This window comes from Phoxinus phoxinus (assembly GCF_949152265.1).
Source record: "Phoxinus phoxinus genome assembly, chromosome: 25".
In the NCBI taxonomy this organism is placed as follows: domain Eukaryota; kingdom Metazoa; phylum Chordata; class Actinopteri; order Cypriniformes; family Leuciscidae; genus Phoxinus; species Phoxinus phoxinus.
Window position 1 is genome coordinate 4,346,464 of NC_136900.1, and position 72,089 is coordinate 4,418,552.

The 72,089-nt window shown below is 40.4% G+C and overlaps 2 protein-coding genes and 1 long non-coding RNA gene across 6 annotated transcripts; all 3 read right to left on the reverse strand.

Moving 5' to 3' along the window:
- Window positions 1-1,112: 1,112 nt before the first annotated feature.
- gpia (glucose-6-phosphate isomerase a) lies at window positions 1,113-19,128 on the reverse strand. The gene is made up of 18 exons (XM_079603014.1): window positions 18,883-19,128; window positions 16,388-16,478; window positions 13,736-13,804; window positions 13,288-13,407; window positions 9,406-9,489; window positions 8,983-9,129; window positions 8,817-8,888; window positions 8,692-8,736; window positions 8,556-8,609; window positions 8,365-8,425; window positions 6,231-6,274; window positions 4,734-4,886; window positions 4,526-4,655; window positions 4,347-4,423; window positions 4,093-4,221; window positions 3,311-3,386; window positions 3,120-3,186; window positions 1,113-1,532 (listed from the first exon to the last, which is right to left on the reverse strand). The coding sequence occupies exons 1-18, from the start codon at window positions 18,999-19,001 to the stop codon at window positions 1,409-1,411; spliced, it is 1,662 nt and encodes a 553-aa protein (XP_079459140.1). The 5' UTR covers window positions 19,002-19,128; the 3' UTR covers window positions 1,113-1,408.
- Window positions 19,129-21,325: 2,197 nt separating this feature from the next.
- lsm14aa (LSM14A mRNA processing body assembly factor a) lies at window positions 21,326-50,505 on the reverse strand. 4 transcript variants are annotated; one of them, XM_079603016.1, is made up of 11 exons: window positions 50,216-50,505; window positions 48,993-49,156; window positions 40,760-40,901; window positions 39,865-39,978; window positions 32,982-33,158; window positions 30,015-30,095; window positions 27,930-28,109; window positions 26,471-26,633; window positions 26,335-26,373; window positions 26,010-26,235; window positions 21,326-23,350 (listed from the first exon to the last, which is right to left on the reverse strand). In XM_079603016.1, exons 1-11 carry the CDS (start codon window positions 50,334-50,336, stop codon window positions 23,327-23,329), a joined length of 1,431 nt encoding a protein of 476 aa, XP_079459142.1. In that variant the 5' UTR covers window positions 50,337-50,505; the 3' UTR covers window positions 21,326-23,326. The 4 variants fall into 4 exon arrangements, with proteins under 4 accessions (XP_079459142.1, XP_079459143.1, XP_079459144.1 ...); XM_079603017.1 differs by lacking the exon at window positions 30,015-30,095; XM_079603018.1 differs by lacking the exon at window positions 39,865-39,978 and having other exon boundaries at window positions 50,216-50,468.
- A 2,584-nt stretch (window positions 50,506-53,089) lies between these two features.
- On the reverse strand, window positions 53,090-58,069 carry LOC306993357. The gene is made up of 3 exons (XR_013796437.1): window positions 58,007-58,069; window positions 54,942-55,038; window positions 53,090-53,202 (listed from the first exon to the last, which is right to left on the reverse strand). It is a non-coding gene; the product is annotated as an uncharacterized lncRNA (long non-coding RNA).
- Between the last annotated feature and the right edge of the window lie 14,020 nt (window positions 58,070-72,089).

Here is a 72,089-nt window from a genome sequence, read left to right on the forward strand (position 1 = left end):
CAAAATGACCAACGAGCTTCAATATTTTTCATATTTAAAACTTGACTCTTCTGTAGTTACACCGTGTACTAAGATCGACGGAAAATGAAAAGTTGCGATTTTCCAAGCTATATGGCGAGGAACTACTCTCATTCCGGCGTAAGAATCAAGGAGCTGTGTGGCCGTGCCATGGGTGCAGCAGGCGTAATGATATGACGAAGCACTTGCCGTCAACAAACCAATGTGACAACCTGCTTGCACAGGGAGCGTGCCTTGTAGCATGGAGACATTTGTGAGAGACGATTTAGATGACATTTACTTTGGTGCTGATCCCGAACCGCATTTATTTGGAAACCTAATTTGCCGCCTAAAAACTACACAAACTTAGTCCCGGTCATGTTGGAAGTTACCGAGCTGGGGACTATTTTCAGGTGCTTCGTCATATCATTACGCCTGCTGCACCCATGGCACGGCCGCACAGTTCCTTGATTCTTACGCCGGAATGAGAGTAGTTCCTCGCCATATAGGCTTGGAAAATCGCAACTTTTCATTTTCCGTCGATCTTAGTACACGGTTTAACTACAGAAGAGTCAAGTTTTAAATAGGAAAAATATTGTAACTCGTTGGTCATTTTGAAAGAAATGCTACTGGACTCATCAGAATCAATGATCTATGCTAAGCTATGCTATGCTAAAAGTGGTACCGTCAGACCCGGAGTTCGGCTGAATGGATTCGAAAACGGTAAAACTCAACTTTTTAACTCTGGGGGAGTTTTACATTTTTTAGTTGTAAAATGAGCCTATTTCCAAAAAAAGTGGAGTGTCCCTTTAAGTAATGTTTCAAGTGATACGGTTCCAGAACAAGAGCTGATGTCAAATTGGGCCAGATTGGCAGAGGAGGCTAAAACCGAAATGCATTTTACACATTGTGTTGTCGTAACATTACCAAATAGTGACAAGTTAACTGATTTTCATGAAATGCAAGTGAAATGAAGCTGAAATTTCTTGTAACTAAAGAGAAAGAAGAGCGAGTAGATGGATCAACAAAAAAATGCTTTTGAAAGCAATTCTGTGCCGGATCTGAAACATGATCATCAAATACATTTTGCTAAACAAATAGAACAAACTTCCAGGCAAAGTGTCAAATAATAAATTTATTGTGGTTTGTTGGTCCAAAGGAGAACATGAATCCATCTAGCATGTGCAGTGCATACAGATACAGTCGTCTCATACTGGTCCACGGATACATGAATACAGTAAAATCTTACACAACACACAAGAATCTCATGGCTTATAGATGACAGACATAAAGTGCTCATCCTCATAGTCTAGGCTCGCCATCTGAACTATGCCAAGTGTCATAATTCACTAATCTCATTGGATGAGGGGGCCAGCAGAGGTGGGGCTAAAGCAGAGGAGTCAGGAAACATCTAAGAGCGGTTCTTCTTGAAGAAGCTGATGAGTCCATTGGTGGAGGAGTCGTGGGAATGAACCTCTGCGTCGTCCTGCAGCTCAGGCTCGATCTTCTTGGCCAGTTGCTTGCCGAGCTCCACACTGACGGGACAGATGAAAATGTGTCATTCTCCATAAATGTACAGACGCCTGAAACCCTTAACAACAATTTCCCACAAGAAGTCTTTTTAAATAATTCACGGCATAAGGTTATAAATGTAGCTCCGCCTCTGAAATGACTTTCCAAGCCCACTTATTTGTTTGGCTTTATTCTGGTAGAGCGAAAAAATTACACAAACCAATGGATTTCTTCCTGAAGGATAAAGTCCCATCCTACATTTTTCATAGTTGAACATGCCGTTTCACTCAGAAATACAATTACATTGTGGAAGTAAATTAGCTTGCAAGGGCTCTTTCTTGTTAACTCAAGACGAGACACTATAGGTGAATAGGGTACAATTTTAAAATAATAGATATCACCATGAAATTTCCTCAGTTGATTACTTACACAAGTTCATACAAAAAAATGTATTACAAGTTTTTGAAATTTGTATGTTTAATTATGCAAATTAGGCATTATCTCGTTAAATATGTGCAATTTTGCATATATTTTCGGTAGATAGATCTGAACATATGATAAAGCCAGGTGCAAAATTCTTTTTTTCATTTTGATTACACACAAGATGAAAAAATATGTTCAGAGGGATTTCAGGATATATGCTTTCATTACCTAGGAAATCTAAATATACTGTCCATAGCCTTAAATCGATTTTCGCCATATTCTTTTTATTAAAATGCACATAAATCAGGCCAGGAATGATTTATTAACAAATCCCTCTGAAAATATCTTCAGAATACTGCTAAGTGTATAACTGGAAAGTTTGGTGTACATCGCTGCTACATAGGCTGAGATGTTTCTACTGGAGAATGACAAAAAACTCATTTTGAGAAAAAGGCATTTAAAGATTTGTAATGTAAAAAATCATACTTTTTTAGTGGAAACAACTATTTACAGACACAATATCTCATCAAATCATTAGCAACAACAATACAAACCACCTAAATCACATCAAAACTTATAAACACAGCATTTATGGCCTTAAACTGAACAGAAAAAGAGTCAAAAATACACATCTAAATGTCAGAGCGCGTCACGTGATGCATCTGAACCAATCACGGTGTCAGAAATTGACATCAGCCAATGAAATTTCGCTTTTAGAGTTAAATGCCCATTGTACTTTCACGATTGGTTGCTGATTAAAAGGAAATGACCATATTTGGATCCGACAGCATTGTACAGAAGAGAGAGAGCTTTCCAAATATGTGCGTGATTAAAAGGAAGCAGAGAGAGATCGGGGAGCAGCGCGTTGATTTAGAACGGCAACTTTTGTTTAATTTCAGAGAAATCTACAGACGCAAATAAACAAAGTGTAGTAAAATAAAGACCTAAATGTGTATTTTGGACTTTTTTTCACCACAAGTCTGAAAGAAGACATGTTATTGAAGACAAATAGCCCAAAATCTCAAAATTGACCAGTGAAAAAAAAACGATGTTTTTGCCTGCCGTGTCTCGCTTTAAACAGCCACATTTTATCAAAGCCCCTATTGGCTAATTTGTGGATTCTATAAATTTTTATTAAATGAACTTGACCCAAATTTATATTGCAAAATACTCTGAATTGGACTCACCCCCACTGATCATAGCTGTTGATATCCCACATCACACCTTGCACAAAGATCTTGTGTTCATACATGGCTGAAAACACATGAACAAATACAACATATCACCCATGTGTGTAGGGTCTACAAAACATGCACGTTTACTAAAGGAAGTACTGGTCTAATACTGGTACTGTTATAAGTACTGGTATGATACTCACCAACCAGCGCACCAAGCATGAAGGGTGAAAGCTTCTTAAAGATGATAGAGTTGCTTGGCTTGTTGCCTTGGAAAACCTACAAAAAACAATGTATAATTATACAAAAACAGATATTGCATTTACTGAAATACAATTTTTACTCTCCATTTCAGTCAGAATGAAATGACACATACAACAAGGCTTCAAAGAGTTAGGCTGCATCCAACCATGCCTAATTCCCGACTATATAGTAGGCGAACAAATATATGAAGAGTTTTCACAATTTCTCAAAACAGTAGGCAAAAAGTACTGAAGTGCGCGGATACTTTACTGTCCCATAAGGCCATGGGAGAGGATCCGTAAATGTTGCGTAAGCAATTGCAACTCACGTTATTGGCCACATGACCGTAAAGTACGTACTTGTTCAAAAGAAGTACCTACAATTTTGGATACAGCCTTAGTGGACAGGACTCTATGGAGTCACACTGCTGTTATATTAGGTGTGTTTGTGTTTGAACAGGAAAAGTTCAAAAGTGTGTACTGTTGGAGTGCCTCCAGGAACATGGTTGGCAAATGCAAATTCTGCATTGTTTATTCAAATGAAAATCTACTGTATGACCTTTGGACCAGAACACACTGTTGGAAGCACATTTGTGGGCCGTCGCTCAAACTCTAAGCCAGAGGTCTTCAACTGTGCTCCTCTAGTAGGTAGGAGATTAACTTTGCAGGACAGTGGGTCTCCAGCAGCAAGATTGAAGACCTTAGGGTTAGACCTCGACACAGGGTTTTCAAGAATCACTCACTTTATGGGGCAAGAGTTTCTCCAGTGGATCCCCAGACATCCCAGCAGCCTGGAGCTCTTTCTTGGCCTCATCGGTGGTCTTTCCCCTCATCAGAGCCTCCGTCTGGGCCAGGAAGTTTGCCATCAGGATCTACCGGGTTCATAAAACGAAAGAGCCTGATGTAACGCTTAGACAAACACTGGCTCAGATAACTTGAAATAACATCTGATGCCTAAGAGAACCGGAAAACAAAGACTTAGAAACAGTCTGCACACCTTATGATGCAGGTTATCTCTGATAGGATGTTGACTGTGAGCAGGAATGAGGAAGTCCGCAGGAATCAAGCGAGTGCCTGCGGAGAGAAGGATCTATCATGATAAACGCATCACAAATGGACATTAACATGTCAATTAAACCAGGAGCTAGTCTACAGGGGAGGTTTAGGGTCACACACCCTGGTGAATGAGCTGGTAGAAGGCGTGCTGCCCGTTGGTTCCCGGTTCTCCCCACACGATGGGTCCGGTGTGGTAATTCACACGAGTGCCAGACTTGGTGATGTACTTCCCGTTGGACTCCATATCTCCCTGAAAGATCATCAACAACTCAACAAAGTGTCCTACTATCAGAAACAACGACATTTCCTGAAGCATCATCAGACCGACCTGTTGGAAATAAGCGGCGAAGCGGTGCATGTACTGGTCGTAGGGCAGCAGAGCATGTGTTTCGGCCTGGAAGAAGTTGACGTACCAGACGCCGAGCAGGGCAAGCAAGACGGGAGCGTTCTGCTCCAGAGGGGCCGAGCGGAAGTGGTTATCCTAGAAGAAAAATAACAGACAGGTTACTCCCAGAAACACTTAAAGTGCCCCTATTATATTTTTTCAGATATTACATTTCATTTAGTGTGTAATAAAACTGTTTTTGGATGTAAAAGGTCTGTAAAGTTTTAGAGATCAAAGTGTAGACTAATGGAGTTAGTCTCCTAAAAGAAAGGGATGATTCTGAGCGGCTTGAAATGAGTTTGTCAGTAATTCCAGTCTCACTTCCTGCAGGTTTCTAAAAAAATTGCATTATGCCCGTTTGTGGTCTTCATTGGCTGCCCGTGAACGTCTACTTGACCCTCAATAACTGTAGTTGTAGCTGAGACTGGAAAAGTTTGGATTGTGTTATCATAAAGTCGAGAAGACGCAATTTTCTGTGGTGCCAACGCAAATCCACTTGTCATGAACTTGACAACTTTCTTTCTTCATTTTATAAAGACAACACACATGAATCAATATTTCTGTAAATGTGCCAGTGTTAGCCAGCTGGCTAATTTTCAACTGCAGTCCTTCGGCAAGATGTTTTTGAAACCTTTAAAATAAAATACGAATGACTTGTGCTTGAATTTATACAGTAAAACCAAGCAGAAACCTTCCCGTCTCTCTCTTGAATCCAACACAGAAGTGACTTAAACTGCAGTTCATCAACTGGCCTCTAGAGACAGGCTCAAGAAGAGACTCAATCCATAGATTAAAATGCCCAACTTAACAGCAGATTTTTTTTTTACAGCCTGATGCAAAAGGGGTTTTTGGTCTATACAGCTAATTTTGCCCTTCATGGCAACTGTGAGGGGGGTGAACTTTTTTTATAACTCATCGGTTTAAATTATTTTAAGCCTTAAAGTTCAGCATAATCAAGGGCGTGGCCACTTGAGTGACAGGTGGATTGCCGCTGCTGTCACTACTAGCCGTTTGTCTACTACGTCACGTCACCTCTGCTAATCCTGTCTTTTTGCTCATTTTTGTTTATACAGGAGTGACGCACAGTGACAGGCTACCAAGATGGCGACGGCCGGCTCCGCCCACTTTAGGCTTCAAAAACACTCTTCTGAAACCTGCGAGTGACATCACGGACACTACGTCCATTTTGTTTGTTTTTTTACAGTTTGTTTTTACAGTCAGTAGACGGTAAGATTTTAAAACGGGCAGTTCATTCATAAATACGTGCGATCGCTGAGGAAATACAAACCGGAAGACCAAAGACAACGAGCGGGGCTACATAAGGTCTATAGGAGAACCTGTAGAATAGCACAAAAGGGGCACTTTAACTCTCAGATGCTCTGAGGTACACAGTGTAGAGTTATGTCTTCTTGTATACTGGGATACTATAATTGTGCTTACCATCCAGTGAGCACCAGCTAGAAGTTGCTCAAAATTGTCGAAACCTACAAGATGACAATAAATAAAGTTACTGGAACATTTACAGACACAAAAATGTAAACAAATCTATTAGTGCAAGATGGATGCTGCACTAGAAGTTTGATTCAGGCAGAAGTTAGGCCAGAAACACTCTACACAAGTACAGAAGCATGAATGTTTGACTAAACCGCAAAAGCGTGCTGCCCGTATATATACTTCTGGTGCATTCATGCTTGTGGTACGAAACCTCAGTGCTCAGTACAAATATCTGTGCCATTAAAAGGAAAATGTGACATGGATAGCAAAACATTTTATTATTGGAACAAACTATATCTGAGAAAATCTAAATATTTGTTGACAATTTTCCTCAATGTGAACACCAGAATGGAGTAATAAGTAATGCCAGTTAAAAGAAAAGTTTCAGTGTTAGAACTAGTTATTAACAAACAGTGTTGGGCAGTAACGCGTTAGAAGTAACGCGTTACTGTAATCCCATTACTTTTTTCAAGTAACGAGTAAAGTAAGGGATTACAATTGCAAAAACAGTAATTAGATTACTGTTACTTTCCCGTAAGGAGGCTGCGTTACTGCGTTACTGTGATTTTGTTTCGTTAGACTGTCTCGTGAGTCGTGGCTTAATTTGAGCCGGAACACGCCCGACGTTGGATACGGAACCTTTTTTATTGGATCCGGCACCTCCTATGTCACTATGGAAAATTAATCGCCTAAAAAAAATAAAAATAAAATATTTGTGTAGCCTAGTGTTCAATGTTGTTATCGATAGAGCTGCGCGAATGGGGTATTATTTATTTAATCCGCAACCGCATCACAAAACTCATCATCCGTAAATGCTGATGCGAGCCGCGAGAAAGCCCTTGTCTGTTCTAGAAAGGATGCAGCAAAGATATTTAATGCTAATTTATCATGAGACATCGGCCTACGCTGAGTTTCATTCATTTATGAGGTGCGCGCTCTAGTTAACAATGAAAGTGAAAGTGAACGCGGTGCGCCGGCTCCTCCATGTCACGGTTATTGTCTGCTATATTTGCCTTGTATTTGTTAAATACATGCAAATGGTTGATGAAACATTTATTAAAATAAGATACAAAAAGAATTGAATTTATTCAAAACGAAATTCACTTTAAAGAAAGGCTTTTAACAATGCAATGCAAGTGAACGCGGCGCGCTACCGCCTCAATGTCACGGTTATTATATTGTCTGCTATATTTGCTTTTTATTTATTAAATACATGCAATTGGTTGATGCAATATTTATTAAAATTAAGATACAATTTATACAAAACGAAATTCACTTTAAAGAAAGGCTTTCTACGTCTGAGAGACTTTCATTTTAATTATTTTATTGCTGTATTTTATTTGAATCTATTCGAATAGAGGATTTTACAAAAAAATATTTGCATTTTTATATGCTGGTTATATAAAAGAAATTGGTTAAAAGTTCAACATTTTTCTTCAAGTATGAGACAGTTGCATTTAATTACATTTTTTGGTTGATGCAATGTGCATAAAGTTAAAATATTGAAACTAATTAAACAAGTTTTAAAAAAGAGAATTTTAGATGATAGAATATGCAGAAAGAATAGAATTAGGCTGAAAGGTCTGCTTTTATAGCGTATTCAGGTCGTGCATCATGTTTTTGAAGTAAAGTAACTAGTAAAGTAACTAGTAAAGTAACTAATTACTTTTGAAAATAAGTAATCAGTAAAGTAACTGGATTACTTTCTTGGAGAAGTAATCAGTAATCAGTAACTAATTACTATTTCCAAGTAACTTGACCAACACTGTTAACAAATCATATTTTTGGGAATAGCTTTGATGAATAGAGCCAGGAACATGGATTAAGAAAGTAGACAGGGTCAATTATGATTTAACGTTGACTTTAAACCAGTTTAACTATGACAGTAGTTGATCTGAAAGAACATACGGACCATAGAAGACTGGTTATGCTAGTGTTATAGCGCCCCCTCTGGTGATGCAGAAAATGCAACTGTATTTGTTTATTTTGTGTACAACACCAAATCCAAGTGTTTTTGTGTTCATATACTTGCATACAGCATGTTTCGGGCCTTATGGGACTGTTCACACAGCAAACGTACCTATGTGCAGTGCGATGGACAAACCGATAGCCGACCACAGCGAGTAGCGTCCGCCGACCCACTAAAACATGAGCATTCAGCATCAGAAAAACAGTCAATATGCCAATTCAAAAGTATTTAAACATTACTAGCAATCATGCATCCAGTCATGACATTCTCATGCAATAATGTGCTTGTCTCTTAATACTCACATCCCAAAACTCAAACATGTTGTTGGTGTCGATACCAAAGTCCTTGACTTTTGGCTGGTGAGGAAACAGGAAATGAATGGAAGTTTCTTTACAGATAGATCAACTTTACTTTGAACATTGACACTGGTGTACTTACTGCATTTGTGGAAAGAGCCACAAAATGTTTGGCCACAGCAGATTTCTGAAAATATACAAACACAGAATTAGACTAATGGAAACTTTCCGTTTAGGACAGTGTCAGCGGTTTGTGAAAGTACTAACATCTTTAGCGGTCTGGAGGAACCATTCTCTGGCCGTCTCAGCGTTAGTGATGGTCTCCTGGGTGGTGAATGTCTAAAGAGCAAAACACATTAAGAAATTGTGGTTCACTTTGTATCACCAATTCTGTTGAACATGAATGTAAATGAACACTACAGTGCAGTCTCACTTTGGAGGCGATGATGAAGAGGGTGGTCTCAGCGTTAAGCTGCGCGAGGGTCTTGGCCATGTGCGTCCCGTCAATATTAGAGACGAACCAGACATTGGGTCCTCCTTTAGAGTACGGCTTCAGAGCTTCAGTCACCATCAGAGGACCCTGAACAAACAAACACGATTTCACATATTATATGGTTTATGATTACCAGATATGACTCAATGAGGCCTAGCCATTGGTTTAAAAGAGGGAATATCTAACAAACATGCGATTTCAATCCAGAATCACAGGCAACACTCCATATGATTGCGTAACTTAACTATTATAGACAGATTTATTAACCTCTAGTTTCTATAGGAGCTGGCCATCTAAGAGATGACCGAATCTCCATCATCGGACAACATCCATTGGCTCTCGGGAAACTCATGGCAAACTCACCAAGTCAGAACCTCCAATGCCGATGTTCACTACATCAGTGATGGCTTTACCGCTGAAGCCTTTCCACTCGCCACTGCGCACTTTCTGCAAAATAATACACACACGCAATGACAATATTCAGGAATTCAGCCGTCTTTGAAAAGAATAATCAATTAAATCAAATATATTGCTTTAAAACACATTAGAGCCCCTTTCACACAGAGATTCCGGAAAATACACGGATAATGTGACCCGGGATTTGTCTCGGGATCGTTTGATTTTCGGGACTGCCAGTGATTTTCCGGGATCTGCGAGTGCGTTCACACACATCCCGGTAAGATCCCGTAAAGACACGTGACGTCAGGATGAGACGTGTAACGTGCGCGTCGAGAACATGTACACTAGCGCATCGCGTCCCGTTCCACAAGCTGGCGAGCGCGCTCAGCTTCAGCGCGGAGCTGGTCTCGGCTTCGGTCCAGTTTGCAGACATTTTTTCGTTCTTTCTTTGTTGATGACGAACACAAACTTTCTAGAGTCGCGCGATGGCACGTGCGTCATCCCTTACGATACACACCTTACGGGATTGATCCTGGCTTTTGTTCACACAGGGCGCGTTACGGGACTGATCCCGGCAATATTACTAGGTCCCCAACCCGTGATCGATCCCGGCATCAATCCCAGGACGTGTTTGCGTTCACACAGAAGGCACTCTGGCAATGTCCCGGGATCAACACGCTGTGTGAAAGGGGCTTTGGTGAACTAAATATCAAGTGCACTTAGCACACTTTTAAAACTATAATTTCATTAAACATACTTAAGTATGAGTACTGTATATAATACTGTGGTGGTATTATTATTATTATTATATGTTCTTTCTGCTGGGTTTTAATATGATTTATACCATGGTCTGTCTGAATACTTGATTCTGATTGGCTGGAAGGTGTGCATTAAAACTGTTTAACAGTTCCAGTCAGTTTAATCATGTTACACACGCCGTCGCTGTTTGGACTTAAATAGGCAAATACTTAAAGGTGCTATAAGCGATGTCACACGTTTTTAAGGCCAAAACTTTTACAGAAAACATCTCACTATCCGCTAGATGCCTGTCCCCTGAACACACTGTAAAAAAAAAACGCGGTCTCTGTAGACAGCCCAGGCTCCACACACGGCAACAAAAACAAACTGGGCCAACCCGCACCACGAAACCTAAAAAACAGTGTTCCAGCCAATCACCGACCAGCAGGGTTTGGGGGGTTAGTGTGCGTACACATGAAGGGGGGTGTGGAGGACAGAGAAGCATTAAGTTAGAATTATATTCTCTTAAAGGGGACCTATTATGCAAAATTAATTTTTACATGGTGTTTGAACATAAATGCGTGTTGGCAGTGTGTGTACACAACCACCCTATAATGATAAAAATCCAACCAGTGTTTTTTTTTTTCAATCCCCATAAATCATAAGCACTGTCTCAGAATGAGCTGTTCTCAGAATCAATGCAATGTGACGTAGAATTGCATAAACCCTGCCCACGACTGTTGATTGACACTGCAGTTTGGGCATAGACCCGCCCTGAGTGAGCTGGACACATAGACAGTATATAAGATGGACACAGCGACCCCATAGATTTCAACGGAGAAAAGTGAAGCCCATTTGAAGCACTCACTTCCTGATCGCCAGGCGAACTGCGCAGGCTCAAACTGAGCTTGGTGACGTGAGCAACGTGTCAGACCGTTATCAGTCTTCTAGTAGCTGTGCCAACATAAATCTGAATCATTCCCTTCCGAATCTCGCAGAGACGGAGAGCGTGAGCATTAGCTGTCCATGAGCTAGCTGCAGGAGCAACTTTATCACTCTCTATGGGCTTCTCCCTAGACTTTATGCCTCCACGTTCCCCCGATTGTTTGCGAGCTTCTCCACCGGTCTATACGGTAATTTCTCTACAGCGCGACAGAGTCGCGTGATTATGATGCAATCGTTAGCCTATTTTTACAAAAACGGCTTCTACGGGGCCATAGCGTAAGGTACAAGGTAATGGAGCCTTTTATACATTGTCGTGTTTCTTTAGAAATAAATAATGGACAAATGGAGTCTTTGGACGCCTCAGATGTAAAGTTATTCGCTGTCAAAGTGACGCCAAAATGAATTGGAGTCAATGTAATGCTAACAGCAGGTGAAGTTCTGCTACAGTGGCGGCGCCCGCGGAGGCTTCAGTTTCCGGCGGATGGATTACCCCCTTGGCTGGACACAGTCCGCCATTGTTTCGACGCTGGAGATGTAGAATGTCTCCCAAAAAACAAAACGCCTCATTTGCTTTCGATGTTAGAATAAACATAGCAGTCTTCATTTACTTTCGTTGTTACTCGAGGATTGATCAGTACAACGGCTCTTGTGATCCAGCTTACAGTCTCCGGAGCGACAGGACTAACGTCACTGATCACGGCAGAAATGAAAGTGAGAGCGAGCACTTTGACACCTCGAGCTCATCGAGTGGTTTTACAGATATACAGTTTATCAGTTTATAAAGCCCATTGAAAAGGTGTGTATATATTTGTTTACTGTTAGTTGTAACGAGTGTTTTGTGTATTTCGGTGTGTACGTTATGTTCCATTATAATGAGAGAGAGAGAGAGATTTGTGGGGTATTTTAAGCTAAAACTTCACATACACACTCTGGGGACATCAGAGACTTATTTTACATCTTGTGAAAAGGGGCATAATAGGTAGCCTGACTACGTCAGACTTCGTACTTCCACTCAATTTCATTTTGCTTCTGTACTTAGTCTGAGACATCGACATGTCTCTCAGATTTCCTCCGGCCTAAAAAAACAGCCGGCCAATCAACGAACAGAGGGCGGGCTGAGAGCCGTGACGTAGACGCTAAGCGCCGAGTTTGAGATTGGGGAAATCGAACACGACCGCGGATATGGAGACAAGGGATGCAATTCGCTCTGTTGTGGAGAATATTCCCGGCATTTCCAAACTAAAGGACGAACAAGAAGAGTGTTTGGTAAACATTTTGAATGGAGGTGATGTCGTGGCCCTACTCCCGACAGGTTTTGGTAAAAGTTTAATTTATCAAATATTGCCGATCGTCAGCAAGAAACTGGGGAAGCCAAAGGCCACAATAGTTGCGATTGTGTCCCCCTTGGTTGCACTCATGGAGGATCAGGTGAAGGAGGCAGCAAAACTCAGTCTGTGTGCTGCACAGCTTGGCGTGCACAATGATCGGGAAATCATGGAAGGGAATAGTTTAGAGGCCCCGATTGTGCCGTGGATGCGTAGATTTACATCACATAATCTACAAAAGTCGTTGACATCCATGTATGTCGTAAAACGGGGTCGACAGCGTTTCTAAACTTCTCCGTTTTAGGTCTTCGTTTTTGCCGTTGTAGTCTGGACGGGAGGTGCAAACGTAGCAAAAGGTCTCCGTTTCTAAACAAAAACGCAGTAGTGTGGATGGGGCCTAAGAGTCTATGATTCGATCATTATTGCATGTTTCTAGCATGTTATATGTTTGGGAACATTTCTCTATTGATGGAGTGTGTAACTTTCATTTCTTAAACAACCATGTAGGAAGACACACCATAACCATATTCCAGGATGACAATATCAAGATTCATCAGGCTCAATGTTATTTCCATCAAGAGGTGCATTCATTGAAGGTCAAGATCTCGAGTGGACAATGCAAGAGTCCAGCGAGTCTCCGTCAGCACATCCAGAAGATCAGGACTCAGGAGCCAAAATTATTCTTTCATCATTTGAGCCTGATGGATCTTGACATTGTCATCCTGGAATATGGCCATGATGCGTCTTCCTTTACACACACACATACATGTACAACATATACATACATATATATACAAAAAACAAGTGGGTTGCCATGTTTCCATGCATGTTCACTCACATGGCAGAAGAGCTTCATCTGCTCCAGGACTCGGTTCACCTCCGGCATCACGTCTTTCCCGTCCACCATGATGGGAGTGTTGGAGCGGTTCCTCAGCGCGGTGTGGAGGACAGCACGACCCTACAAACACACACACACAACTCCGCTTCAACAAACACACAATAGCAACTATGCTCCCTTTGTAAATTGACATCTGTTTCCTTTGTTACCGTTTCTTGTCAGCTATGTCTTTCTGAGGTGTTCATTGATATATCATTTATTTACCATAAGCCACAAAAGAGAAAAACATGCTACAGTTTTGGGACGTGGGTTGCAGGGTTTTAATGTGTCAATATAATCAATGTACGCATCAACATACGGAGCAAATCATAGAAGTGCATCACAACTGCTCATTTTAAACCAAAATGTGAATTATCAGTTAAATGTGTTTTAATTGAGAGATTATCACCTCAGTGAAGTTGATCTTTTCTCCTGCAAACATCCTCTCTCTGGCGGCTTCGACATCCACTGATCGTGCCTAATCATGAGACGGGGAGAGAAACTGGTTGATGTGACTCATGACTTGGGCAAATTTACATACAAAGAATCATAAAAACAGCAAGTGTGTGTTGAGTCCTGCTGTGATTACTATGAGCAATCTGCCGCATCACTGATTTAGTTTCGCGGTTGCTGCTCTGATTGGCTGAAGACAGGAAGTACAGAATCAGATTAAAGTATACTTCCACTTTTGCACGTACAGCACAAAGCATACTTCAGTTTTGCCGTGAACACTTACACCATCTCCACCCCGGACACGACAGTTGTGACGAAATCAGAAATGCTTGTGACTAATTAGAAAAGAGTGCAAAGAGATTTGATCATATATAACTTCTGGAGAGAAATAGAAACTGGACAAGGATGAAACTTTCTAGAGCAGTGGTTCCCAATCTTTTTTTGTCTGAGACCCCCTTTCCCCCCAAGAAAATATTTTAGGACTTCTTTTTCACATTTAATGATATTATCGCTCTTGTAAGCTTGCAGCAAGGATGACAAAATATGTTGTTTTCAAACAGACGGTATGTTTACTATAATCAGATATGTTTACGCAGAAATAATAGCCTATAATATTGAAAATACAATAAAAACATCAGTAGCCCTTTGTCGTTTAAAAACGTAAGCCTAGGAGTAGCCTATAAACTGGCCCTATTTTAAATGCAATAAAAATATTCACACTGGTGTGTAGGTAAAAAGGAAAGAATATTCCTATATTACTAAATTACTAAATTAATTACTAATATTACTAAATTACTCCTGTCTGGGGCCTCAATACTTGCATGTTATTTGTGAGGCTTTATTTTTGACGCGTTTGGCGCTATAGCGAGCGATAATAAACTTGCGTTTATAACAGAATAATGCGTCTTTCGGAAGAACATTGTAGCCGGAACTACTTCTCTCTGTGTACATCTATGACGAGTCACGCAGGTCCTGGGCTACTCCAGAGCGACCCGAACCCGTGTAAAATAGTCCCAATGTAAACACTTATTATAGGAGTACCAGTGGCTCAGGATAAGACAAAAACATGGATTGGAAAATTGATTAATGATGAACTCGCTGATTATATACATTTTGTACATTTTTAACAGAAAAAAGTTAAGGACTTTTATTTAATTCTCATTGCTCAAAACTTTTCAAAATATGACGCGACCCCCCACAGAGCTCACTGAGGCCCCCTTGTGGGCCGCGACCCCCCTGTTGGGAACCGATGATCTAGAGCACGTGTTCACGGACACAATTAACCCTTGTGCATCCTTATGGACATTTTTGCCCTTTTCAGTTTGGTTTTTATCACTTTGCCTGTGTTAATGCTGACTGCATAAAATTTGCCATATTACAATTTATGCCGTTTACAATCGAGTATTTTTATTGGAATTTCGCTATTTCACCGACATTTCCTTTAAAAAAAAATCTATTTTGCACTAGTTACACAAAATACTTCCTCAGCGCCTTTTGGACAAAAATGTCCCCATTGAAACTGCATTTTTTAATCCCAGGGCCGTTTACCTATAAAATGATGCAATCTTTGTTAAGAGGCGTTCATTCTGTTGGCAAGGCTTCACAATTTAAACTTTTTAAAAAAATTATCAAACGGTGCCATTTTTTTCAGGTTTGGCCTTTAATGCAAATACTCACTTTATTCTTGTTTTCTGTACAGAATATTATATTATAGAGCCAATTGGATAAATTATGCAACAATAATTGTGTGGGTGTGTTGGTATGGATGTCTGAGTGTGGTTTGTATGCATGTGTGTAATAAAAAAAGTGTGTGTTTGTGCTTGTAATATTTGAGAGAGAAAAACTCAACTGGCAATCTAAAATCCACTTACTGCTGGCATCCAATGGGGGAAGTCTGTTCCTGCGCCACACAAGATCTCACCCAAAGCTCGTTTTATGAGATCTCATCATCAAATTTGGAACACAACTTGTTTCGATTTATGGCTTTGAATTTATATCAGTTTTAGGTGTTCCACATGTTTCATCAAATATATATTTTATTTAAAATATTGTTCATAAATTATTTGCATAAACTTAAACCTATATAAAAAATTTGGATTTATATATTAATTTGTTTTACTTCAGCAATAATCTACCATGGGTCTTCTTTAAAATGATACCAAATGTAAGTCTGTGCTCCCAAGCTTCAAATTTTTATGACAGTTTTTTGACACGGATATTTTTGTCCTCTATGTCGCTATGTGTAACTTTTATTAATTGATGCACAAGAGTTAAAGGAAGTATACTTGGAAAGGTTATGCATTTCACTGTTAATAAACCACACACACACACACACTTACACACACACACGTGTGTCCCAGTGACACGGTTCACCTCATACACAATCTATTTCCTGCAGCTTTTAGGACACATGCATTAAGCCAATTAACATCTGGAGACGGACACACACGAGGGCTTTAAAGAGCCTTAGCTAAAGTCTAAAGAGAGATTACAGCAACAGCTCGGATACCACACAGCGTTTACCAGCAACACGCTCTGCTACGACTGTGAAGATGCAGTGTGAAGAGGCTATCGGAGTCGGTCGTGGTGTGAAGACTGTAAACTGTACCATGTCGAAGAGCATTTTCAGGACGTCTTCACTGATGAGGTTCTTGGAGTAATCCAGCAGAACGTCTCCATCATCTGTGGTCAGCACCAGACTGCGCACAAGAGCAGAACACACACGCAGTTAGGATATACAAACGCTGTATTATTATGCGTTTAATTTTGCTTCACGCACAACATGGAGAATCCAGAGACATCATTCAAGCCTGGTTTACATGCGGGTGGCAGGATCTTACTGGTGTTTAGACTGGGAAAGTGAAGTGAACCGATGAAGAAAGCTAAATGAGCCATTTGAGAAAATGTATTCGTCCCGGCAGCCGCACTAGACAGGGACTCTTTTGATTTGCTGCATGCCACATGACTCTGGATATGTAATCATACTAAAAAAAATAAAAAATTCCCTCCCACCACAATATATACTCAATCTATCTCTTAAGAAAACTGAATTATTGCAAACATAGTTTTGTCCAAAATACCATAGTGATTTTCCAAAATGCTTTCAATGCTGTAACTTGAAACAGTAATATTGTATTTTAGATATTTCTTAAATAAAATAAAAAAAGATTAATAATAACTACTACTTTTTTTCGTAGGCTATTTAAATAAACAATATTGCTTACATGAAATCATTGTATTATTGTCTGTGCAGTTTATTCCATTTTATCAAAATTATTCAACACCTAATGCAAATCAGGTTTGTTGGCTAAATGTCCAGACCTTTTCAGCTTTTTGCAATTAAGTAATCAAACAAAAATAATTGAAATAGCTCAACACAACACATGTTTCAAGTGGTTTCACCAAATTCAACTGAAAATTATTCAACCCCCTGAAAAGAAACCATGGCTGCATCCTAATACTACGCCCTAAAAGTGTGTACAGTACTCTCTTTGTGAAGAAAAAGCACATACTTTTGAGTGTGTAGCAAAAGAGTAGGCAAGCTTCGGGACACACTACTTCCTCATCTTTAACGGACAGATCTGTGTGCGTCCTGTCAGTAAACTGCCCTGTCAATCATCTTGTCACAGTTAACATCCTCCATTCAATCTAATTTAATTTCCTACCGTTTCGGAGTGTAAGATTCCTCAACTTTAATTCATTTTACACTCCAAATTTCTTAAAAAATATAATAATAATAATTCTAGAGTCTATATGTTTGATTTATGTTGAAGTGTTTGGTTCAAGGCATTTAATGAGACTTTTGTTTGTGTACTCAGGCTCGCAAAAAATGATCAAATTTGGTTATCGGCTTTCAAATATAAAGAATTACCGTATGTTCAAATGTTCATATCAGTGCATCCCTACAAATGAACAGTTATTGCAGTAACAGTCACTGATATCGCATAGCAGAGACCATCGCCATGGTAATTTTTGAATAAAGTCATTGTTTTTTAATTATACTTTTTATGTACTGGTATATTTTGTGCATTGACATGAAAAAGGTTATATGATTTGTGAGAAAAAGAAAGACACAGACTAGTACGCCACAATTTGACCTTATTACTTCAGCAAAACGTGACAAACAAATTCGTGCTCATCAGAACGGTTAGTTTATTACATGGATTAATATCAGTAATAAACACAAAATGGTTTAATATCAATGACCACACGCAATGATTCAGCCCCGCAGTGCCGTGTGTGTGTGTGTGTGTGTGTGTGTGTGTGTGTGTGTGTGTGTGTGTGTGTGTGTGTGTGTGTGTGTGTGCAGAGAGTCACGTACTACATGCTGCTATAGCGCCCTCTGTTGATCAACACATGTATAAAACACTCTGAGATGAATGAATACTAATATAAACCTTTATGAACACTCAATACACCGGAATTTAATCCAGAACAGCTCATACACACTCAGTATCGGAACATGCAACAGAAGTATCGCAGTAGAGGATGTGATACTACTTTAGAGATTGCAGAAGCAGTGAAAGCACTTGAGAAATGCCTGATCGTGTGTATTTAATGAAATAGTCCTACTAGAAACTATACATGCTTCCACATACGAGCCGTGTATAATAAGTGCATGTACAGCTTAAACAGATATGATCGAAGATCAATGACCTTGTTATGTGTGTAGCTGCTAACATGGCTAGGTTTATACTGATTTAAAGCACATTAAGCATGTTATAACTGTATTATGAGAGTAAATGGAGGAAATGAAGCAGGTGCAACAGTGCAGAGGGCGGACCCTGAGCTCGGGACTGTTGGCCTGATGTGGCAATATTAACCTTGCAACATCAACGTGGACACCAAGGGTAACATGTAACGAGCTCGAGATACATACACTAATATATCCCCTGGTATTACATCGCGAGAACATTACGATGATATCTTACACAAATAGACCATAAACTGTACTATACAAGAGATGTGGTTCTTCAGGCCTGATAACCAGGACGATGCACGACACATGTGACGCTGACGGACACGCTAGAGGAGATTGAACATCAGTGAGAGTGTGTCTACCGGAGCTCGCGCACGTCTCGAGACGCGTTTGATGCGTTTCACCTGAACTTGTTGAATCTGTCAGGATCGGCCTCGAACATCTGCCTCATGTTGAGGTTTCCTGCGTTGGACTTGTACCATTGTTCCAGTTTGCGGTAGATCGGATCGCTGTTGAGCCCCATGATGAGAAGGTCCCGCTGTTCTGTCGGTCCAAAGATGCTAAAGTGAATTACGACGTTGCAAACACCCGTTCAGCGTACAGAGGCGTGAGGAAGTCCAATGACAAATGCTGAGAGACACGCCCACATCACGACGCAGACACGCCCACATCACGACGCAGACACGCCCACAGTGACGACAGCGAATGCTGCGTGGCCCCGCCCACTGTGACGACAGCGAATCCTGCGTAGCCCCGCCCACTGTGACACGGTGGTGAGATGGTTATGTAATGCAGACATTATATATTTAAGTAGACACTTTATTGATACTGTGTGTGATGGTAGTGGGGTCATTCCTGGGATTCGGTATTTTTTACTACATTTAATTATTTTTCAAAATACCCCACATCATTAATAGGCACATATCACAGCTCCATCAAACATTTTCCACCTGCAGGAAATAAAATACATTTGATTATTTTCAGGTTTTATTTTAGAATTAAACCTTTTACTTTCAGCCCCGTAACGGACAAATTGTAAATAGTTTTAAAAGGATTTTACACAAAACTTGCTATAAAACAAACATATCCTATCTACTGCTCATGCATGGCAATTGAATACATGTAACATTCATTATATTTTTTTTATTTTTTGAGGAGGATGAGGAGAATACTGAGATTATAACATTGTTGCATTTCCCCAAGCATTTATTTATGTTTTGTTGTATTATTTTTCCATTGGTGGGTGCATCTAATTATTTATGCATTTATTTAATTATTAATTTCCTTGCTTATTTAGTTATTTATATATGTATTTATGCAGGAATATGTGAATCAATTTATCTGCATACATATTATTTTTGCAGGTTTCATGCTACAAAAGGTACTAAAGGGTGGCATGAAACTATAGCAACGGTTTCCACTAAATGTAAGTGCTTTTAAAAATGTATTTTTGTATTATTACATCAGTGTACATGTCTGGTGTCACCACAAGATGGAGCAATCACAGTAGTTGTGTTGTGTAACTGGATTATAAGAGTGCCAGCGTGTGTATTATTCCGCACAGCATTCTGGCAGACGAGCCAATGTGAACGTGCACTTCATTTGATTTAATGTGCACTTGTAGTGTACTTCAAATATTAAAGGTATATATATATATATATTAAAAATATGTACTTGATAATATATGAAATAAAAGGCAATGTTAAAGAGTTAATGTTGCAAAGTAAAGAGGGAATATTTCCATTACTTTAACACACTGAAGTACTATTAAAAAGTGCACTTTGTAGTGTACAATTAACAGTTTTAAAGCAGGGTTATTAGTTAACTAAAAAAAAATATATATATCATTTTTATTCAGTTTAATGATGTACTTGATGTACTAAAATAACGAAAAAATAATCAAAAACTATAGACATTATTTAAAAAAACTTGGAAAAGACAAAATCACAAAATGACAAACTTCGACAAAAAAATAACATGAAAATTATAAAAAATAATTCAAGATGTTCAAACCACTCAAATACATTATTAAAGGTGTACTTTGTAATGTCATTAAGTTTTATGGAAGGGTTATTAACTGAAACTTACAGCAATTAAACAATTGTTGCTTGAAATAAATGTTATCTGAAATTATATATATATTTTAATATACATGTACACACACACACACACACGTTATTTAGCTAGTTGGCAAGGCAACATTTCTTATTCGGTTTAGATCAACTTTTAACTAAAATGACTAAAACTACACAGAGCCCCTGTAAGGACATTGTGATGAGAAAGATTATATATTTTGATGCGTTTGCTTTCTCACAAGATTTGTGCTCCTGAGAAACGTTTGCATTTGCTCACAACTTAAAAAGTAAAATGAAAAATATAAAAATAAACCAATTCAAAATAAAGACTAAAAGAGTCCTAAAATATGCTACTAATATAAGTTTTAAAGTACATTTTAAATTGTTTTTTAATCATATTTTGTCATGCTTTAAACTCCACTTATGTTGTTACTAACACACTAGCACATGTGAAGTACTTCATTATAATTAACTGTGTGTTATCTGATATTACATTAAAAGTTCACATTTTAAATTGACTAAATTAATTGCAATCTCAATACAAATGCAATCAAACACAATACATGACATACAAGTAACAAACTATGGTGTTGTTAATGTCAGTATACTTTAAACATGCTTCAAATACAGCTAAAGTAATTATATTCAACTGCATTTCCCCTTTGCAATTAACATGCAATAAAGTGATCACATTAAAGTGAACTATTCCCGTAATAAGTAGACATTTTAAAAATAAGCATGGAGCGTAAAGCAGCAAACCAATCACACAACAGATATTAAACAGTTTATTGTTGCATCTAGTAAAAACCTCTTTACATGTAGATGTGAACAGACGCCATGCGGAGGAGAGCGTGTCGACCCGATGAAGGATTGTGTTTATCAAGACATTTCCAGAACAGTGTTCGCCTCGCAAGATCAGCGGCGTGTGACAAGACCTTCATGCAGCAATTTCCCGTTTCCACGCGAGCATTACTGTCCCGACACTGAACACACACACCAGGGATTTACACGAGTGTAAAACTGTCTGTAAAAGGGGCGGGGACAAAATTAAATGAGCTGACTAATACTAGCTGGATGCTTTTAACCATTAACGTTCCTAATTATATATATAGAAAAGTGAAATTTCAGGACATGGGCATTTGTTCTGGGTAAAGCTATTTGTTCATATTGATCAATTAAATCTGCTTATCTCCATGACTAAACCCTCCTCATGTCCATGTGCTTTAAAATCAAAAGTGTGTAAATCTATTCTCTGAACTGAAGAGCTTGAAAAGTGCAGGATGATATTTCACACAGGATCTGAAACTTACAGACTCATACTTTAATATATAATCTGAACACAAAGTTTATTTCATTATCAACTTAACCCCGAATATCCCAACAATTTAAACAAACATTTAACAAGACTAAACGTTTGAGCAGTGATGTCCAGATCTGAAGAAGTGAACGGATGATCAAAACTGGCCGGTTAAAATATCAAATCTTTAGTGACACAAATCCATAAAACTGCGAGGACGACGTAACGATGTCAGAGGCCAAATAAAGTCCATTAGGGAATGAAACGGTGCCGTCTCGAGTGCTCTATAAGTGTGGATATGACATCACGATGGGCACGCCAGGTAAAGCGTGAGGTAACGCGCCGCGCTGACATCATGCTAGTGCAGTCAGTGATTATAAAACACACAGTAGCTGAACAAGGAGAGATGGGAAAGCATAATACAACAACATTCTGGCTTCTTTAAAGACACTAATGGAGAAGATCTCGGATGATGGTTCCCAGCGAGCTCTAGACACGTCGGATCAGTTTTACGCGGTGGAGAATATACGGTCTCTATGCGGACCGGCGTGAGCGAGACCGACAGTAACGGCAGCAGAGTAGCATCATGTTCTTAGTGAAGATGGGACATTCACTCATCAGGAAACGTCTGCTACAAAGTGCTACATACTGCAAATATAAATCCACATCATATATAAACAAATCGCTGAGTCACGCCGCATAGTTTGACCAGATCGTGTCGGTTTAGTTTCAATTGTGGCATTTCATACTCGAAAAGTTATTGTTTCCCTCAAAGGCAGCATTTCCGCGTTTTTTTTTCTTAATTTTTTTATTTTATTTTATCTAAAATGTCTTTTAGTGAAATTCTATCAATACTGACACTCGCCTCGAAGCGCAAATCCCAAACGGCTCGAGGAATATCACTATAATAAACTATAGACCTCTTACAAGGGATAAATATATCCAGAGAAATCCAAGTCAAAATTGTACCACGTTTGTAAACATCTAATAAAATAAAAAAATCCCTACTTGCTACAGGAACAGTGACGTTGGGGGTTAAAGGATGCAATTACATTAGAAAAATATGGTAATATATAACTTAGTTCCAGGCGGTCTATTCTGAGGACACTTTATAGCAAAACAAGTCAAAAATAAAGCTCATTCAGTGATCAAAATCATCAATGCGTTATTATAGAGAATCCGTAAAGCTGTAAGCAGCAGTGTATCAAATTCAGGTCAACACCACAACAACAAAAAGTCCCTCAGAAGCCATAATATATTTAAATCCATCTGGAAATATTATTCTCAAATTAACAATTCGGAAAAATTGCATTTGTTCCACTCCTCAGGAAGAAATCGAGTAGATGTTTGATTAATATCCAGGTTTCAAGCAGTCGAACCCCAGTGCTGGTGACAGATTTACAACACGTACATTATCTCCTCGTTTTGACCCGAAACACACAGTTCCCACACACACCAGGTCTTCTGGATCCCTCACTACGCGGCCATTTTGTTGTCCTTCTGGAGAAGCAAATGAAGAGAGAAAAACATTGACTAGTTATTCAGAATTCAGTAAAAACTACAAACCAACAGTCATAAAAGGTGTTGGGGAAAAGTTTTTTTTTTTATATATATATATTGAAAGGAACACGCCGACTTTAGCTTATTCACCGTATCCCCCAGAGTTAGATAAGTCCATTTTCATCTCTGTGCGTGCCGTAACTCGGTCTGACGCACCCGCCGCTAGCCTAGCTTAGCACAAAGACTGGAGGTAAATGGCTCCAGCTAGCATACTGCTCCCAATAAGTGACAAAATAACGCCAACATTTTCCTATTTACATCAATCAATTGAGCCGATTCTGACGTTAAGTTTGGGTTTTAGGGAGAAATGACAGCGCACCGCTGTGAAGGGAAGGAAGTTGCGCTAGACAAATCGCGGCTAGCTAATAGTTTTACCTCAAATATATTCTTTTTATAATCCTTGGAAGCCAAAATCGAAAATAAAATTAGATCAGTATCACAGGCCTTAAATCAACACTAAAGAGCGCTTCCTCTGCGGTCGCCCTACAGGTTGGATGCAGAATTGTCCATTACCGCTGTCGTCAATGATTTAGCCTCCCGTAGCTACCGTCGCACGCATGCTCGCGGTTTATCCAGCGCCGGCTTTGGAATGAACGATGTCCACAGACAAGGTAGATGTTGCATGATTTCATGAAAGTATGATGTATTGTGACATCAGAAACGAAGAAAAACTAAATAATGACGATTGTAACGCTTGACGTAAACCAAGTCAAATTTGTAGTTTTCTTATGTCTCGTTCGAACTACACAGAAATGCGACCCGGTCTGGCAAACTTACATAGTGTGGTTATAGCAGATATAAGGCTGCAGAGCGGATCCAGAAGTGCCTTTCACCGTTACGACTTGATGAACCACTGATACGGATACGGTTTTGGAAACATTATTTTAAGGTAAAAAGTGTTTAGTGTTGCTTTAAGTGTAAGCAAACGTTTGGATGTTGAGTTCTCTCGGCCATCGTCACTAGATAAGCAGGAGCTGTGGTGTCGTGTCTCTTCTGGATTGCGAACAGCAAATGGTTTAATATGATCGCATATAGAAACGGCTGGCAAGATAACATCTATATAGTAATAATAAATACCAGTAATGTCAGAGCTTATTGATACAGCGGTCTTTCATAATTCGTTTAATAGTTTTGGTGCCCATTCCTACCTGCTATTTTATGTTAGATATACATTGTGTAGGGCTGGGTATTGTTCAAAATCTTTCGATCCGGTGCCAATTCCGATACCTCAGTTTCGATACCGGTTCCTAGCGATACTTTTTTCGATACCAATTTTATGAAATCCATTTTAACAAGATTACATAACATTACCTCAGTTTTATTTTTTCAGTTTGACTCATGCTCCTTAGCCAGTGCACAAAGGAACAAAAAATGTTTTATAAAGCACTCATGCCCACCAAAGCTGTTTTTGTTATAATAAAAAATACAGTAAAACTTAAGTAATATTGTGAAATAGTATTACAATTTAAAATATTATTTGAATATATTTCAAAATGTAATTTATTCCTGTGATGTCAAAGCTGAATTTTCTAAATCATTACTTCAGTGTCACATGACCCTTCAGAAATATGAAAACCGTTTGCTGCTTAATATTTTGGAAACTATGATACATTTTTTCATGATTCTTTGATTAATAAAAAAAATCTAAAAGAACAGAATTCATTTAAAAACAAAATATTTTGTAACATTACACATGTTTTAATGTCACCTTTGATAACTTTAATGCATCCTTACTGAAAAAAAAGTCTGACTAACCAACACATTTTTGAACGGCAGTGTAACGTTACATTCAGTGGGTTATTATTTATTGCAATATAAACACTGGAGTGATCAACAAGGTATCTCTTCATTTACCAGTCGAAGACGGAGCAACTTTCTGCTCTGATGTTTACTCCGTGCACTGTCAAGGTCTTCATCATATTTGTCGTGGTAACGATCTTTGCAGCAATTATTTTACCGCAAATACTGCATCGCGCGCTGTTGGCATCGAGTCTGGAGAAATGTACCCACACTTTTGATCGACTTTTCCACATCTTTAAGATATTATGTGTGTGTGCTCGCGTCTCATATGAATATGTGTGCGGAGAGTTTGTGTGGGTGTGCTCGTGTCTCTAGTATGTGCGCGAGTTTTTGTGTGTGCTCGCGTCTCATATGAATATGTGTGCGGAGAGTTTGTGTGGGTGTGCTCGTGTCTCTAGTATGTGCGCGAGTTTGTGTGTGTGTGTACTCGCGTCTCTAGTATGTGCGCGAGTTTGTGTGTTTGCTCATGTCTCATATGAATATGTGCGCGTCTCGTGTGTAGAGTTTGCGTGTATGTGCGTGAGCGACTTTATGTGTGTCGTTGTGCATTTCATATGTATTTGTTTGAGCGCTGACGTTGACGAGTTAACTCCTTAGGTATCGAAATCTGGAACCGAACAACATATCACTTTTCGAAACTCGAGAGTATCGAGGCAATTTGGTCGGTATCTAAAAAGTATCGAACTCGGTACCCAGCCCTATTCGATATACATAAAATAAAATAAAAAGGGCCAACAATTTGTGCCCTACTAGAGGAAAGTGCCAAATATTGATCTTTATCACAAGAATCCTTTATTACCCGGTACTCAAAGTCAGCGAACTCTCTTCCTCCTTGACTGCCTCTGAATGCTCCTCTGAAGCCACTTCCACCCGGGTACGACCCGAACGAGCCCCGGCTGAACCCCCGGCCCCGGCCCCCCCTGAAGCCCATGCCTCCGCGACCTCTGAACCCTCCACGACCCCGTCGCAGCGGGATGCCAAACGTCTCCGCGTTCATCCGCCGCTCCTCCGCCCAGGTGTTCCTCCTGAAATTAAAACAAGCTCAAATACATTTCTCAAAGTTTCTATGCAAACTGAGGCTTGCGTCCTCTGACACACAGCCGTTTGTCTTCTGCTGGACTCACCGGGGGAACCCGGATCCTCCGGACCTCTCGGCTGCTTTCCTGTTTAAAATCGGGTACAATCATTATTACACAATCAGATCATGGTTGTTGCATCATGTCCCGAAAGTGAGATTTCCCACATGGAGGCTCATCTGACCTTGTATCATCACAGGAGATGTTGTCGAAGAAGGACTTGGTTTTATCGTAGTAGCAGTTTGACCCGAGAGGAACTTCCTCCTCCGCGTTTCCTTCACTGTTCTGAGTGTCGACTCCCGAATCGGCCTTTTCCTCGCCATTCAAAGCTTTCTCCGGCTTCTCATCTGAACAAACATGCACTATTAATACAAACAGATCTAAACCTGCATGTTTGTTAGACTACAGCATGAGAATACTATTTCCTTTACTCTCCTTTGTAAAAAGGTGTGCTTAATTGTACTCGCAGTGTACTTCAGATCTTAGAAGTATGAAAAAGCACTGGTCTTGTACTAATATAATATTAATGAAATCAAAGGCCACTTAAAGAGAGCTTTACATGATTGTTTCTAAACACTTGTGTATACTTTTGAAAAGTGCACTTTGTAATGTTAGACAAATTAGAATATTTTCTTCAAAATAAAACTGAAAGTGTTTTAATTTTTTGTAGTGCTTATTTTGATGCATTGACTAACATACTACAGCACAAGTAATTGATTATAATTTTAACTAGTGTTATTTGATATTACAAGTATCATATATTAATAATGTACTAAATTGCAAGATCATTATAAATGTATAATTATATTAATAATGTACTAAATTGCAAGATCATTATAAATGTGTAATTCCAACGTGATGACGTAATGCGTGGCGCGTCGCAGACCAGCACAAGGCGAACAATTGTGGTTAAAAAGTATATACATTTTAATCTTTTTTAGAGAATGAGCGATCGTTTCGCTAGATAAGACCCTTATTTCTGGACTGGGATCGTGTCGAGACTTTGAAGCTGCATTGAGACGGACATTTGAACCTTCTTTTGAACATTGGGATAGATGGTTGCCATTGAAGTCCTGGGATGTTTTCCTCAAAAACCTTAATTTATTTCCGACTGAAGAAAGAAAGACATGGATATCTTGGATGATATCGGGGTGAGTAAATTATCAGTAAAAAATGTTTTGAAAGTGAACTAATCCTTTAAATCCTTAAAAATGAAATTACAAATAAAGTACTTAAGCCCTAAAAAGGTCAAGAAGAGCTCTATAAAGTTCAGCTAACTGCATTTAAACAATTTACACTAATACACTTTCCTTGCAATTAACAAGCATGTAAGTGTCCAAAACCATTACACTATTTAGAGTTCACATTCTTTTAAAAGCATATTATTTCTATAAGAGATAAATCTCTTCCGTGAGCACTTGACATCAAAAAAAAAAAAACTTTTCCTTTAATCCTCCCTTGTTTGGCTTATGCTACTCTGAGCAATGCCTGAACTTTGTATTTTGAGCACTTCTTGCGTTATATTTGCCTCTTCACGATGACTCGCTTGCTGTAGTCCTCAGTTGTAAGTCGCTTTGGATAAAAGCGTCTGCTAAATGACTAAATGTAAATGTAAAGCTGATCTGGCAGTCGTCAGTTTGTACCTTTCAGCTTGAGTTTGCTCTGGAACTCCTTGTCAATCTCGTCTTTGTTGAACTGAGCATTGGCGCTCTCAAAGTCAAAGTCTTTCTCAAACTTCATGGGTCCTTCTCTGCGCACAGGGAAGCGGCCGCGACCCCGATGACCTCCAGCGCGCCCGCGGCGAGCAGCAGGATGGCCACCAGCTGAAAACACACACACACACACACTGGGTTATTGCTACACGAAACACATTACGTCATAAATATTGTAATGTGGGCCATATATGAAGTAAAAAATAAATCAAAGATTGCAAAAAAAGGATCCATTCTAAGCATGCTTTGTGACGTTCAGTTGCTAGAAATATAAGAAACACTATATTAGCACCTCATAGAGGACTTGACACACACTAGTTACATTTAGCTGTTGGTGTAGAGAAAAATGCAGAAGTTGTCAACTGAAGAGGAGGTAAATCAAGCCGATTACAATGAAAGTATCACTGCAAGTAAACAAACACAGCTTGTGTGAACACAGCTGCCCGAGCATCATAGGGACACACAGCCCTTTCCACACAGAGCCGTGCAAACACATTTTCTCCGGTGTCTAGGGTGTAGAAACCCCTGAAATCGGCTGTTTTTTAAGCCGTCTGCTTTAAATATTTAAAGGTATAATGATGGGTAAAAACAGCGTTTTGAGTGAATCTTATGAAAACACAGGCCAGCAAAGCAACTAAATGATGCATTATTTACTTAAAGGTCCCATGGCATGAAAACTCACTTTATGAGGTTTTTTAACATTAATATGAGTTCCCTAGCCTGCCTATGGCCCCCAGTGGCTAGAAATTTGGATAGGTGTAAACCAATCCTGCTCGCTTTTGAGAAAATGAAAGCTCAGACGGGCGAATCTGAAATCTTCCCTGTATGTCGTCATACAGGGGAAAGGTTACCTCCCCGTCTCTACTTTGCCCGCCCATGAGAAAATGAGCCACGCGAGCGCGATATTGTTTTGTCCTCGAGAGACGTCGATCAGGCTTGCAAACGAGCATGTCAGTTGCTCAGTGTTTGGATGTACAAATTAACACAAAATAATTTGTTTAGTTCCTTCATTCGAGCCTCTGAAGAACCAGTGGGTAATGTGAATTTCTGATGTGTAATTGTTCAAGTTCGGACAGATAATCTTTCTCTCAAAATCGTTCAATACTGTTTATGCATCACTAAATCAAGCCAGTGACTAAAATATCAACTTCACATCGTTTCTCTTAGTAGGATGAAAATAATCATATTTAAAACAGATTAAAATATATACAGAAAGCGATCACAGCCCAAGCTGTCAATCACACAGCGCGAGTTTATCTGGACACTTGCCAAAACTCGTTATGAAATCAATGACGCCGTTACACGGCACAACGAAGCTCTTACTGTATTTACCTCGTGTTTGCATTGGTTAAAAGCATTAGTGAGAGTGCAGAAACTGCGTTGCAATGATACAATCTTCATTCACGTGATCATTAGACTGTCATCTACTCAATGCTCATCACTGCAACCTTTTATGTGATGGGAATAGATGTAAATACTTTAAAAACTTCTCACGATTCGTTAATCTCGATTGCTGTAATAATAAAAACGTATAACAGCTGTAATAGTAAAAGTATTCGACAGGGTTCCACATGTAATGCTGGCTATTTCATATGCAAGCATGTCAGCCAATCACAGTGGGCGTTTACACTGAGGTCTCACAGCAGCCAATCACAGCAGTGGGCGTTTACACTGAGGTCTCACACAGACACGCCCCTTCCAACAGAGCATTCAAATCAGAGGCTAAAATCAGGCTATGAAAAATGCCATTTTTTTTAATCTAAAAAACATACTAACATTATGAGGGCACCCCAGGAACCATTATAAAATAATACAATAATCCATGCCATGTGACCTTTAATGTACTTTATGCATTTTTTTGATTTTGGGGTGAAGCATGTTCTCATCAGGTTGCATGAGATTCACCCTTTCACAAGCTCCTATGAACGAAGAACGCTTGCTAAAATCTCTCTCTATAGGAATCATGCAGTTTCAGCATCCAACGGCACAGCATTGCTGCAGCAGACGAGTTATGACCTGCGAGCCGTTTAGTAGCGTCCCCGCTTCCTCCTTTGGACTGACTGGACTCTGGTTCGCTTGGTTTCGGGACATCAGTACCTGGGAGAGTATAGCTATTCAGGACTATGACACATTAAGCCGGTTTTAACACTAGCATTGCTCAAACGGTGTCATGCATCTCTATTCTATTGATTTTTTCTTCAAAAGCACTAATAAAAGGCCTGTAATTCCTGGAAAATTTTAGGCTATCGAGAATCCATCAAGTTTGTCAAGTAACGAACAGCCTGTCAAAGGCTGTCTTAAACTAAACCACCTACCTGGACAGCATTTTGGGGCATCTGAGGCCCAAATGTTATATCAGTACTACAGGCCCGTTCACACCAAGAACGATAACTATAAAGATATCTATAATATTAGCGTCCACACCAGCAGAAGATATCGTTCAGTTTTCTCGTCTTCCACTTCAAAAGCTCTTTCAAGTCGAGTGGATTCTGATTGGCTGTCAATGTTTATATCATTCATCAACTGGGGGGAAAAAAAAATGTCTGAAAGTGATTCCAACAATATAATTTATCTGTGCCATTGTTGTAGTTGTGGTATGGACTTTTAGATCTTGAACTATATCTATCGTTATAGTTTTTTATCTTTATAGTTATCGTTCTTGGTGTGTGAACGGACCTGAAGGGCCTAACGTTCTTAATGTTAAAACAACAGATTGGCTAGACTGGCATGACAAATTTAATTACCTTGGATGTTAAAACATGTTCTCCAAACTAGGAGTTAAGGACTGTTCACACCAAGAACGATAACTATATTTGCGTCCACACAAACGAACGATAACGGTCTGGTTATTCTAAGCTCGCTCGCTGCGGTTTCAAAGTGTGTACAACGTCATTGAACATGTTTCTGCTGTTCTTGCTGCATTTACACGGCTTTAACCAGAAGATGTCCTCTGAGTGAGTGAAGCTAGTGTAATCGATCTAATAATCTAACAGTGAATTTAGCTGACGTAGTCAATATAGTGGATAAAAACAGTATTTTTCACTGGAACTTCAAAAGCAGCAAGACATTAATAATTCATTACATTTATATAGCGTTTTCTCGGCACTCAAAGCGCTTTACATAGAAGGGAGAATCTCCTCAACCACCACCAATGGGCAGCATCACCTGGATGATGCGACGGCAGCCATATAGCACCAGAACCCCCACCACACACCAGCTTACTGGTGGAGAGCAGACAGTGATGAAGCCAATCAGTGTATGGGGATGATTAGGAGGCCATGATGGACAGAGGCCACTGGGCAAATTTGGCCGGGATGCCGGGGTTACACCCCTACTCTGTCGAAAGACATCCTGGGATTTTTTGTGACCACAGAGCTCTGTTTAACGTCTCATCCGAAGGACAGGATGTTGTCGAAATGAGTGCTGGATTCCTGTGGTAATACTTCTGTTTATTCAGAGGGTATCCATTTTCTTGAAAAGGGGCTTGACTTGTGTAACAGTGGTGTACCTCAGCAATTAACTGCTCCACAATGTAAATTATAATTGGCTTCTGATTGGCTGTCAGTGTTTTATCTTTCAACAGCTGGAAAGAAGATCCTCCCGAAAGTGATCCAACGATATCGTTTCTCCGTGTCATTATAGCTGTGGTGTGTGAACTCAGCTATTCTTTAATATTGAGAATGATTTTTAGAACTATATCTTTATAGGGCCTTAAGACTCTTAAATACATGCTTTGCTACTGCTACATGGCAGAGGAAGTCTGAGGTGGGAATCCCCAAGTCGACAGTTCCCACTTTTTAACCTGATTGTGTTGGTCAATCACACGTTACGGTCATGTGTACAAGCCACAAGAGGGCGCCATGACCAGGGCTGTCACTTTACCTTCGAAAATTGATCGGACCAACCAACAAAAGTTTAGAAAAATGACGATTTTAACGGCCTTCTCTCGGAGTGCGTCCAGCTCGTCACGATACGCCCGCTGCGAACGCGTGTCATACAGCAACTGCAGGCTCTGACAAACACACAAAATGTAACGGCCACCTAGTGTTAAGTAGTGTTCATGACATGAATGTTGATATGCCTTTAAGATGACCTCTTCTATGGTGTACGTTATTGAATGCGTGCTGTTCTTGTGTGAGCGTGCACGCACAGTGAGAGTGAGAAGAGGAAGATGACCGCTCTTGCTGACTGCTGTTATTATAATGCGTTTACTTACACTTTGATTTGTAGCGTTTTTGAGAGTGTTTTCTTTTCCCTGTTAACATTCGCTCTTTGACATGTATGTGAAGAGTGTGCTTAACTGTGAGGAAACCTCTATAAAAGACTCATGGAACTACCAGTTCGTTTGCACGGTCTTTCCTATTCTTCATCTGGGCAGACTTCAAACTCTCTGACAGACGTTACAATAACAGCTAATAATACTTCTGCATAATAGGTCTCTTTTTACAACAAAAATGTGAATTCTGCCAGTATTCAGACAGTCTCATGCATACAGATTCGGGCTACAATCGCCTACGTGCGCAAAATTTGTTTTACATTTCTAATCGTAAACACAGCCATGTTGATGCCTGCAGTAATGTTTTTCATTGATGTTATGGCAGTCCACTCTGCTTATTGTTTTTCAAGAATGTTGCACTCCTGTTTGTCATTGTGCACTAAACTTCACACCAATAAATCATCAGAAATATTGCTGACTTGAGCGCGTCTCAAGCGCCCTCTTTACATTCGTCCTAATGCCTGTTAGTTGTCCATGGATTTGCCAATATTTGCAGTTGAAAATAGAAACGTCTTTAGACACGGAAAATCGATTTTACAATCGATTCATGTCTCAAATCGAACAGGATTGTTTCACAAAAGTGACAGCCCTAGCATGACTCATTTCATGTTCTGTATGGCAGTTCACAAACCAATGGGCAAGAATTATTTGTTGACCATTTGGAAATGTGGTAACGCTGAACTAGAATAGGCAAAATGTTTCCTCACCCCTCATCTGCTCCGCAAGGTCCACGGGCATCTGGGTATTGGTGGAGGCGGCACGCGTTAAGACCGGGCTCTTGCGGCCCAATGTCGTGAGGGCAGTGGTGACCGCAGGCGCTGATGGGGCAGAAGGCTCCACTGGGGGGCTTTTTCGGAGAACATCCAGAGCCGGACTGGTGTGACCTGCATTACAGAAATGGCAAAAGTTAAGAGACATAAGATAAAGTGACAAAATCTTAGCCACAAGAACCGCAGCCACCCTGACCAGGAAATCAGTGCTGGTTAGAAGACAAAATCTGGTGAATTGTGTTAATGGAATAACTTGATTAAAAACAGATCATAATCCAGTCACACACACTCAATTATAAATATTAATAGGATAAATCTTAAATCAGCATTTCAAGAGACATACAAACAGCAGCTAAATAAAGTTATTGCAGAGAGCTTAATCCAGTTTGGTACACACAGAGTTCAGGAGCGACAACAGAAAGTGTTATATTAAGTGTGTAGTCTCTACACAGAATTGAACTGAAGAATTAGTTATTACAGTGTAGTCACCCACACATTTTTTAATTTGGCTTTTGACCTACAGCAGGGGTGCCCAATCCTGCTCCTGCCGATCGACTGTCCTGCACAGTTCATCTCCAACCCTAATCAAACACACCTGAAGCAACCAATTAAGGTCTTCAGGATCACTTGAAAATGAAAGGCAGGTATGTTTGATTAGGGTTGGAGATGAACTGTGCAGGACATTCGATCGGCAGGAATAGGATGGGGCACCCCTGACCTACAGGAACTACAAAGACCATCAAGTCATCTAGGTTAGCATCCCCACACAAACATGGTGAGAGTGGCTTCCTAGTCCACCGGCAGCTCAGATGGAGTGGCCATCCAACATCACAAGAAACCCAAGCAGTGAAAGGCAGAGTCTCAGCATATTACACTTCTAGCAGCAGGGACAATCTAGGACAATCTAGCCAACTCAAGGTCCACTCTCCTGCAGAGTTTAACTCCAACTTTAATCAAAAACCCTCATTTTAAAGTAATCCAGAAGTCTTTAGTTAGACTCTTCAGGTATGTTTGTAAAATCTGCAGGAAAGTGGACCTTGAGGACCACAGTTGCCCATCTCTAATCTAGCTCAACGACACAAGACAGTCTAAGCAGAAGTGAGAAACTGGGAAAGTATGGTGGAAAGTAGGGCATTCAAGGATGCTGGGCCCTCCTTAAAAGGAAGATAAAAATGACTCCATGATGCTGGATCCCATTTTTAATATCTGCTGAGGGTTGTCTAAACCCTGGGGAACTTACACAGGTGATTGCGAAAGGTCCTATTGTGTAAGATCTTGGTCGAGTGACCTCAACGACATACATTCAGCCGGGCTGCCAGACATCAGAGACCCAGGGAGAGAACCGGTGTTGCCATGATAAAGTACTAGGGACTTTAAGCAACAGCTGCTGATGGAACGGCACCGGCAGCCGGGAGTAAACGGTTAACTGCCGTAGCTAAAGCTCGCAAAAAGTACGGCGTAGGGAATAATTTAATAATTTGACAAAATACAAATAAAGAAAGTGATTTTAAAAAGCAGGAGAGGGTTGCTTTGGACATATTTGGACATTTATAATACAAACTTTCTTAAAGGGGCTATGTGGAGTTTTCAGTGGCATCTAGCAGTGATGTTTCAGATTGCAACCAATACGTTTACAAGCGAGTGCTCGTGCTTTTTGTTTTGTTTTTTATTATTATGTGAAGTTTGTGTTGGTTGTTTCTTAGTGTTAGCAGACTCCATGTCAAAGTTGCAGTGTCGTCGCTGTTGAGTGCAAAGTCAGACGAGGCTCGGGAGCGGGCATGCAGGTCTGGCAGATCCGACCCGGAGACTTCACATTGAAATAGGAATACTTGCTTTCAGAGGTAATAGCAAAACCCGCCAAGTGGATAATTTTATTGTGAGATTACAACCCCTTCACACACAGGCAATAAAAAATTTATTAATTTTAGTAGAAAAACTCCACATAGCACCTTTAATCTTTCACATAAGTAATGACTACGGAAAAATCAGCTGTTCTCCCGCATTAGACGGTTACAGTAGAACGTCGAAAAGTAGCAGTTAAAGTCGCGCGTGCGCAACAGAACGCCAGAATGCCGCTGCCGTTCCACCAGAGGCTGTTGCTTAAAGGATAATTCCGGTATTTAACACCTTGAGTCTATATTGTAGTTTGTTTTGGATGAACAAGAGTGGTGGACAACATTTTTTTGACAATGGTTCCTCTCTCGAGTTTTTGACTATAAAAGAATTGGCCATGGACCCATTTAACATTGGAGTCAATGGGTATGTCCGAAAATGTCATTAAAACAACCTTTAACATTAGTTTTCAAAACTGTGCAACTCACCGAGTGATTAGTGATGTTAGTTGATGTTCCAGAAACAAAAAGGGTTGCGAAATACAGTTTCTGTCGTGTTTTATTCGTCATTTTGTAAAATCCCATTGAATTCTGTTGAAAGACTGAGTGCTCGTTAATATATAAATGTGCTAACGGAAACGGAAAGGGGGCTGTTTACATTTGGTCGATGTAGTCTTTTTGCTCGCTTCCGTTTCTCATAAGGCTAGCGAGCAGAGCTCTTTACCGCAGTTTTTGACCGCACAAATTCTAACCATATTGAAAGACGTGACCACTGACCAGTGCAATATGAACGTTGAACTCGACTGTGACCGTGAGTGTCCCGCGAGACAAACATCGGTTATCGCCATCAAGTGGTCGGGAGTGTGCTAACGCTTCAGATTGAAATATTGAGCGGAAGTTACACGGTTGTGAAGTGTCTGAAAAAATAGTTCCACTATAGCAAAATAAACGGATTGGAATCATATATTGCGACGATATATTGTTTATAATCATCAACGAACACCACTAACCACTCGGTGAGTTTAACAATTTTGTAAACGAACATTATTGGCTGTTTTAATGACATTTTCGGACATGCCCATTGACTCCAATGTTAAATGGGTCCATGGCCAATTCTTTTATAGTCAAAAACTCAAGAGAGGAACCATTGTCAAAAAAATGTTGTCCACCACTCGTTCATCCAAAACAAACTAGGCTACAATATAGACTCAAGGTGTTAAATACCGGAATTATCCTTTAAAATCCCTAATATCAGTGCTCACAGGCATCTTGGAACAGGAAAGGACCAAACACCCAGTCTAGGAATCGCAGGCATATGCAATTTCTTTAATTAAAGAATAAGACAAACTCATCCCAATTTCACACCATGGTCAAATGCGTTCCACTATTGCCAAGGGAGTGGACATGGCCCTCGGTGGAAGGTTTCAATTCAACCTGGAACCAGACAGATATTCGTAACCCAGAGGAAAAGAAATGTGTCCAGATGGAGCTGGCAGAACCCTGGGAAAAGAGTTGCCAGGAGGCATCAGAGAGGAAAGCAAGTACAAGGAGCTGGATGACTGGTGTGGTTGTTGCCAATAGGGAGTTCCCCATCCAATCAATGTGGAGCCTAGCGGGGGTGGGGGGTTGAGGAGTGTGTGGCAGCACACAGTTTGGGGAATCACCAGGAAAAATCTACTGTTATGGAGCTGGAAAGAAGTGAGCTAGGAGCCAGAAGATGCGCGGTGAATTGCCGCAACTACTGACCCAGTAGAGTTGAGTCGCAGCCGAGGTCGAGACACTCAAGGAAGGTCTGGGCAGCAACCCAGGAAAATGCCTTCCTCAGTGAAACAGAAGAAAGTTTTGCATGGATATATTGGGCTGGAACACACTACAGTCACAAGAGGTCAAGCAAGTTACAAGTTTAACAAGCTTGAGTCTCTTGATAAGGTGGGAAGATGAAAGATAGACTTGATGTTTAGGTCAGACAATATGTTTCTGGTCAGCCAAGTTAGCTTGTGTCAGGCAGTGTCCTGTAGGACTGTCAAAAAAAACAAAAACAAAACTTTCACCTAATTAACAAAAACCTGCACATTAGAATTTTTGGTGCACGAAACATGATGACAACGTAACTGACGCGGTTTGTTTTTTTGTAAGCTTATCCAGTATATTGTGCGGCTGCGTACCCTCCACTACCTTGCAGTTTAGCAGATGCAGTGTCTCTTTCTATTAGTGTTTATTTTGTCAGCCATTTTTTTGTCTCAGTCCTGAGTCAAAGGTACACGTGTGTCCACGAAAGCGTTTTTTCACCTGGCTGGCGTGTTTTCTCAATGGCTTCCAATAAGAGCAGCGCGTTTTAAAAACGCCATGAGCGCAACGATGCGCTGAGCGTCTTTTTCACGCTGAAGCGTTCTGCGTTTTTTACAGGTCACCAAGAGTTGAAGGATGTTCAACTTTGGGTAAAACGGAGCGCTCATCACTGTCACTTTTTACCCAACCGACCAATCACAGTGGAGGAGGGGCGGGACTAATACCACACCGACCAATGGATATTCTGTAACATAGCAACGAAACGTCTCAACTGAAAAAGAAAACTGCACTGCCAAAACGCTCAAGTGCACATAGCTCGGCGTTTTCAGCTGGCTAAAAACACTAAAAGGACACACGGCCTTAGTTATAATTTCGTCAAACATGTCCTGATTTTGTTTAGTCAAGTTTTAGTCGACTAAATGTCTGAGCATTTTAGTCTAGTTTTCGTCATGCTGCAAAGTTATAATCATGACAATTGTTGTCATTTGAGAAATATTCATCAGAATTATTGCTTACAGCTATAAGCACAAATCAAGAGAATGTCAACCCGTACACATGGTTTATTTTACCTCATCTAGTTTCCTGATTTATTATAGGCTATTTATCATATAGGCCTACTGACAAAACAAAAAACTTCATGAAAATTCAAACTAGTAACCTAGTAATCTAATAAATCCAAATTACGTTAATGTTTTTCTAATAAAACAACAGGAAAAAAGACTTCTTGTCATACAGAGCTGCACAAGTGCAGTTATTCAGCAATCACAATCAATTGTCCAACAGATCCATGTTTGGATTGATTGCAGTTCATCACTGAGAAGGTTTGATGGCAGATTTAGTCGCAGCAAACCACTCGTGACAGAACACAGACGACTGAATGACACTTTCATTTGGGCAGAAAATGGAGATCGCTGAACTGCAGATTACTTGTTTGTCTGTTTTCAGATCATCCGCACTTCTTCAGCAATGTAGAGAGAGCGCATGTTGCCAGATTGAGATTAAGTGAAAGACTGGGTAGAAAACATGTTCTTTTAACAGAAAAGCTCTGAATGGGGGATTTAAAATGTTGAAATATGGCAACCGCAAGCATGAATGCTTGAAGCGGCTTGTTAAAAACAGTAAAAAAATTGTTGTCTACAGAAATTTTTTTTTTACTACATTTACTCTTGTCTAAGGGTCATCAAGGATATTGCATGTCTATTTAGTCACAGATATCGTTTAATGATGTTGGTGTGGTCTCGTCTTAGTCATGGAAAAAAAAGGTTAGTTAGTAAGACGTCCACACAAAGAGGACAGTCATGCTTTTGCTCTAGGACATATTTTTTATATAGCGCATCCACATCGCAGCCTTTTGCGATCAACTAATCACAACGTTTTAAATCACGATTGCAATTCGATTTATCGTTCAGATCAAGTTGATCGTCTGGTGTTTCTGACAAACAATATGTAGATGTGTAGGGAGTAGAAGTGGATTTTTTCTGAATGGCAGTTTGCTATTTTGTATATGTAGTACATTACGCTGTCTGTTGAGACGCGTTCTCATGTTATTGATGCACTTAGAGTTAAGCACTATTATAACCTAACATTCCTTGCATGCACATTAAAGCTGCAGACCGTAGTTTTTCCCTCTTTGTCGCCATCTCTGTTTGAAATCTGCAATTGCAGTTATTCGTGGAATTATCTTTACGTGGGTTGTGCTTCGGCACCGCGCGGATGAATCCAATGTTTTGAGGATTCTGGCGATCGTCGTTTGAACCTTTCTGGATCCGCCATCAAATTGACAAGTTTAATTAAATCAAATGCTGTGAGAAAAGGCTATAAATCTCCACCAACATCCTAACGCGCAATATGGCCGGGACTCCTCTGTACAGACGTAATGACGCAAAGACATGCTCAAATTTCCAGTGGAAATCCACCAGTACCACTGGAGTTAAAAACATTACAAGCTTACAGTTTTGAATCGAGCGAAGGCAAGCAGAGTTTTGAACACTGGCTGGTTATGTACTTGCGCAAATTTATTTGGGATAATTTTTAACCCCCAAAAAAAGTTACGGACTGCAGCTTTAAGGAAATTATATTTTATTTAATAATAATAGTTTCAAAAGTTAATGCACTTTAAAAAGAGAATTTCACTTAATTTCAATAAAAGATGCGATGCTTGATTTGCTTATTGCTCTCGCTTGTGGGCATAGGAGACAATACAGTACTTTTTCCCTCTGATATTAAGTATTGCCTTAAGAATTTGAACTTTGCCAATATTTCTGAAATTTTAATTTAGCTTTTCAGCCATTTTGACAGCACTAATTTATTGTTTACATTACATCAACTCCTGTATCCTGTTCACACATAATTCACTCCCCCATTTAAATGTGATTATTATTCCCCAAAGGTTTGCAGCGTGTATGTGGCCCATAAGTTATGGTAGTCAGAAAACTATTAGACCTCTTAATTTTTCCTCTACATGCAGGTGCCTTAAAACTGAAACGGTTACATACGAAACTTTCAAAAGACAAAAGAGACAACAGACACAAAAGACCACCAAACGGTTGGGATCTTGCGGAGTTCTGAACACAAAGGCTTTATTTTACAAGGACCAATTGTTAGTAACATTTTGATTTCATTTGACGGTTAGATAAACCCAAATCATTTGGTTTATAAACCTTAAATAGTTTGTTTTCGGTCCCCAGGGAATGGTTTACCTTCTGCTACGAAAGCACACAGAGTGTCACTGTTGAAAGCAGAGGCAATAGCATTGCTGTGAGGCAGTGCTGCAGTCATGCCAGTGTCACTAACAAACAATCCCAATGAACTTCCTGTGAGGAAAGGAAAAGCAGGCACACACACACACATCAGAGGTGCCACAGGAACATCAAATATGGACTCAAATATCCTGTTCTGTCACTTCCGCTCAGCACCTTGTAAAAGATTATTGGATGTCTTGAAGCATTTTGCAGCTGTAGGCCATGATATATTGTTACACTACTAATGAGAGGCATATTTTTATAACATGTCACAATATATCAAAATACAAAAATGCAACAATATGTATCGTTTATAGTGAGAGTATGTATAGTGTATATTTCACCCAAAATAAAAGTGTTCAGAGTTTTAGTGTCAGTAGTACATTAAACTGTTATATATATATATTGTTGAATATAATGTATAGCCTAATAATGCAATAGGGGAATATTTGTGTGTTCTGATAATGGCAAATATCTTCTGTTACCAGTAAAAAGTGGCTACATTATTTTAAATATATCTAGTCAGTGACAGATTGCAAGTATGTTCGTCTAAATTAATTCTGTATTTTCAGTTCATGAATCATGAATATTTTTTATTCTGGTGTCGCTATTATCCTGTTCATTGGGTTTCCAGCATTTAGTCAAAGCCTCTTCATTCTCACACTCACAATGTAACACCAAATTGACCATTTTAATCAACAATTTTTTGTTGACCTTTTATCATAGTTGTTGGAGTAATCGCAATAATATCGTATTGTGAGATGTATCGAAACGTGACATAAGGGTATCGTTACACCCCTCCTCAGTTTACATCCCTGACATCTCCAGAACAGAGCTGTGAAAGGACACTTACCGACACCAACAGTCCCGAACTGTGGCGAGACCAGCGGGGCAGGGTTGAACTGAGGGTATGCGGTGACCTGCGGACGGCTGAACAGCCCGTAGGAGTTTCCTGACTGGAAAGATGATGGTGGGGCAGAAGATCCCAGAGAGGACTAACGGATGAGAAAAAAATAAAGCATAATGAGGTCTAGAACTACGCCACGAACAATGACAAACTGAAAATAATCAATCTAAGAATTACGTATAATGAAACAAATCTCAAAGATTTTAATTCTGAGTCCAGGTTCTCGCTAGTTTCGGAGCGGCCTAACTAGACAGAACTGTTCGGTATCGTAAGTTCTTTACAGATGGAAATAGTTTTGGGTTAATTTGTTTAATACCGTATTTTCCGGACTATAAGTCACTTTTTTTTCATAGTTTGGCTGGTCCTGCGACTTATAGTCAGATGCAACTTGTATATCAAAATTAATTCATACTGACTGAGATGAACCAAGAGAAAACATTACCGTCTACAGCCGCGAGAGGGCGCTCTAGTTAGCGGAGTTGTTCAGAAGCGACACAGAGGAAAAGTACAGTGTTGTGGAATGAGATCGCGGGAGTTCGGTGAACTTGCTGACCGGTAACTTGTTGGACTCGCTGGCTAATGTTAATTTAGCCTATTCAGCCTCAGGTATATGTTCTTTATGCTATTGTGTCGCTGAATAACTGTTAATGTGTTACGTTAACATGCCGGACACCTTCAGCCTGTTGTTCTGTGTGCTATTGTGGAGCTGAATAACTTGCTTTTCCAGATTAAATGTCTGTTCTTGGTCTTGGATATTGTGAAATAAATTCCAAAATAAATGCGACTTATAGTCCAGTGCAACTTATATGTTTTTTTCCTCTTCGTGACGCATTTTTTGACTAATGCGACTTATAGTCCGGAAAATACGGTACACGTTTAAATTGTGTGCCATGTGTATGTAACAAACAATTCTGTTTTCCCCCCTAACACAAACTCACATTTTTTTCTTTCTCAGCTCGTCTCAGTCATCTTCTAAAAAAAATAACTCTTCCTTTTAACTGTAGATATTGTATTGTCATGTTTCTCATTTGTTTTGACTTTAGTTGTGCTTCGTGGTGTACAAGTGGCGCTCACTACAGAGCTTGACCAGTCCAGCTGCAACTACAGTCATGCTCTCCCACTGGCTCTGCAGTGAGTGTCCTCTCGTTTGTTATGGATTTAGACTTTTTTTTGGTAAACCTTTTGCAAAAATAACAGGCATCCAATCCAATAATATAAGAAAATCTAATTTAAACAACTTAACATATTCAGTTGAAATAATTGTATGCAATTAATACACTAGGGCTGTCAACGAATATTCTAAGTTCGAATATATATTCTAATAGTTTTAAAAAACTGGTTTGAAAAAAACTTTTTTTACAGTCTATGGGAAAAACACGCCCGCGGTAACAGAGGCGCGGCTGTCTGTTCAGTGCGCAAGCTGTCTGAGACAAAAAAAAAAGTTGACTTAACGTTAACTTTTTGCAGAGCCCAACTCGACCGCAGCAGAGAAAGTGATTTTGACTTTTTAGATTTTGGGGGGTTATGTCTGGAAGTACTTTGGATTTTGGTCGGTAGATGGTAAAATTGTGGAGCCGCGAGATAGTATGCAAGCTATGTAAGATACAGTTAGCATACGATTCGACCACTAGCAACAAACAGAAACATTACTAAAGTGTAGGCTACTGTACTGACTGAATAGATATTGCATGAATAAGGTTAGATACAGCTGTTTCATGCACTGCAGGCTTCCACTGGTTTGATTATTTACCGTTTCATGTCAAGGAAAAGTTCCATGTTTATCACAGCACAGCTCGCTCGGAGCGTTCAATGTCGGTTCTATATACTGTAAAACTTCAATTAATGTTAATAATATTTGTTTCAATCACTGAATGAAGCCTGCTATATTTGGGACAAGAGTCACGACCTTAAAGGTCCCATGACATGGGGTTATTATATTATTTTATAATGTTTCCTGGGTTGCCCTTATGTTAGTATGTTTTTTAGATAAAAAATAGTCATAATTTAGAAACAAAAGGCATTTTTCCTAGCCCAGTTTTAGCCTCTGATTTGAACGCTCTGTTTGAAGGGGCGTGTCTGTGTGAGACTTCAGTGTAACCGGCCACTGCTGTGATTGGCTGACATGCTTGCATATGAAATAGCTACTTATTACATGTGAAACTCTCTCGAATACTTTTTACTACAGTTATTATACGTTTTTACTATTACAGCTATCGAGATTAACAAATCGTCAGAAGTTTTTAAAGTATTTAGATCTATTCCCATCACATAAAATGTTGCCGTGATGAGCATTGCGCAAGCAGATGACAGTCTGTTGTTGATCGCGAGAATGAAGATCTTATCATTGCAACGCAGTTTCTGCACTCTCTCTGCTTTCACCAATGCAAACACGAGGATGTAAATACAGTAAGAGCTTCATGTGCAGTGTAACGAGCGTCATTGAGTTCATAACGAGTTTGGCAAGTGTCCAGATAAACTCGATCGCGCTGTGTCCATGAGAAAATGAGCTAGGAAGTAGGAACGCGTGCGCGCGATTCCTACAAAGATTGTTCTTTGATCGCTTTCTAGCCTTTCTGTATATAATTTATTCACAATTTAAATACGATTATTTTCATCCTACTAATAGAAACAATGTGAAGTTGATATTTTAGTCACTGGCTTGACTTACTGAGGCATAAACAGCAGTATTGAACGATTTGAGAGAAAGATTACCTGTCTGAACTTGAACAATTACACATCAGAAAGTGTTGCTTGGTAACGTTAGCTCGATCGATTTATTTTCAGACGTTCATCGAGGCCAGCTCTGTATTGACCCAAGTTGAGGAAACAGTCGTCGGTGAAATGTTTGCCGCAGACATGCAAAACTTTGGGGAGTTGTGTCGGCGCATTTCCAGAGAAAATGAAATGAATCCACTGGTTCTTCTGGGGCTTGGATGAAGGAACTAAAAAAAGGCTTCGGTGTTCATTTGTACATCCAATTATTGAGCAATTATTATGCTTCGCTCGCTCAAAAGCCATGATATCTCCCGTGGACAAACTAAAATCGCGCGCACGCGTTCCTGCTTACTAGCTCATTTTCTCATGCGGGAAATATTCTCTGGGCGGGCAAAGCAGAGAAAGGGGAGGTAACATTTCCTCCGTATGACGTCATACGGAGGAGATTCAAGATCAGCCCGATTGAGCTTCCACTTTCTCAAAGGCAGAGAAAGATAGCAAAAGCTTGATTTACACCGATTTAAATTTCTAGAAATTTGGGGACCATATAAAGGCTAGGGGAACTCATATTAATGTTAAAAAACCTCAAAAAATGAAAATTTCATGTCATGGGACTAGGGCTGGGACAACGCGTCGACGTCATCGATGACGTCGACGCAAAAAATACGTCGACGCAAAATATGCACGTCGATTCGTCAGACCCAAAACAAAAATGGCGGCGTCGGAGAGTAGTTGCAACACCACTCGCTCCTCAGACTTTCAGAAGTGCAAACGCACTCGGTCCTCTAAAGTATGGGAATTCTTTAATGTAAAAGGAAACAATTCCGTGATATGTCGTCTGTGCAAAATGGAGATGGCCTTCCATTCTAGCACCACGGCAATGCACCAGCACCTGAAGAGGCGCCACCCGGGAGCAGCTGCAGATGACAGAGCACCGTAAGTTTTTCTTCAACTCCCCACTTTGCACTCGATGTTGGAGTAGGCTATAATACGTTGTCCAAACCTAAGGTTTTAGGCTACAGTGTATGTTTTTTAACTACGTGTGTTTGTGAGAGAGAGAGAGAGAGAGAGAGAGAGAGAGAGAGAGAGAGAGAGAGAGAGAGAGAGAGAGAGAGAGAGAGAGAGAGAGAGAGAGAGAGAGAGAGAGAGAGAGAGAGAGAGAGAGAGAGAGAGAGAGAGAGAGGCGCGGACGCGAGCGAAAAGTCGCATTGTGTTTGATTATATTTGTGTGTGTGTGTGTGTGTGTGTGTGTGAGAGAGATGGAGGCGCGGGCGCGATCGAAAAGTCGTAGAGTGTTTGATTATATGTGTGTGTGTGTGTGTGTGTGAGAGAGAGAGGCGCGCGATCGCAAAGTCGCAGAGTGTTTGATTATATTTGTGTACGACTGTACGTGTGTGAGAGTGAGGCGCGATCGAAAAGGCGCAGTGTGTGTGAGAGAGAGAGAGAGAGAGAGAGAGAGAGAGAGAGAGAGAGAGAGAGAGAGAGAGAGAGAGAGAGGCGCGATCGCAAAGTCGCAGAGTGTTTAATTATATTTGTGTGTGTGAGGCGCGATCGAACAGTGGAAACAAAAACATACTCCGTCATTTTGTTTATACAGAACATCATTCAAACTGCAAAGTGTTTAAGTTGTTCTGTTAATTCAAATTTTAAGGAAAACGAATATATTGTTGTTACACACATAGGGTTTGATTAGCCTACTTGTTGATACTTAATCAATGGGCATAGCCTGTAGGCTGAGGTGGATATATATAAAAATCGTATATTGTGTTTCTTTGGTGTTGGTTTATTATTATATTTATTTTAATGTGTGTGTACTTTGTTTTCAGGGATAAGAAGAATAGTGTGGAAAATTACTTTCACAAGAAAAATACAACACCCTGCACCCCCCAGGAGGCTGCCATACTTACTGAGAGCGTCTTATCAATGATTGTTAAAGACATGAGGCCGATTTCTGTGGTTGAGGGCGAGGGATTCAAAGAAATGCTGACCACCTTTGAATCAGGTTACACTCTGCCCTGTAGGCGCCATTTCACTACTATGATGGAGAACAAGTACGAAACTTCAGTGGAGAAACTTAAAAACAAACTTAAAATGGCCACATCCAAAATCTCCCTTAGCACTGATGCTTGGACAAGTCTGGTCACAGAAGCCTACTTAGGGGTAACTTGTCATTTTATTAATGACAGTTGGGATCTTGTCTCCTTCAATTTGACAACACTTCCAGTTGAAGAACGCCACACAGCAGAAAATATTGCCTCCTGGCTGGAGAATGTGGCAGAAAAATTTGACATTTCGTTTGAGAATATCCTTGCTATTGTCCATGACAATGCACGTAACATTGTGGCAGCTCTCAGAATCTTGGAAGAGAGATTTGGGGTGGTATCCCATCGGTGTGCTGGGCATACACTTCAACTGGTAGTCAATCATTCAATGGACAACCCTGTGATTAACAAGGCACTCTCAGCTACACGGTGCCTCGTAAAACACATAAAGAAAAGTGAGCCAGCTACCACTAAGCTGAAGCTAAAACAAAAACAGATGGGCACAGTTGAACATAAACTGATACAGGATGTAGCAGTCCGTTGGAACAGTTCATACTATATGATTGAACGTCTTTTAGAGCAGCGATGGCCAGTGGTTGCGACGCTATCAGATCCAGAAATCACACAGCGCGGAAAGCACCATCTTGATCTGAAAAACGATCAATGGATTCTTCTGGGGGAACTGGAAGAGGTGCTCAAGCCCTATGAGCAAGCCACGGTTTTCCTTAGTGGTCAATCTTATGTCACAGCCTCTGTTCTCCCCCCCCTGCTGTAGGGTCTCCTGAAATCCACCCGAAATAAATCATTTGATTCTGCTGCCATGACCTTTTTCCAGACCAAAGCAGAAGAGGAGATATTGTCAAGGTGGCAGGAGGTGTTTGTATTTCAAGAGGATGGGAAAAATGTGTCTCTCATTGCTGCTGCACTTTATCCCCGTTTTCGGAAATTGAAGTTCCTTCCAGCAGATGATGCACTCAAACTACAAGTACAAATACAGACTGTTGCTCTTGATATCAGAAGGAAGCAGAGATTGTTACAGGCAGCTGTGGGGCAGGAAGCCTCAGCAAGCTCCCCACCAAAGAGGAGGTCCTGCTCTTTGTTGGACACTTTGTTGGGCACAGATTCTGAGGGGGAAGACGGCAATGAAGAAAACATGGACCAGGAGGATGGTGATGGGGACAGTGAGACAGTCAGGAAAGAGGTGCTTTTGTATTTCGGGGAAAACCCTATCCCAAGGGATAACAACCCCCTTACATGGTGGAAGGATAATGCCACAAGGTTCCCCATCCTGGCTGCAGTAGCCAAATCCTATTTGTCTATACCTGCCACATCAACGCCATCTGAAAGGCTTTTCTCAGTTGCTGGGAACATTGTTACTAAAAAAAGGGCAAGCCTGACTCCTGAGCATGTTGAAATGCTCACATTCCTCCACTCCAATATATGACTGTATTTTGTCTTGAATGACACACAGAGAGAGACACACACACACAGAGAGAGAGACACACACACACACAGAGAGACACACACACAGAGAGACACACACACAGAGAGACACACACACACAGAGACACACACACACAGAGACACACACACACAGAGACACACACACACAGAGACACACACACACACAGTATTCTTAAGGTGAAAGGAAAGTGTCAGAGACTAGTGTAAGTTGTTATTTGCATGTGAAATTGTGAATGAAGTTTTTTTCAGTAAGCTAGGCCTATGTTCAACATAAATGTTGTGTTCTGAATGTTTATTTTCATTATTTTTTGTTGGAAAAGCACTTTCTGTATTAGCTTAAAGCCCCCAAGTTTACAATAGTTACTGTATTCTTTCAATAGCTCTAAGAAAGGGTGGCTGCCTGGGTGACCTTTTAATTTGTTTATTGAATGCTAGACATCAAGTTGTTGTTATTTTCATTACAAGATGCACTTTTTTTCCGGCCTTTGTGTTTTCAAGGTTTTATTGAATGCTACCTCTGACTAAGAAATGCATTACTTTGCACTTGTATAATGTTTTATTTTGGAATTTTAAGAGCAATAAACATATATTGCAATGTTAAGGAATTCATGTTTTTTTCATTCAGACATGTAAATCAACATGTATAAATTGCTATTATAGTCAATTAATGGGCAGATAATCGATAATCGAATCGGACTGGGAAAAATAATCGTTAGATTAATCGATGCATCGAAAAAATAATCGCTAGATTAATCGTTTAAAAAATAATCGTTTATCCCAGCCCTACATGGGACCTTTAAATTGCTTGCAAAAAACTCTTGATCAGCACTCAACATTTGTTTATTGTTGTTTATTTTAAACCATTATGCGCAGAGAGCGTGAGGGCGAGAGTGAGGGCGAGAGCGAGAAAGAGAGAGCATGAGGGCGAGAGAGAGAGAGTGCCTGCGAGCGAGCGAGAGTGAAGTCTGCGGTCTTGGCCATTAGTTGATTTACCTGTTTTTGATTTACCGCTCTCCACAACGACAAAGAAGTTTTAGCAGCTTTTGCTGAATTCTGAAGTTGATATTTTTTCATCTCGCTGCGCGTGGAAAAAACGGCCGCATCGCTTCTATAATGAGCGCGCTCGCCGCACGCCTACATTTGAAATAACGAACTTGAGCGCGCAAAAGACGTGATATGTGAACGGCCCCTTGGCGAGCACCTCCAGTCAGGTCACGAGCTACTGGCAGCTCGCGAGCGCCGTGTTGGAGACCCCTGCTCTGTAGAGATCCGCTTTGTAGGCTACGACTACATTTTAGCTACTTTGTAATGACTTTCTGCGGCCAGCGTTTCTGGAAATGACTTTAAAAAAAACTTCCAGACGGGAGAAGGAGAAGTCATGTTGCCACTGGAAAGCTCCGGTCTGCTGTTGTGTGCCGTGCGCCGCGCATGCAGGTGGAAAAAAAGTTGCGCGAGTAATTTACGTCACGTGAACGGCTTTTTTGATCGGCGCTTTTGGGGTTCGCCGATCAAGCTATTTTTAGCCAATATCGGCCGATCAATCGGAGCATCACTAGGAGATAGCCTCCATTTTTAGGTTTTTAACATCACAGGGTGATGTTTTTAAGCTCATTTTTACAGTCACTTCGCATCCTGGTTCCTGCCCTTTACAACTGCCTCCTGTTTCTTCGGCTGATAGAAGACAGTCAATGACAGTTTTGGATACCAGACTAAATGCAGTGCTAACTTGTTTTGGGTACCAGACAAAATCTGTAAATTGGTTTAGGACCGGATTTGGTAAAAAAAAGACTGGATCCACATTCTTGGCTTTCCTTGAGTATTGGAAGGATCTAACAAAAGACTTTGATAAAAGCTCACTGGACTTTGGCGTATTATAACGTAGGACTCAAACTTATTATAAACCTTCATTTTTTTTAATGTGTACAGGAATCAGCTACTGAGCGCATTCTTGTGTGTACCTGAACAATGGCGGGGTCCTGAGGCAGAGAGCATGTCGGTTTGGGAGGTTCACACACTGTCAGGTCTTTGATGTCACTTCCTCTGAATATAATGTACTCAAATGTCTCATCTCTGGGTGCGATGGGACGGTCCGTGGGTCGGTCCTCCGTGCCGAAGGAGCGCACTGCAACAAGAAATAAGAGAGCCAAACATGAGTTTTTAATGAGCTTTCATCCAAGTAACTCGTAATAAATTAGTCTTCTCTGAGGTTTGACTCTAATCTTCTTAAAATTGGAGAGCTTTTGCTTGGCAAGTAATCCGGTTGTTAAGTTTGACCTCACAGCTTCAAAACAACAAAATGGTGCTAATATACGTTCACAGTTTGCTTTAGCACTACCAAAAAAACACAATCCTAACATTCATCTTCATATGAAAGTTGGCCAGACAGCGATTCATCTTTTTGGAACTGTTAAAATAGTGTCTGGGAGTTTTTTAAGTTGAGCTTACATGTGTGGTATGCTAACAGCATCAATAAAAGGACGTTGAGATAGTATTATTATCATAAATCACAGAAAAGACTGGCAATGAATCATTAGAAATCCCAAAATGCAGTAGTTTTTATCTATGAATGCCAGGTATAAAGGTTGAGCATTTATCATGGCATCCATGATAGTTTCATGCAAAAATATCAAAGTGAACATAATACCATAAAACTGTGCTAACTTTGCATTAGCAACCACTGGCATGTAAAAACAAGACTCTGATAAGACGCTTAAACTGTTTGAATGGGTAAATATGTTACAGTAGCATCAATAACTACAGTAACTGTGGTATTTTGGCATAAACTCTGGTTATAATACACGTGTAAGAGAAAGCATCACTTCGATGTAACTTAACAGCTGGATAGAGGGAGTGAATCCTGCATTAAACACACTAGCATGCTAAAAATCCTAGCGAACAGCCAATTGCATTTTTTGAACACGACAGACGCGTTTATTGTGCCGTTATGATGCCCAAAACTACGGCAGGTCAATATGATGCCAAAAAAAAAACAACAGAAACACGCGTATAAAGCCAGAAACCGCCGCACGAGGCTCCCGGGCTCAACACTGCTGTCTGTTTAGGGAGCTTACTACACTTTGAGACGCAGCCTCGATGCTGAACACAACGCGTAAGTTACCCTCGCAACGCTAAGCGTAACGCGACCTAAAGAGTCTTTTGTGTGTAAAGAGTGTTTCCTGACCTTTGGCGAGCGCGACGGTTGAGTTCTCGGTGTCGATGGTGTAGAGAATGCCCTCATAACGGATCTCCGCCTTACTGATCAAACTGATCTTACTGCCGATATACGGCGTGCCGCCGCTCATCGTCACGCGATCACTTCAACTAAACTGAGAGAGTTTTGGAAAATATGTTTCTGCAATTCACAAGCATAAACAAACTGCTGCTGCTGCGCGAGTGTGTTTGCTAATATAATATGGCCGCCTGCATTTTCAGGCCGTCAGGCGGAAATGACGTTGAACCGCCTACAATTTCGACTACGTCAGGGTTTCCCAACTTTAAATGTTGGGAATGTTTTTTTCTCTCTCTCTCTCTCTCTCTCTCTCTCTCTCTCTCTCTCTCTCTCTCTCTCTCTCTCTCTCTCTCTCTCTCTCTCTCTCTCTCTCTCTCCTCTGTATATATCATACATATATATAATGTTTTATATATATATATATATATATATATATATATATATATATATATATATATATATAAAAAAAATATATATATATATATATATATATATATATATATATATATATATATATGAAATGTTTTTTAATATAAATTGTAAAAACTTTTTACAATTTTTCTTATTTATTTTCATTATTATTTATTTAGTTATTTATCTTTATTTAATTTGAATTATCTTTATTTAATTTGAATTATCTTTATTTATTTTATTTTTAATTATTCTTTATTTATTTTTTATGTATATTTTTTATTTGGTCCTTTTTATTTATCTTTATATATTTGTATTTATCTATTTTCTATCTTTTATTTTTCTGTCTGTTCTTGTCCAGTTGTTCAAAAATACATTTGTATTTGTTTTTCTTTGCACAGTAATATTTTACTGTTCTCATAATTTATTGCTCTTCGCACAATTGTTTTTTATATATTTTAATTTTGTAAGTAGTACTTACCTTCGTGTTAAATAAAGTTTGTGAAATGTCACTTTCTTGAGATCAAGTGCCTTTTCATTTCCATGGTAATTGTAGCTCTTATACGGTAAGGTTTGAAGTGCTGGTTAGATGTTAAAACATTTCAACTCAAACTATATCGCTACAGTGTAAGTAAGTATATACTACAATATATAGCACAATGTGAAAAGACACATACTACAGTTACCACATTGTAATAATATTCACAATGCTCTGAGGAAGTATAGTATGGAAGTAAAATAATGCCAAATGTTTTTGAAATAAAAAGCCTGTTGAATTGCACTACTTGAGAAAAATATGCATTGCATTAACCATGCTTGCATTTTAATGCATTGTATTTTTAGGGCTTGCATTTTTATGAGCTGAAATTCAACATGGTTATATATTTAAGCTGTGAATATTTCAATTCAAAACATTTCAAACACATTTTCATTAATACAAATTCAATAATCCATATTCATATTTCACTTCCAAAATATTCAAACTGTTAAAAAATACAACCTATAATATTCAACAGGCAATTTTCGGTCCATTTTATTTCGCTTTATATATTCGCTTCCACAAATTCAGTGGTTCAAATTCAACATTGACATCCAGGAACTGCAGGAAAAGCAGTAGATTACCGAGCATAATCTCCATCTGCTGTTAATCAACCTCACCAGCAGGGGGCGCAAGCGCGTGTTGTTGACGAAGACCAGAGCAACAGTTAGAGCAATTTCAGCCCATTAAAATGCAAGCTTTTTTATTTCAAAAACATTTGCCATTATTTTACTTCCATATATAGTGACTGGAAATGTATCCATTAAACACCAATAAGCTCAGTATTTAAACCAGGTGAAAGTGTGCAGGTTAAAATAAGCAAAGTGTAGGTAATTTCTTTACCAACCTGATAACAGTCACTTATAAAATTACATTTTATATGTATTATTACAGAGCCAAAAAAAAAAAAAAAACTACATACAACTATTGTAGCTTTATGTTTCTCTATTCACTGACTAAAGTGTCAGCTTTCTGAAGATACTTTGGTTAAGTGTGTAGTCACAAGGACAAATGAGCAGCAATCGTATTTCAGGAATACCATTTATGATCGCTTTGTACAAATTGGTGGTGATAACAGAATAAATGAAAACCAAAGCATGATTCAGAAGTAATCATTTTTATTTACAAAAAGAAAGTGTTACGCAGCAAAAACAATGTATAGGTGTATACAGCATTTAAAAAAAAAGCACATTACAGCCTCTGAAAGTTATTTTTCCTTTAAAAAAAAAAAACACAGTTTCTGGTCTGTAATAAAAAAAACATGAGTCGTCCGTTGTCGGTGAAAGGTTTCATCAGCCAGCTCTTCAAAGGATAGGCTGCATCACCAAGGACATAGTACATCATGTCCACATATGTTCTTTGCTCAGGTAGTAACAAACCCCTATCCACTGGGTCCCACCATCCTGACAAACGCAGCACTCTGGCATCACGCAGGCTCCCTGGCGCTCCTAAAAACATTTCAAAAGAGACCCCCTCCACCCACAACAGCCTGTAGGATGATCGAATGCCAGCCTGTTCGGTTGAAGTACTCTGTTAGAAATTTCTTGTAATTTTTACAGGAAATTCCTGGCTAATAGTTGCCGTGAATTTACTGTAAACAGTATACAGGACTGTTATTGTAAAATAATTACAACAAGGTACTGAATTTCCTGTAATTTCACAGGATAGAATACTGTAAATATTACAGCAAAATTTTATATTTACGGCAACTCAGTAGCCAGGAATTTCCTGTAATTTTAGAGATTTCCTGTAAATTCACAGGACAGAATATTGTAAATATTACAATTAAATGTTGTAACTTGGATAAATGTCCTCTTTCAGACTTCTGCAAAGAAAAACAAAACACTTAATATTTTTTTAAATATTTTTTTATTTTCTCTTAAAACTGACGAGAAAACAAACAATCCATTACTGTACAGTACAGTAAAACTTGAATGCCTCGTTTTTCTCTGCCTTGCTGCCCGTCTGGGGATTTATGCCGCAAAAGGCTCTGAAAACAGGGGAAAAAACACACTTATCAGGTAACATTTAAGACTTGATATGACATGGTCATAACCATGACATGAAACATTAAGGGATCTTTATGAATGAATGAGTGCTTGTGTGTGTGTGTGTGTGTGTGTGTGAGACTGAGAGTCATCGTGGGCTATATGAGTATGTGTGTGTCTGTGGCTTGGCACGATCGATGCAAGGGTCTGCGATGCGAGTGCAAGATTCAAGCAATCACTGTTCAGTAAAACCTTTCAGTAAAATCTGATCACTCAAAATGCGAAGTAGGTAATATGTTTCTGTATTAAGTGGGCCGAGGTGACTTACTGACATCCCTAACTCTAACAAAAAATGTAAATTACAGAAAAGTTATAAACATTGATTAAGATCCCTTAATATATCAAGTCATTGCTTATGGAGGTATATTTGATTCAAATCAACTGAACGCCTGTGACAGTGCGATTTGTAGTTGTAGAGAATAGCCACACATGTGTATCAGTAAATTTGAAGTCATAGAGAGAAATTATTTAATGAGTTGCAAACTTGTAGACTTTTTTTTCTCTCCCACAAACACAACACAGTTACACCTTCTCAAATTCTTCATTGCAGGTTCACAAATCCTATTCTACAAATCACAAATTAAGAAACTCGTACGCTCACATTTTTAATACAATCGCTGTAGTGAATATGGTGCACAACGCATTTACACACCCGCATCAAGAAATGTGAAGTCGTGGAGAAATTTTGCACATCCACAAATCAGTATGTGAACTCATCCAATGAGTTGCACACTAGAAGAATATTTCTTGTATGACTTGTATATGTTTCTAGCACAAACACAAGTACATAACTACAGCTGCTTTAATCTGCTGCAACGAATCTCAAACACTGTTACAAAAGGTAAAAATAGTTTCAGCGCGAACTTGATATACAATTGTGCATCATTTAATTTCATAAAAGTATATGAGCTTTATGAAATGATGCACAATTGTATTTTAAGTTCGCGCTGAAACTATATTTACCTTTTTTGAAATAATCCATTAATAAACCTGCTGAGAAACGATCGCGTGAACTAAAATGAGCAGTTAGACATGCGCATGCTCTGGAAACTCATGAATATTAATGTAGGCTCCGCCAAGTGCCTCTACAGATGCACAACACACTTTTGAACCAAATATCATGGTGCAAAATGGAGAGCGCGCAAAACTTGTCACTTGAAAGCGAAAAACAGTGTTTGAGATTCGTTGCAGCAGATTCAAGCAGCTGTAGTTATGTACTTGTGTTTGTGCTAGAAACATACAAGAAATATTCTTCAAGTGTGCAACTCTCATTGGATGAGTTCACATACTGATTTGTGGATGTGCAAAATTTCTCCACGACTTCACATTTCTTGATGCGGGTGTGTGAATGCGTTGTGCACCATATTCACTACAGCGATTGTATTAAAAATGTGAGCGTACGAGTTTCTTAATTTGTGATTTGTAGAATAGGATTTGTGAACCTGCAATGAAGAATTTGAGAAGGTGTAACTGTGTTGTGTTTGTGGGAGAGAAAAAAAAGTCTACAAGTTTGCAACTCATTAAATAATTTCTCTCTAAGACTTCAAATTTACTGATACACATGTGTGGCTATTCTCTACAACTACAAATCGCACTGTCACAGGCGTTCAGTTGATTTGAATCAAATATACCTCCATAATTGCTATGATCGTTTTCATGACAGTGCCATGTTTAAACTCACCTCTGAATTCAAGTGTGCTTGCGGCTTCTGTGGGGCCCCCATCACACCATGCTCCTTCCATGGACATAATCCACGTCTGCGCCGCGCAGTATCTCTCCTGAAACCCATTAACAATATGATAACTAAAAGCTGCACAACACACTATTGCCACCTAACATGAATTCATTAATGTTCAAGTGGAGAAAGACTCGCACACCTCCACTTGAACATTATTATCTCCTTAAACCCCCGCACCCTCCATCAACAACTCAAATAAAGACATTTTTAAACCGAAAAATTGCTCAAAAATGACGTTCGAATATTCCCTCTAAAAAACAATCAAACATATATTCGAACATTTGGTTGGGCATTTTGTCAATAGCCGCGTTTCCATTACCCTTCAAATTGCGCAAATTGAAATTGCGAATTGAAAATACGCTCAATGGAAACACGTCAATTTCGCAAAAACTCTCGTTTATCGCAAACAAGTTTTTACGCTCGCATGAGGAGGTTTTTCAGCCAATTCGAAAAAGGAATATTTCGCAAAACTGCAATGGAAACAGTTTTTGCGCATTTACAGTCACCTGACTTAGAAGACGCGGTGTGTTTGGGGTCCGTGTACGCAAACAATAATAATTATCATCATTATTATAACATTTACTAGGCTACATATTTAGATGACGCTTTTATCCAAAAAAGGAACAAAGCAATTCGTCAAATGTCATTCATAATACGGGTTAGACAATAATAATACAGAGCTGAGATTATTACAAATAAACACAATATTTTGACGCATATCTAAGGGTATGTGTGGAGTGTGGAGCGCGCACTACATGGCACGGAGGCGCGGGCGTGAACACTTGCATTTTCCTATTAACAGTGAAACAACTTAATATAGCCTAGGCTACTCTATAATTTCTGGTCATACAGAAAATAATAATACATTATTTGTAACTACTTTTATTTGTGTAAACAATAACAAGAAAATGTTGTGCTTTTGTAAAATAAAATAAAACAATCAGGCACGTTTTCATGATCTCCCTGAACTGGAGCGCGAGAACTGAAACAAAATATAACCTATGTAGGCTAAAGCTTGAAATGTCCACTTTAAAACGAACAAATTCGAATCGAAAGTTAATACATTTTGTTCTGATTAAGTAGGCCTAATCCGTATGAAAGGTGCATTTCTCTCTAAAAGCGCATCTGGAGATGGAGATGTTTTTAGCCGAGTTAGAAAACAATAGTTTAATAATATTAATCTTCTTATTCAGCACTGCGGGAAAATGTCAATTCCAGGTTCTAATTTGGCCTTAGAAAACCAGTAAAATCGACAAGTTTTCCATATTAATTTGTGAATATTTTACATGTTTAATAAAGGGGAAAAAAGTCATTAAACAAACATCTGAAAATTCGTCGATATTTACTTTTTTGCGCAGCAGTTGGTGTAGCCAGTTTAAATTAAAATTGTGGTGTTCAACTTTGCGTTTTAAAAAGACAACCGTTTATTTTTCGTTTTTCAATTACGGGTTTAAAAAGAAAAAAACGAATGGACACAAAAGTATAGCCTACATGGATCGTTTGGAATAGGAGACAGAGTTATTTATTAAATTCATAAAAGAAACAATAATTAGCCTAGGAATACTGGATTCTAAACTTCAAAGAAATGCCACAATCAAAACCTCAGCGCAGAAATGAGGGTGAAACACCCAGAAACTCCTTATATTTCGTTTGGAATATAAGGGTCTTTCCCTGCCATTAATGCTTGGATAACACGTACGTCTCCGTCCATTAATAATAATAATAATGTCTAATGCGGTGGCTGTGAGATTATATAAACCATTTTTAGAATGACTTTATCGCGAGAGAAAAAAGGACGTTTTAGTCGCATAACATCGGTTAATGGAAACGCCGTCATTTCGCAATAGTTTTGTATCGATATTTAGATAAAAGCGCAAAACATTTGCGCAAATCTGTAATGGAAACGCGGCTATTGACGCGCATTACGTCAATAACAGGACAAATTAATACAAAGAGACATAACTACTTGTATCGGTAGTTTATTTAAGTTTAAACCTATTTGACAACGTATTACCTACACTAAAACAAGCAAATCAACTAATGGCTAAGACCGCAGAGCATCTCACTCTCGCTCGCTGGCACTCTCTCTCTCTCGCCCTCACCGCTCTCTGTGCATAGCAGCTAACGTTAACGGTTTAAACTAACAACAACAACAATAAACAAATATTGAATGCTGATCAAGAGTTTTGTGCAAGCAATTTAAGGGCGCGACTCTTGTCCCAAATATAGCAGGCTTCATTCAGTGATTGAAACAAATATTATTAACATTAATTGAAGTTTTACAGTATATAGAACCGACATTGAACGCTCCGAGCGAGCTGTGCAGTGCTGTGCTAACTTAACGTTAAACATGAAACTTTTCCTTGACGTGAAACGGTAACGTTAAATAATCAAACCAGTGGGAGCCTGCAGTGCATGAAAGTGCTCTAACCTAAGTTACCTTATTCATGCAATATCCCAGGCAGCGCGCCCATTCGGAAAGCAGACAGCTGCGCCTCTGCTAAGTTACCACGGCGTGTTTTTCCACATTCGAATATTAATTTTCACCTTCGAAATTCTGTTTTTAAAACTATTCGAATTTAGAATATTCGTTGACAGCCCTAAATGACAGTCGAGCTAGCTAGCCAATCCATCCAAACAGTGAAAGAACCACGTTGACGTTACTTCAGGCAGATTAAAAATAGCATTCATTTGTGATGAACAAGATAACGTTAAGTTAACGCTAACGTTAGCAACTACCAGTAACGTAACGTTACATACCTGATTTCAATGGACTGATGGAGGAAGAGACGCGTTAATAACGTTAGCTAACTTATCATAAAAGCACCTATTTCTGCCCATGCCCTATTTCAGCTGTTTTCAGCCTAACGTATAACTTACAGCTGACTTTATGTTAGCTAATCAAAGCAGACAAAACCGTCACCATCCACTCAGATATGCAGAACTAATAACGTTATATATATGATATAAAAAATACATAGGGTAACAGTAACGTGAAGTTAACTTACCTTCGTCCCAGAATGTTTGCTGCTTCTTTTTTCGTTTTCTTGAATGATGGCTTAGTCACAGAATGTTCGTTTAGAACTAACCGCCTAAAAATTCAAAATTCAGTCCGCGGTGAACCCATGATGCAACGCGGTGGCTGTAAAATCATTGTAAAACTCCGCGTGTACAGTGTAGTTACAATAAAAATACAGGACTGTCCAATAATTTCCCATGGTGCATTGCCGTTTACAGTAAAAACACAAATACAATACATTGTTGTAATATTTACTGTAGAAATTACATCAATTGCTAACAGTGTGGTTCTCCTCTGGTCCAAGAATGGGGATGTGTGATCCATCAATTGACTGTTCGCAGGGAGCTTGATTGACAGGTGATCTGACCAATCATACTTCGCTATCCGCCATTTTGTCGGACAAAGCAGTCAGGAGAGTTAGTAAATTAACATGGAAGGATTTGAACTTGAGAAGCAGAGTGTACTGACGCCTTTCCGCGGTTAAAACAACATTCCTTCTGATGTTCATTCGTGTTTATCTGATGTTATAAATGAACTAGAAGGAAGAGATGATCGGTTCGCGAGCGGCTTTAACTGAGGCTCAGTGATCTGTCACGACACATTAGAGAGCCACAAAACGGTATTTATTGTGTAAATTTCTTTAAAAAAATGACCAAATTTGAAAGATGAGACTGTTTAATACGTTTAATATCAAAAGTAACCGAAAAGTAACCTGCTGTCCTGTCTGTCAGCGTGTTGTCAGTCTCCTCTCTGCTCCGTGTGTATTTCTCACTGCGTGAGAACAATGTGTGGCGTAAGAGCGGTGTAGCTCGTCGGGCATAGCGACAGTAACTAAGGGGGCGGGTCTTTGCGAATGGTCAATTGCACCTACACACTGTGGCAAACCCCATCTGCGCTCAAAATACACCTTTATTTCTTTTAACTTTTCACTGTTTGGTAACTGGATAACTTCTTACATGAGTACTGTTGTGGAAATTATCAATATTCAATACCTGGATGAAGGAGACAAAGTCGATTCTCAAAAGATTAAATAAAGTATTTTATTTCATGCATGAAATAAGACGTTCCCACACAGACAGCATCTGATATGAGAAGGTCCATGGCATTCTCACGCAGAGAGCATCTGACATGAGAAGGCGAAGGCTAGTCCCTTTCGCCAAGGTTATATACCCTAACACACCCTGTGTAAAAATCCTTTGTTACCTTAAATGGAGATGTCTTAGCTCATTATCTCATGTCCAACCCAAATTCTAACTGGTCTGAGCAACGTCATGTCTGCAAAAGTTTCCTGTTCTTTGCTGCTGCTCTTTTTCACACATCTCGTCTATCTTTAGTTCGATCAAAGCTGCGCACATATTTTTCACACTTATAGTACACATAGTCTTCACATGACCCAGTGAACATTTTGTTCCTTCAAGCTTGTTCTAACTTATACATTTATAAAAACTTAGTTTTATATCTTTAATAATGTGCTTTTGATTATATTCTTTTAAATGCTTATGAGTAAAAATGAATCTTCATCGTTAATAAAAGTTGTACCCATCTAAAAGTAAAAGAAACATATCTAAATGTAAAATTTCCATAACAATCCCCCATATGTTCATTCAAAGAACATACACACAATTTGACATTTACTTTTTCATATGCATAGTAATTTACAACAGGTAAATTTTCCCCATAGTTACTTAATTTTCTAGTCAAACTCATGTTCGCTCTCGTTCTCATAATCCTCATCATCATCATCATCAGCCACTGAAACATTAACTTCACCTCTGGTGCCCTACGTATCATTGTTGTGTATTCCCCTGGATTCATTCTCACCATTGTGGCAGTCACTGCCTTAGCAGTGATTCTAGAAATACAATTCATTAAACATGGAATCATTAAAAGAAAAATCAAAATGAAAATCAAACATCCGATTGGCATAATCGTACTTATTAACAATTTCGTCCACCCCTGCAGGCCCAAGAACCAATTATCTAGTGAAAATTACATTTCATCTGGAGTGGCTATGGCCATTTTCATGTGTTCTATTATGTCTGATACATTTTGATAGACGTCAGTCAAATTAAAACAACAAGAGGTTCCTAACATTTTGCATATTTTCGAATAAACCTCCGTTCCTACATCTAAAAGTCCTGGATAATAGCACCCCATCCATTTCTTAGGAAGGGTGTGCACATACTGTTCAAGCTGTTGTCTCTCCGAGGTCATCGTCGTCACCTGGACATGTGATATTTGTACCATTAGATGTTATACATTTGTTATTATTCATGATTATCGTGGTTTTACAGTGTGCTGTACCAGCCATTATTGCCCCTTGTTGGGTCCCTAATTTACATAAACATACGTCGCCTAATTGTGGTTTCACTGCCCATACATTGTCAAAGTCTCTAGTGCTGTGTTCTGATGGGTTCTGACTTTTGACTTTCTTTGGAGATAATTTGATTTCTATAGAATTTTCACATTCAGTAATTTCTACATATTACATGGAATTAACCCTATTAATTCTCCTAAATTTTCAGTGATTTCTTCTAATTCCAAAAACTCTGGCATCACTCTAATATTCTAATTTAATCACCCTGAAGTGAGACATACCCCGCCTTGGTCAATAGACCCTCTCTGATAGCATCCTGATTACCTCCGTACACATATTGCCCTTGACATGGATCCTTACAAAAATACATGGTCTTACCCCATTTTCCCTTTGTCATTTTCACCTCTATATGCTATCATCTCGTGCTAGGCTTACAGCCACACTAATTAAGAGGATAAGATTTAGTGACCTATTGCCACACATTACAACCTTGTCAGGCGAGAAAATGTTCTTGTTTGAACGATATCAGTCCCGTTTCTCGATGTATTTTTGGTCTCAGGGCAGGTCTAGTTGATATGATCAGACAGGTTATTCCAATGCCCACGCCGTTAAAGTTCCACAAAGTCCTTGATACAGTTCTGACCACTCCTGAAATTGCACAATCGTCTCTTACTATTGATTCGTCTGCTCTCCAGTGACGGTGGTTTTCAAATTGGTAACCTACGGGATGACACGCCTCTGGTTAGTCTGATCTCTGTTTGGCACTCGTTAGATTTGAGTGGGATTCTTCTTCCGTTGCAGCTACCGCATGAGCTAGATCCTCGACTTTCACCGCATTTTGAGTTGTCAGCAAAACCTGGAATGGTCCCTGTCACCTTTTCGCCTTCCAATGCTTTCGTCTCAGATCCTTTATCAACACGAACTCTCCTGGCCGGATGCTGTGCAGGGCCGTCTCAGCTGGCTCTGGAACTGCTGCCTGGACCTGTTTTGAGATATCACAGAACACCTTATCCAGCTCAACACAATATTGCAACATGTCATGCTCACAAATAGTGGTGTCAGGCAATGTTCGAGGATTTCGTGCCTCCCAGTCCATCTGAGGTGGGCGAGCAAACAGAATCTCAAATGGTGAGAGCTGTGCGCGTCCCCTCTTTCTCATTCTAATGTAAGTTAGCTCCTCCCGCTTCCGGATGTACCCAGGAATGCTTCAACTGCTGAAATTGCACTGTTTACAAAATGTGAACCATTGTCACTTAATAATTTTTCAGGATTTGAAATTCCCATGGTGGGATAATTTCTTGTAGGAATAGTTTTGCCATTCCTTTTTTAATCTGCCTTTGTTGTTGGCATGGCTTCTACCCATTCTGAAAACATGTCGACTGCCACTATGCAGTATCTCTTTTTGTCAGATTTTGATAATTCAATATAATCGAGCATTACATTTGAGAATGGTCTCTGCGGCCTGGGATGCCCCCCTGTCTCATTGCCTGACCCCTCCCCACATTGTTAATACCACAAATCAAACATCTGCTGCAAAAATCTGCTGCCACTGTGGAAAAAAACTTTGGTAAATCAGTTATTTTGCATAATAGCAAACATCTCCATTTGTTTCTGGGGCCCCATTGTCCATTTTTACAGTATATTCACGGCCTGCCTTCTTCCATTTCTCTTTATCATAGGCAGAAGCGTGTTGTTTCATCGCTTCTGTCACCTAGTTCCTCATTCAGCTGTATTGCTATGGTTATCTGAACAGGAAGTCGAGCTGCAGCCTTCTCTGCTGATCTGTTTTCTTTTTCAATGGATACTGCATTTTCTTTTTGGTCTATAGTCGGATTTGGTCTTTATTTGAATCGGCTCACAATCTGCCATCAGAACTACATCATTTTTTATCAGTAGCCCATAAACATTTTGGAAACTCTCTCCAACCCGTCTGTTATGACAGGGAGTTGTGTTAAACTCAGTCTGTTTAGTTTCACTTCCTCATCCAACACTGTGACTGCTCTCAAACTTCTGTGTTTTATGACATGGCTGTTTAATATCTTCACGTTGGCAGATCAGTCGTTTTTGATCTATCATGACCCAGTCGGTCAGTTCATGGCACCTGGCCATGAAGGGACCCGCGTCACGCCATTCAGCCTTCACTGGTTTGGCCAGTGATATATGGCTTGTGCATTTTCCATGTCATAAAACACTGTCTGTTTGTCAGTCAATTTCACATTCAAAACACCATTGGTCAGTCCAATACACATAGTCAGTCGTCACAATTTCTATGTCAACATTAAATCATTGCTGCGCATATTCATCATCATGATCAGTGCTTACATGAGAAGTGCAATGTAAATCTGAGTCTCTCATAGATTCAGAAGATGGCAACACTCTGTCATGAGCCGCTTTGTGGTCAGACATGTGTCAGAAATTTGCCATTCATATACAAACAGAGAAAAATCCTCTGTGCTTTCAGTTTCATGCGTCATTCTCATGTCAGCTGATAAGCCCCGATCACCACAGTAAACAAAAACACCCAACTTACAAAGTAAATCCCTTCGCATTAAATTCACTGGACATAACTTAGTAATTAAAAAACAATGCACATTATTATTTTATTTTTCCCCTTCAATTGAACACTCAAGTGTTTTCGAATATTGTTCTATGACCACATGACCAGTTGCACTTCTGGAAGAAGTCGTCTTCCCAGATAGTGGAACTGGTTTTTCAAACTTTGTCGCTTTAATTACCAAATTGGAAGCTCCCGTGTCAAGCAGAAATAGTAAAGATACGTCATTAACAGTCATTTCTGTCAAGGGTAAAGAAATATGAGTCTTATAGAAAACCCTAGCAAGCAAGTCTTCATTGCATAGAGCAGAAATCAGAAAATAAAGGTAAATTATACTCATCAGTTGGAGAGACAGGAACCCCGTCGCTCACCCCCTCCTCCTCCTTTCAATCCGCCTGATTCCTGCCTTTGCCGTGTGGGCAATCATTATACCAATGTCCTTTAAGTCCACATTTGAAACATTTGTCTGGATCATAGGGCTCTTGGCGTTGTTGTTGACAGTTTGGTCCTTTTCCACGACCACGTCCTCTGCCTCTTCCTCTGCCATTGCCTCTCTGGTTCATTTGGTGATGGTTGGAGTTGTTGTTGCCCATATACACACCTTGCATTGTCACCAGGGCCAACATGAGGTCTTTGTCTTGCTTGGCTGCGTTGATTTTTCGCTGCACTTTCATGATGTCTTGCGTGTCGTCTCATTTCTGCTGTCGAGGCCAGTTGCCATCCGACACAGCTCTTTTGAATTGCTTTTGAAATGTCACTGTCCAATCCATCCCAGAACAAAGTCTTTACCTTCATTTTCTGGAGGGCTGCAGAGCGGTGGTGGTTGTTCGTGTGGTGCGTTAGGAACTGCGTGATCCCGTCCTTCTGCGGCTGCTGGAATCTGGTTAGGATTGCGAGGAGGTGGAAGATGAGCCGGATACATCCTGTCCTCCTATCTTATTCTCACAAAACAAAAACAAACAAAAAAAAAACAATGCCATAATTGTCACGGGTATGGTGCGGATGAAGACAAAGGCAAAGGCACAAAGCTCCAATTCAAACTTTTACTATAATAAAGTTTACACAAAACGGAAACACTCACGATACACTGTAACATAATCAAACATTGACCGACAACTGAAGGGAGAAAGACAGGAACTTAAATACAGAGGATGACGAGGGTACAACAGGTGAAGACAATGAAGGGTGATTAACTGATTAACTAGACAGGTGATGAAAATGAACTAATGAAAATGACGACAGAGATGACGAAAAACACTGAATGAGAAAAAACAACCTAAAAGTCCATAGAAACAACAGAAAACACATTAACAATGTGACAGAACCCCCCCCCCTCCCCCCAGGCGCGTCCTCGCGCCGTAAAACATCCAAAGGGGTGGGAGGGTGGGCGCCCTGGAGGCTGATGGACAGGTGGCCGATCTGGAGCAGGAAGCCTCCAGGGCGGAGCAGGACGTGCAGGTGGCCAGGGCGGAGCAGGATGAGGGCGTGGCCATGGCGGAGCAGACGGACCCTCAGGCGTCCATGGCGGTGAGGACCCTTCGGGCGGCCATGGCGGTGAGGACCCTTCGGGCGGCCATGGCGGTGAGGACCCTTCGGGCGGCCATGGCGGTGAGGACCCTTCGGGCGGCCATGGCGGTGAGGACCCTTCGGGCGGCCATGGCGGTGAGGACCCTTCGGGCGACCATGGCGGTGAGGACCCTTCGGGCGGCCATGGCGGTGAGGACCCTTCGGGCGGCCATGGCGGTGAGGACCCTTCGGGCGGCCATGGCGGTGAGGACCCTTCGGGCGGCCATGGCGGTGAGGACCCTTCGGGCGACCATGGCGGTGAGGACCCTTCGGGCGGCCATGGCGACCGTGTCGGAAGGGCCTCCACGATCCCCTCAGAGGACTTATTGCCCCCCCCCAAAATTTTCTTGGGGAGGTCAGCACTGGACTGGACCAGCGGCGAAGAGGGCTCTGAGCTGACCGGGGCCAGCGGCGAAGGCGGTCCTGGGCTGGACGGGACCAGCGGCGAAGGCACTGGGCTGGACGGGACCGGCGGCGAAGGCTCTGGGCTGGACGGGACCAGCGGCGAAGGCTCTGGGCTGGACGGGACCAGCGGCGAAGGCTCTGGGCTGGACGGGACCAGCGGTGCAGGAAGCTCTGGGCTGGACGGGACCAGCGGTGCAGGAAGCTCTGGGCTGGACGGGACCAGCGGTGCAGGAAGCTCTGGGCTGGACGGGACCAGCGGTGCAGGAAGCTCTGTGCTGGGCAGCGATGAGGGCTCTGTGCTGGGCAGCGATGAGGGCTCTGGCGCAGGATCAGCGGCCTCTGGCGCAGGATCAGCGGGCTCTGGCGCAGGATCAGCGGGCTCTGGCGCAGGATCAGCAGGCTCTGGCGCAGGATCAGCGGGCTCTGGCGCAGGATCAGCAGGCTCTGGCGCAGGATCAGCGGCCTCTGGCGCAGGATCAGCGGGCTCTGGCGCAGGAAGCTCTGGGCTGGACGGGACCAGCGGTGCAGGCGGCTTGGAGCTGGACGTCAACCGTCCAGGGTCGAAGAGGGACCAAAGCGGAGAATGGTGTCGGGGTCCATCTCGACCACCGCCTCTACTGCGGCCTCCACGGGTCCCGCGAAATCTGGCCAGACGGGTTCCCTCAAACGACCCTCCATGGGCAAAGGCTGGGAGATCTTGGCTCTCCTTGGCCAGGACGAAAATTTTTACCCATTCGTCCATTTTTAGGGGGGTCGGTCAATCTGTCACGGGTATGGTGCGGATGAAGACAAAGGCAAAGGCACAAAGCTCCAATTCAAACTTTTACTATAATAAAGTTTACACAAAACGGAAACACTCACGATACACTGTAACATAATCAAACATTGACCGACAACTGAAGGGAGAAAGACAGGAACTTAAATACAGAGGATGACGAGGGTACAACAGGTGAAGACAATGAAGGGTGATTAACTGATTAACTAGACAGGTGATGAAAATGAACTAATGAAAATGACGACAGAGATGACGAAAAACACTGAATGAGAAAAAACAACCTAAAAGTCCATAGAAACAACAGAAAACACATTAACAATGTGACAATAATAGGGAGAAGAAGAAACAATGTCAGACGTCATTTTTCAAAGATATGTCATTTTTAAGATTGCATAATGCGTTTCTCTATGTGTCTTGTCTTTCCTCTTGACAACGTGAGTAGACCAATTTTGCTTTTGTTTTTGTCAAATGTGACACGCTTAAACCCCCATTGAACCCATATTGCTCTTTTAAATACGGCACATATTCATGATACCAAATTCCTATTGCTTTGTCCATTATTTTGTATGAACCCTTCGAGAAATCAACCTGTTCTCCATCCTTCTTTTTTTGAATTTCCGTTACCCATTTTTACTTAGACAATTTTGTTTGTTCAATTTCCCTATATTAATTAATTGTATTAATCCATATTTGCGTATTTTTATTTATTATTTTATTACTTTATATTTACCTATAAATTGTCCTCTTTCCTTCTTAATCAACAGTATTTATATTTGCGTATTTAAATATTTTCCCCCGCGTGGTCACCACGCACTATATTTACTGTGTTAATTCTCCTCTCAGCGTGGCCACCACGACATGCCTAAATTCGTCAATCTAGGACTTTCAAAATTGCCTGTCTCCGTCGATGCAGGTCTTTCCCAAACAAGTGCCTCCTCTAATGTCCGAAACTTCGAACGAGCACCTTGTCTGGTGTTTGAGAAATTTTCTATCAGACCTATTCTCAAAACTCTGGCCCTTTTAGAGAAGAATTAACACATGGCATTTGAGAACTTACTTTTAGGCTTATTCTCAAACCCTGTTTGGAAACGCTTATTCCAAAACTCTGACCCTTTTAGAAAAAATATTCAATACGCAAATAATTTTATTATCCACCATGTGAATAATTTAAATTTTCTCTCACCGTCTTGTGAGTCTCACTGTCTGTGAGTTCTTTAATTGCGTCCACCTAGGTCGTCGTGAGGAGTTGAACAATTCTCTTTCCTTAAGCTTGAGGATTTTGAGCCGTAGAGTGTTCTCTCGGGATGGCCAGTCAACTGTTCCCCTCACGACGATCATCGGTTTTGCAATCGCATCCTCGTCGCCATTTGTTGTGGAAATTATCAATATTCAATACCTGGATGAAGGAGACAAAGTCGATTCTCAAAAGATTAAATAAAGTATTTTATTTCATGCATGAAATAAGACGTTCCCACACAGACAGCATCTGATATGAGAAGGTCCATGGCATTCTCACGCAGAGAGCATCTGACATGAGAAGGCGAAGGCTAGTCCCTTTCGCCAAGGTTATATACCCTAACACACCCTGTGTAAAAATCCTTTGTTACCTTAAATGGAGATGTCTTAGCTCATTATCTCATGTCCAACCCAAATTCTAACTGGTCTGAGCAACGTCATGTCTGCAAAAGTTTCCTGTTCTTTGCTGCTGCTCTTTTTCACACATCTCGTCTATCTTTAGTTCGATCAAAGCTGCGCACATATTTTTCACACTTATAGTACACATAGTCTTCACATGACCCAGTGAACATTTTGTTCCTTCAAGCTTGTTCTAACTTATACATTTATAAAAACTTAGTTTTATATCTTTAATAATGTGCTTTTGATTATATTCTTTTAAATGCTTATGAGTAAAAATGAATCTTCATCGTTAATAAAAGTTGTACCCATCTAAAAGTAAAAGAAACATATCTAAATGTAAAATTTCCATAACAGTACCTTCTCAACAGATGAGCAGAAATGAACACAGTGACACACAGTAGCAACTCCGACTCCAAATAAATGAGAGATGCTTCTATACTCTGAGTTGGTCGCAAGTTTCCACAGTGCAATGGCGATTCTTTTTTGAATGGGTACACAATGTTGGTAGTTTGTGTTATGTCTCTCCAGTTGGGGTTGCAATCGACAAAGTATTATTAGACATCCCTGAAATTCTTTATCCACTGTGCTTCGGTGAAAGTTGGAGTCACGCTGTCCCGGCATCCCGTTGTTCTATTGTGTATCAAAACCGATCACGAAACATGACGCATTCGATAGTACTCGCAATCTAAAACACACAAAAGTGGCAAAAAATAAGTTGATGTAATCGATAATAAGTAACATTATTCACAACTCCGGTTTATTTTGATGGATTCATTTCTTACCAATCTTGTTCTTTCTGCCCGATGGCGCACGTTTGTCCGAGCCATCTCACGGTCAATGTCCGCAATAGCTGATAACGTACGTTGTCTAATTTTGTATCTAGCATTACTGAATACACTTTAGTATCAGTGCTCGTCTCTTTTCTGACATTTTGATAATTACCTCGTCAGTAAACCAATACATCACAAACAAAAGCAGCACAGCTTGAATCTCCTCCATACTTGTTATTAACGTGTCGCTCAAAAATTATTACTGTCCGTTGCAGACTGGGAGGAGCAGTTGCGCGCAGTTCTACGTCACCAGACTAATTTGCATGATCAAGGTTGTCTTTATGGAACAAATTCCCTTCCCAGGTACCTCCAAAGTGCAATGCATTGGGGGGGTTGAAGATTAATCTGGTGATCAGCCAGGTGAGTTTGCAATGAAGGTTTTTTTTGTTTTACCTCCTTTTAAATTAGTCCATTGGCAGGCTTTCGACGGCATCACACACATCATCTCCTTCTTGACTGTGATCAGTGAAGTGCCTCCGAAGTGCATATGTTGCACAGCATGGGGAGCAAGTTGTCCCAAATGGCAGGATTTGCCATTCACACACACTAGGAGGGTTGTCTCTCTGCATATCACGCCACAGGAACCGTAAGAATGGTTTGTCCACATTCATACCTTTAATGTCACTGCTGACAGCTGAGGAATGTTCTCTGAATTGCAGAAGGATACCTAGCAGGGAAGAGCTCAAAGTGGAACCAGGCAGGAGAAGTTCATTCAAATTGTTTCCTTGATGGGCAAAGGTACAGTTGAACACAATTCTGTTTTCTCATTGCGAGGCACCATATGATGTGGGATGAACAGGAGGAGACGAACGTGGACGAACATCACCTGGTCTGAAGTCCCTGTCTGATGGAGCACGAGCCATCTTCATCCACAGTAATCCCCACTCAAAGTCCTGGTTTTCTTCTGCCCGTCGCTTCACTACAAACTAAAATGACTTCAGTGTAAGAACATAATAGTATTTCAGGCAGTCATATAATAATAGAGTCTTTTAGCGCCCTGTGTTGGACTGGCTTGCACCTTCCTTTTCAACAAGAACACTGCCGGAACTTGCAACTATAGTTGGCAAAAAATGCTTTCGAGAAACGCACCCCAGAATTCTCCAGGCAGGCATGATCATAACTTGACCGCCATTATGACTCCAATTACAGACCAAGTCATGAGAGTGTGCTCGAAGTAGATAACCACCCAGCCAGCAGAAGGTAGCAGTGCAGATGCACAACTTCAGATTCTGACTCCTCTTCAGAGCTTATCTCAAATGATGGACAGATTTGAGGCTTGTGTGGTGGAGAAGACACCACAGATAATGTGGATGTGCTGTCTCTTCTTGCTCACAACTCTCTTTGATAGTGGGCAGCAATCAGAAAGAGGGAGCCAACGATTGGATTCTCATTCTTATCTCTGATGTTGGTGAGGTTATGTCATCAGCTGTCTTATGTCGCAGGCAACTATGGCTGTCTCAGATTTCTTTGCTGAATGTCATAAGGAATGAACTGATGAATTTGACAGTAATGCCTGGTCAAGTCTTTCAGCTAGGTTCTCAGGATGTGCTGGACAGGGCTACGCGTTTCATTACTTTGAGGGAAACTGTCCAACAGGCTTGTCACAAGCCAGCCCCGGGCATTCAGACAAAGGGCTACAACACCTCAAAAGCCACAGCAGCCTGCCTGGTCTAGGCATGCATGTGGTGAACCAGCTGGTGAACAGAAGCAGAGCAGAGCAATCAGAATCTTTTCTCACATACCCGGAGAAGACCTCAGTCTTAGCAACCAACTGCAATTTCAGCAATTAAGCTTTCAATTTCAGCGTAAAATTAGCAACCCCACCCTTTTTCAAGGGTCTAAACGTCTATGGTCAAGGACACACTCCAGTGCATCACAAAGTGCAGGGTCTGTAACGATAAGGAGCTATTTCAGAGGTGCCCCCCAGCGCACTCAAACTGGGTTTTACTCAACCTACTTCATGATTCCAGTTATCGGCCCATTCTCGACCTCAGGTTCCTCAACCTTCCATTCAAATAATTCCATTCACATCCCAATTTTTCTAGAACACAGGGTCTTTCTCCGCTTTGCTTTCCAAGGCTAAGTTTTCCAGGTTCGGGTTCTTCCCATGGCAACTACCAGCATGAACATTCTCCTGTCACAGCAGTTTTGGCATCCAAACCCAACTGCTTTGAGCCTATGAGTCTGGCCTCTGCGGCGTCTGTCTCTCAGCATTTAGACGAAACTGCTACAAGACACTGAGCAATGCTAGGGCCCAATCTACTCTTGCTAATTACTCCCTAAGGTGGAGAATTTCAGACTAGTGTTTGGGCACCAAGGTTCATCCAGTAGCATGTTCTGTGCCCCTTGTCCCTCGCTTCCTTCAGTCTCAACAGGATCATGGCAAGGCAGCCAGCACAAAACTCCTATAGTGTTTTGTAACTTTATTTTTAAATTTAATGCCCTATTTTTATCATGTGTGTATGTAGCACTACATTTGTTTACAACGGTGATAAACTTATCTGTACAATAAACGTGCATTCACCTGATCAATATTGAGTATTCAGATGGTATAGTATAAACAAATATAACTTGTGAAGTGCTCTCAGAGTATTAATTTATTTGTCATAAAAGTGGGCTTCAAAGATTTTTTATCATGTGGCCCCCTTTATAGGACATCAGTAGTATTACAGCCATTTTAAAGCTATGGGATTTTTTGGAGTTTCGATCGTAATTTATACGAAAACCGTAACCCTGATCAGTTAGAAAAGATATAGTACACTAAGTGGTTCGTGTTGTGACACTGCTGGTTCGTGTTGTGTACATGTTGAGAAGATGCGGTGTTCTGCTCTGCAAAAGCAAACTCTTCCACTTCCAAAGGATGAGGATGTGAAGAGTCAGTGGTTAAAATTAACACAGCGATACAATAGCAGTATAACCTTTTGATGATTGCTTCTCAAATCTCAGTGAGGTCTACATGGGATTTTCCCAAAAAAATTGCACCAGCTTGCTCCTCAGAATCACAACCTGTAAGTGTGATTAATTATTGATGTATATATTTTCTACCTGGTGTTCGAAATAGTTTTGTGTTTTATATTGTCTAATATAGCCAGCTAACCAGCTAACTCACTACTGAAATACTTCTGCAAATCAGTTGTGGCCCACTATTGTCAGGACTGCTCAGGGAAGGTCTCCTTGGCCATTTCTGTGAGAGCGAGGTATGTGCGGCCCAGACACACATAACAGAGGCAACGTACAGGGAGACGGCTGCCTCTTCGATTGCGACAGGACAGACAGGAAGAGTGGGCTGCCCAGGGATGGCATCCATGGCCATAACAGGGAGCTCTGGGACCACAGGACATGGGGGCTCTGGGACCACCGGACCAGGTGAAACAGAGGAAGCCTTCTTCCTCCGCTTGTGAGGGCGAGGCTGTGGGAAGGAGCTTACCACCTCTGGGAGTGGTGCAGCTTCTTCGGTCTCCACTTGGGGCGCTGCAGCCTCTTCGACCGCCACTGAATAGGAGGCAGATGAGGCAGACCTGTTCTTCCTCCTCCCTCTCCCCGAAAGGGTTATCAGTTTGTGAGGTGAATGGGAGGTGGGCCAAGAGGTGGAGGGCCACCCTCCTCTCCACGGTTGTATACATACCCCACAAACTGCCAGAATGACAGTATCCCCAGCATTCCCATCTCCCAGGCACGGACAGGCTCATTAAGGCTGTTGTTGAAAAAGTAAATGTCAGGGTAAAGACGAACAGCGTGCTACACATAACACAACACACGAGGACAGAAGAGCGTACAGTCCGAGCGAACTCGAAAACACACGATCACACGACAAGACAGAGCGCACAAGAACAAGCGTAAGCTCATCCTGTGCGCTCACAACAGAGGACAAACACGCAGAGCATGAATGTCCGAAACCCGACACAGAACCGAAACCAAACTACACAGATGTGCCAGGATCCAAACACCACACCCCGCACATGTAACAAGGCATACAGTTAAGAGAGC

What these genes read in the sequence shown, in the direction of transcription:
- gpia (XM_079603014.1), bottom strand. Translation starts at nt 19,001, where the DNA reads ATGGGGCTCAACAGCGATCCGATCTACCGCAAACTGGAACAATGGTAC. An exon ending in AGAAACTCTTGCCCCATAAA is followed by an intron (nt 3,387 to 4,092) that starts GTGAGTGATTCT and finishes TGTTTTTTGTAG; the next exon opens with GTTTTCCAAGGCAACAAGCC. An exon ending in CATGCTTGGTGCGCTGGTTG is followed by an intron (nt 3,187 to 3,310) that starts GTGAGTATCATA and finishes ATGTGTTTTCAG; the next exon opens with CCATGTATGAACACAAGATC.
- lsm14aa (XM_079603016.1), bottom strand. Translation starts at nt 50,336, where the DNA reads ATGAGCGGCGGCACGCCGTATATCGGCAGTAAGATCAGTTTGATCAGT. An exon ending in AACCGTCGCGCTCGCCAAAG is followed by an intron (nt 49,157 to 50,215) that starts GTCAGGAAACAC and finishes TTCTTGTTGCAG; the next exon opens with TGCGCTCCTTCGGCACGGAG. An exon ending in ATCTCCTGTGATGATACAAG is followed by an intron (nt 26,374 to 26,470) that starts GTCAGATGAGCC and finishes GATTTTAAACAG; the next exon opens with GAAAGCAGCCGAGAGGTCCG.